Genomic DNA, 72089 nt, shown 5'->3' on the forward strand with positions numbered 1-72089 from the left:
GCCTCCCTCGGTAGAATCTGAAAATAATAAAATAAAGAAATAAAATCAAAACTGAAAATATGAAAACTAAAACTAATAAAATGTTTCAAAACAAAAAGGTTAAAAAAAATTAGAAATTAAAGATAAAAATTGGGGTGCCTCCCAAAAGCGCTTCTTTTTGATGTGATGAGTCTTCTTAGTTGGACTCATGGTGAAAGGCAAATGGGCATGATCGACGACCATCCATCCTTCTTCCAAGCAAATGGCTTCAAATATCCGCTTAGAGGGATAATCGTCAACTTCCTCTTCCCGACAGTCAAACAAGCTGCCAGTATGATGGGCAAAACTCGCTCCTCGTATAATTGCACGTAGTCATGATGCTCTAGGGGCTCTTCCAATTTGAAAGCTAAAGTTTCAACAATTGGAAGGATCAACGGTTGGGCAATTTCTTCAGGAGTGTTGGTGGTTTTCTTCAGTCCCTAGCTTGGTTCACTTGCTATGAGAAACTCGAGCTCCTCCAAGACTTCTTCATTGGACAACTCGTGCTCATCTTCCATCATCGAGGGGACTTGTGGAAAATCTACCAACAATTCCTCTAACTGCAACTCAGCATCATCAACTGTACATTCCTGTTGATAGTCTTTCAGAGGGATCATGTTTGCCTCTTCCTTTTCTGGTTCTATCTCCATGTTCAAAGAGTCGTCCTGCACATAAGCATCATCGTCAAACATAATAGATAAATCAGAAAAATTCTCACCTGAACGCAAAGTGATGGCGCTCAAATGCTCCTCGGATTCGATGGCGTTTGATGGAGTTTCCAATTGCTCTCGCTAGCTAACCGAAAGATCAAGCCTACTTGATGCTCTATGTTCTTAATCGAGGCTTGTTGATCTTCAAGTATCCTCTCCGTTTGTTGGCATCCTCATCAAGACTTGTAATGAACCTCATCATCGGCTCTCCTCCGACACTAACTCTTCATCTTGAGTTGAAGGTGCAACATTAGGTTTCTTGATGTAGTTGCTTTGAATTCCTAGTGGTTCTTGGCCATCTAAGCTCCATCCAAAGGGTGAATGAGTGCTCCACTCTTGATTGTAGGTGCTTCCATACGAGTCATTTGGCCAACTTCCCGTATAATTCACCTGTTCACAGTTATAAGAACAATGAGCAACATCACTATACAATGGACAATCATTACACACATGTAAACCACAACAAAATTCACAAAAGACTTGAGATGAAAGGATAGGAGAAGAGAGTTGATCGGTAGCCCCCATAAACGATTCCACTCGAGCATCTAAAGATGCACGGGTATCCCAATTTTTAGCACTCTCTTGGTTCCTATTCTCATTTTCCAATGCGTCATACAAAGAGTTTGAATTTAGCATTGAACCTCCTTATCATTCACTATCTGAATCATAAACTTAAGCTAAATAAATATGTACAAATAAAATAAAATAAATAAACAAATAAAAATAAAAAAATCATAAAATAATAAGAAAGAAAAAAAAATGGCTAAATTAACAAATAGCAAATTTCACTCTAGTTTTCAAACAATTCCCCAGCAACGGCGCCAAAAACTTGATGGGTGCTACTCGTGTTAGCTACAATCTAAGGCAGTGTACCTATCGATGCAGTCTAGCACTAATGGCGAGTATCAAGGTCGTATTCCTCGGGAAAGCGAAAGCCCAAAGTTACTCCTTTGTTCTTTGTTATATTAACCTAAAATGGATGATGAATAAATTCTAAACTAACTATTAACTACGAGCTAAGTTCCGAGGGAGATGCAGGAGTAATTGATAAGTGAAATAATCAAGACAAGAAGATAAACCCAAAGAGAATCTAAACTAGTTGGCAATCAAACAAAAGATAAAGGATCGGTGAGTCTAATTATGCTACCCGTGGATGAATTCTTAACCGAATTCGGTTTCTCTCTCGAGATAACCGAATTCCTAAACCTAATAACCTAAAGTTGGAATCTCTTCCTAACGATTGATTCTTAAATTAGCATTAAGCTTTAATCCGCCTCTATTAAGCTTTGTTAATTCTTAATCCGGCTAGTTAATTATCCTTATCTCTAAGCGATTATTAACCAGTTCTTGTTATTCAAAATTCCAATTGCCAAACGGATTTCTCAATCTCATAAAGCAATCTAAACATCACAATTCACAACGTCTCATGAATAATGCATAATCTTATAAATCACCGAAAACAAGAAGAATACAAAACCAACTCAAACAATCCAACAATATAATATCAAGCCAACACAGTAAAGAAATCCCAATGGATTAAATCAGTCTAGCTAAACATGTTCATATTTAAAACAATCTAGGAAATCAATTACAATGAAAGAATAATGAAAATAAAACATGTACACCCTTTTCTCTCGAATTGGATGAACAGCTCCAAATCTGGATCTACACTTTGATTAATCTCCCAAACTGCCTCTTGAATTGCTCCACTGTTTTGCACTCGGAATCTTACGATTCCGGGATTCTTACTCACCGCAACTCTCTCGCGACTCAAGATTGTGCGAAACCGAACCAGCCACTAGGGCTCAATGTCACTCTTTTCTTTCCCCCTCCTCTTAAGAAAAACTCATTTTTTCTTATATATTTAAATCGCTGTTCAAGGTCGAAGTCCAAGCTGTGGATCTCACCAAGTAGGGTTTCACCACGGCCGTGTTCCTCCCCGTGTTGGCCACCACGGGCCGTGTTTCTCCCCGTGTTGTTCACCACGGGCCGTGCTGAAGGCCGTGGTGGCTATGGAAACCGTGCCCAAAGTGCCAATTTCAAGAATCAAAGCCAATGGTTGAGCACAGCCAGAGTCCAGGCCGTGCTCAATGTATGCATTGCGGGCTCTTGTCCGATCTTGATGAATTCTCGTCCGTTTCCGCACGTATTGATCTATAATTGCTTAAACAACAATGATGGTCCTATAAATGTTCCTGAAATGCAAAAGAACATAAAACACGGGTGATCTGGGAATAAAAGCATAATAATTGCTAAGAACATACGCAATAATATGCAAGCAAATATGTGTACAACTATGCTCATCAATGACATGATGATAAAATTTAAAACAAGGGAATGACACTTTTGAGCTCTTGATAAGTTCTTAGGATGAGTGGAAATGTATAACCTGAGACTCAACCCAAAGAAGAGCGTGTTCAGAGTTACATCAGGGAAGCTATTAGGGCATACAGTAAGTCAGTGGGATATAGACATCGACCCGGACAAGGTCAAAGCCATTCAAGAGATGCCTGTTGTGCAGGTTCATTTCTAAGCTTACAATGGTCTGTGATCCTATCTTTAAGTTCTTAAGAAAACATCAGCTCGTTGTACTAATTGAACATTATCAAAAGGCCTTCAACAGAATCAATGAGTATCTGATAAAGCCACTAGTACTCAAGCCGTCGAAAGATGGAAAGCCATTGATCCTACAATTGGCTTTGGAGGAGGAAGCCATGGTAGCACAGTGCGGACCTAACGATGTTGAGCATACGGTCCTATTAACTCAGTAAGAATCTACTGCCTTACGAGTCGAAGTATCACCTCATGGAAAAGATGTGCTTAGCTATGAAATGGGCTATAAGAAAGTTGAGGCTCTACTTTCAATGTTATAAGGTGTAGGCAATTTTAAAAAATTAGACCTCCTGAAGTATCTATTTGAAACTCAATCTCTTATAGGGAAGCTGGCTATATAGCTAGTGCTCCTAACAGAATTTGACATTGAATACATCACTAAGAAGGTAGTCAAGGATAGGGTTATAGCTGAATTTCTGGCTCAAAACGGGATCGAAGGAGACGACCCTTAGGATCTCAATTTTCCTTATGAGAGTCTGAGGGCAATTGAAATCCAGAAGTGGAAGATGTACTTCAATGGAGTAGTGAACACAAGAGGTGCAGGTTTAGGAGTAGTTTTGATCACACTATAAGGAGAGATATTGCCAATGGCCAAGAGATTGGACTTTAAAGTGACCAATAACATGGCGGAATATGAAGCATGTTTATTTGGATTAGAAGCAATAATGGTAGCAGGAGCTAAGCATTTGATGGTCTGTGGGGATTCTATAATGGTAATCCAATAAGCCCTTGAGGAATGGGAAGTAAAATAAGAGAGGTTGAAGCCGTACGTCAACTATCCTAAAACTTTAGTATGGAACTTCTCCAAGTGTTCCTTTGTACACTTGCCTCGTGATGAGAATCAGATGGCGGTTGCGCTAGTTACCTTGTCATTTTTATGTGTCAATCCCTCACAACTTCTAATGAAGCCTTTGGTGATAGTGAAATCAGGTACGCCTTGTTATCCAGGGTATGGGATAATGCAAGTTCATATGAGACCATAAGAGAAGCCATGGTTCTACAATCTAAAGAAGTTCATAGAAAGCAAGGAGTATCTAGAAGAAGCGACAGTCAAGGAAAGGTATGCGATGTGGATTTAAGCTAGGAACTAAATCAGCCACAAAGGAGTCCTCTATAGAAGAATGGTGTCGGGTGTACAACTCTGATGTGTGACTAAAGCAGAAGCTCAAGTAGAGATGGATGAAATGCACAAAGGCGTATGCGGGCCTTATATGAGCGGCATAGTTTTAATCAGGAAGATCATGCCACAAGGTTATTACTAGTTAACAATGGAGAAGGATTGCATAGCATTAGTGAAGAGATGTCGTGAATGCCAACTATACAGTGACTTGAGTCACGTGCCTCCAACCGAGTTGCTTAACTTGACATCTCCTTGGCCTTTTGCATACTTCTATAAGTAGATTGAAGCCGAGTCATTCACCACTGTGGGGGCAAGGCAGATGGCCAAATTTATAGAAAGGAACCTGATCTGCAGATACAAAGTCCCGCACCATGTCATAACAGATAATGGAGTACAGTTCATGGGTGAGACAATAGACTTGCTAGCAGAATACAAGATGGAACATCACAGGTCTTCTCTATACAGACCTCAAGCTAATGGAGCGGTAGAAGCAGCCAACAAGAATCTGAAGAAAATACTTTCGAAAATGGTGTGGAATCACAAGGACTGGTCATTTTGATTACCCTTTACACTTTGGGGATATCGGACAACTGAGCGAACATCGACTGGGCAAATGCCATACTCTATGGGTTACAGGACTGAAGTGGTTTTACGAGCTGAGTTAGAATTAAAGTCTTTGAGAGTTGTATTGAAGGCTGAAATACCAGAGTACTAGTGGGTTGAGCAAATGTACCAGTAATTGGCCTTGGTTAACGAGAAAATGATGAAAGCCTTATACCACATCCAGTTGTATCAAGAAAGGATAGCCAGGGCATTCAATAAGAAAGTAAAGCCAAAAAAATATTACAGCTGATGATCTAGTATTGAAGCATACAAGACCTACTACATTCGATTCGAGAGGAAAGTTCAGGCCGAACTGGGAAGGCCTGTATTTGGTATAGAAGATTCTATCTAGAGGTGCTGCTAAGATCTAGACCTAGAGGAGAATGAGTTCACCGAGCTAATCAACATAGACCGTCTCACAAAATACCATGTATAAAATAGAAAATAATCACAGAAAAAATAGCATGCTGATCAGAAAACCTGAAAAAGCTAGTCAGGCAAAAGTCAGGGCAAAAGAGAGAAAATAATCAGCTAGAAAATCTAATAAGACTGGCTGATGAAAGGAGTTATATCGTGAGAAATCAAAATGTACCCATTTGGGCTTTTATTAAATGAATAAATTATTTAGAATTGTTATCAAACATATGTATTTTGCTTACCATTTTATGCACTAACTGAAAGAAAAACAAAGCTAAAAAGTTCTAAGTAAAATGATTGAGAACCGAAAATAAGCATAATTTTTATTCTCTTCTCCCGTAGCCAAATCTGCAAAGAGAAACAAGAAGAAAAGAAGAAAAAGAAAAGAAAGAAAGTTTGCTAAGTTGAAAACCCGAAAGGGCGGCTTAGGTAAAAATAAAGAAAAAGCTATGATGAAAACCCAAAAGGAATCACCACTGTGGGTGGCGATTTCAGGCGCGCACCCAATTGTCTTTAGCGACTACAACACTGTAAGGCTTTTCAACCTAATCGGAAGCACGCTAACTAGTCACTAAGACTAGCACGGAGATAGGAGTCGCCAGCCGGGTAATCACCGAGACACTTTTATTAATGAGTAGGGTTTCTCGGATTCCATAAGGAAGCTTACGCCACAAAATCTAGAGTGGATTTGGAAGCCAACTTCCTTATTTATGTATATTTGTCTTTAATTAAAATTTTTTTTTTTTTTTATAAAACTTGATGGGTTGCTACTCATGTTAGCTATAATCTAAGGCAGTGTACCTATCGATGCAGTCTAGCACTAATGGCGAGTATCAAGGTCGTATTCCTCGGGAAAGCGAAAGCCCAGAGTTACTCCTTTGTTCTTTGTTATATTAACCTAAAATGGATGATGAATAAATTCTAAACTAACTATTAACTACAAGCTAAGTCCTAAGGGAGATGCAAGAGTGATTGATAAACGAAATAATCAAGACAAGAAGAAAAACCCAAAGGGAATCTAAACTAGTTGGCATCCGAACAAAAGATAAAGGATCGGTGAGTCTAATTATGCTACCCGTGGACGAATTCTTAACCGAATTCGGTTTCTCTCTCGAGATAACCGAATTCCTAAACCTAATAACCTAAAGTTGGAATCTCTTCCTAACGATTGATTCTTAAATTAGCATCAAGCTTTAATCCGCCTCTATTAAGCTTTGTTAATTCTTAATCCGGCTAGTTAATTATCCTTATCTCTAAGCGATTATTAACCAGTTCTTGCTATTCAAAATTCCAATTGCCAAACGGATTTCTCAATCTCATAAAGCAATCTAAACATCACAATTCGCCAACGTCTCATGAATAATGCATAATCTTATTAATACTGAAAACAAGAAGAATACAAAACCAACTCAAACAATCCAACAATATAATATCAAGCCAACATAGTAAAGAAATCCCAATGGATTTAATCAATCTAGCTAATCATGTTCATTCTCAAAATATACAAGAATTCAATTACAACAATAAGCAAAGGTAGAGAAAACCCAATTACACCCTTGGATGAGAGTAAACAGCCCCAAATCCTTTTGCTCCAATTGAATCGATTCTTGTTCCTCTTGCTCGATTTGAAAATCAATCAACGAACCTAGCCTAATCTTCGATCCTTCAAGGAAATCCGATTGAAACCTTGATCCAAGTCTCCTTTTCCTTTGGTCTCAGCTAAGAAAACCCTTAGGGAGAGAAAAATTAGGGTTTTGGGACGTTCTAACCCTAGCCTCCTCTTTTTCTCTTCTTTTCGTTCTTTAATTAATACCCCCTGTTGCCTCCAAAACGGCCGTGTTACTGGCCGTGTTCTCAACACGGGATGGTGTTCCTGGCCGTGTTACTCTCTGTGGCCGTGCTCCCAGAATCTACTTCTTCTTTGATGTCTAACACGGCCGTGTTTGTCCCCGTGTTGGTAACACGGCCCATGTTTGTGACCGTGTTGAGAACACGGCCAGTGTTGAGATCAACACGGCCCTGTTCAGCTTCCTCATGCTCGTACTTAGCTCGTTTTGACTTTGACGTCCAATTATGCTCCAATTCTTTCCTTTTTCATCCTTTGACCTCTTTTGGACCTAATGCACACAAACATATGTATAAGGTGAGTGTTGAGACCAATTTACATCCAAATGTCCATAAAATCAATCTTAAAAACCCCAATTAGATGTGTGTATTTTACGCACATCAGAGTCGCCAGCCGGGTAATCACCGAGACACTTTTATTAATGAGTAGGGTTTCTCGGATTCCATAAGGAAGCTTACGCCACAAAATCTAGAGTGGATTTGAAAGCCAACTTCCTTATTTATGTATATTTGTCTTTAATTTTATTGTTTAACAAATTAGTTCCCATAAATACAAGCAGTTCATACACAGGCATATCAAATAACACACATAATGTACTTAGGTCTACCCATTTTATTCAAGCCTAGCCCATATTAGAGTTATTAGTCTAAATTACTAACTAATTATGTATATAGCCCACTTACCCCAATTACACATTATGTTTTTTATTTCCAGCCATTAGGCCCTAATGGACTACTTATTATGACAAGGCCCATTATGTGTGAAATTAATTCTAATAAAGCCCAATCCTAACTAAGACATGCTAGGGCCCACTAAGTCTAATTCAACTTTAGAGTTTTAAGCCCAATTAATATTGATTAGCCTATTGGACTATAATTTTCATATTGGGTCCAATTTTAACCCTAAGTCTATGTGACATATTTTAATTAATCAGTCACACTAGACATACTTAATCATACAGTAAGCAAAAATAAAAAAAAATAAGATGCAGGAAATAAACCTAACTATTACAACCTGGCCTACAAGATATGTAAATAAAAAGTCCTAAGAATCTAATACAGTACACAAAAATACATCAAAACTTGAAAAAAAAGCTAAAATTTGGGATAAAATGTTGCATAGCAGATCGGCATTAAGCATAGAACCGATCGGCTCTAGGGTTTCTAGGCAGATTTTTTGATTCGTTAATGTATTCCTCGCATCTCTAGAACTGATTTTCACATGCACAAAGAGTAAAAATCTATTAGATATCAAAGAAATAAAATAGAAATCATAAAAAATAATCGATTGAATCATAAGCCCTAAAACTAATACAAAACCCTAAAAACTAAAAGAACAGTAAACAAAGATATCAGATTAATCGTACAATTCTAATAAACATATTTAATTACTGAATCATAATGAAAATACAAATCTAATCATTAATCCTACGCATGTGTCTAATTAGATTCAAAATCCTAATATTGGAAAAATTATCATATTCAAAACCCTGGTGTTCTTATTATCAAATTTCAAAATCCAATTAGCTAATAACATGCAGATCCACAAGAAACCCTAATCTAATCATATTAATCATAGAAATTAATATCAATAAAAATAACCCTAATCATGTTTCTAAAAAACATAAAGAAAATAAAGAAACCAATTTAGGATAATGATGGATGCATGTTTTGGGGGAACCTCAAGTTGTCACTGTAGTTGATAATTCTACGAGTCTCATGTGATGAAGATGCAGTTGAATCGAAAACAAGTTTGGAATCCAGTGTTTGAGTGATATTGAGAAAACTTGTCGATTAAAAAAAGGTTTCCAAAAAGGGGGGGTTCTTTCTTGAGTAGCCTTCTTTCTTAATGACCTAGATCTTCTGCTAAATGATGAATGATAGATTTTTCTCTCAAATTAGCCTTTGTTCTTTTCTCTGTTTTTTCTCTCTATTGATTCTTGTTATCTCTTAGTATCCTCCCTAAATCCTAGATATCTCTTTTTATTTATAGAGGTAGGGCCCTAAAGAAAACAATGGAGGTAGGGTTTCAAGTAAACGATAATCTTTATTTTCTAAAAGAATAAGTTGATAAATATTCAAATTTAATTCTTTAAATTTAAATAATTATCATTAAAAATCCATGATTATCGTTAAAACACTTATAGAATTTCTGTCTTGATGTAAAATCGTCAAGAAAAATTAGTCAAAGTGAAAAAGCCTTAATTGGCACTATGTAAAGTCAATTGGCTCTACACAAGGGAAGTTATAAGAAAAATTTGCAATTAGGTCCATGAATTTGTAAAATCCCTAGTTTTGACCCTTAAACTTTATTTTTCTTAATAATTGGGTCCAAATTAATTTTTAGAAAGATAGTTTTAGCTGGGTTAACCTCAACCCTAATCTCATATTCACCCGCCTTTCGTCTCCCGAGACTCGAGAAGGCAGTAACTTATTACAGAATTTTCTGTAATTCCCTTGATATCTAAATCTGAGAAAGGGGTGTTGACACTTTGATTGGCTTTTCTGCAATTTTTCCTCGATTCGATTGCTCCAAATCTAATTCCACATACACAAGACACAAAAGATCAATTAAAAATGTTTGAGACTAAATAAAAAAATGCAAAAGACATAAAATTAAATAGAAACCCTAAGCACATCATGCACCCTACAAATAAGACTAATAGTAAATAAAAATAAGAAATTTTAGGTTTTAATCATGGAATCCTAAAAATTAATTTAATTAGAAAAATATAAAAAAATTACAAATCTAACATGCAACCTTAATCATTTGACTAATTAGGTTCAAAATTCAAGAATAAATATATCATCAGGTTCAAAACCCCACATGTTCTTATTATTAGATTCAATTTCCAACATATATTCATATTATCATATTCAATGCCCTGCAATTTATAAGTATATTAATTCATAAGAAATTCTAATTATTTAAAACACATAAAAGCAATAAACAAAAGAAAAATCTAATCATGTTTCTAGAATCATAAATGAATATAAGAACTAGTTTAATGGGAAAGGTGATGTTGATGATGCTGGATGTAGGAGAACCCTCAAGTTGTTACCGTAGATAGTTGTTCTGTAAGTCTTAAGAGGCAGTGAAGCGGTTGAATCGAAGATAGGCTGAGGATCCAGTGCTGCTTGAGATTTGGGAAAGCTATTGTCGTTCTTTAAGGGTTTCCTAATGTGTAGTTCTTTCTTAGTGACTGCTAAAGCTCTATGCTTTTTTTGAATGTAGGGTTTTGATATGGACATGGCCAAGCTTAAAGATGGACTTGATGGAAAGGACAACAAGAAAACCAAAGATAAAGCTAAGGATCCATTGAGCATGCTATAAGGCCCAATTACAAGGTCAAGGTCCAAGAAGCTACAAGAAGCCTTAATTGGCTATATGCAAGATCGGGCTAGTCAAGGAAGCCCAATTGGTCATGCTAGGATAGGCCCAAGTAAAGACACATCTGAATGGGCTTTATTTAATGTTTTGCAAGTCCAAATACATGAAGACTAATGTGGGCTAATATTTCAATGAAATATTTTCTTTAAGTTCGAACAATGTTATTGCCTATTTTTCTTATGTGGCGTGCCTAGGGTTAATAGTTTTACTAGGGTTTCTTATGTTAGGTGGCTATAAAAACGCCCCTTAAGTTGTGTTTTAAAAAATTCGGAATTTTGATAAAATTATAGTAGTTGTTTCCTTTGCATATTTGCTTGAATTCTTGAATTCTTGTTGAATGCATAAACCACTTATCAAGGAATTGATCTATCCTTGTGGCGTGTTAAGGGTTAGGGTTTAAAGAACTTAGTTTTCTTTAGGTTCTGATCTTGATCAACCATACCTTGCAATCTGATTTAAGCGGTTCTTGGGTTCTGAAACTCAATTTGTTCTTGGGTTTCTAAGATAGTAATTCACGGGTTCATAATCATTAGGGTTCGTGGTTCTAATCCTTGGAGGTTCTTAACAGGTTTTCTAAGGTGCAGATAATAAAATGAATGCCACTCTTGCTAACTGTTGTTAATTGGTGGTAATTCTCCCCCCCCCCCCCCCCCCCCCCAAACCCAAGACTCAAGAATTAATGATATATTTATAGAGCTAAGGTTAGGAAAAACCCTAGAGTAACATATAAGTCTTTTTTAAAATTTTAAATAGATATTTATCTTTCATTAGTATCTAATAAAATAAAATAAAAATATCCTTTAAAACTCCAATAGTTATCGTTAAAAAACCTTCTAGAATCTTATTTTTATCATTTCTGATATTTTAAATCGAAATACGTATAAAAACGACGTCAAAATAGAAAAATAAGCCAATCGGCACTGTGTACAGGCGATTCAGCTCTATGCTCAACCAATTACTCTATGTTACGAAAATAAAGTACAAAGACTCAATGTCACTGAATGAAAGTGCAAGAATATAATCCGAAAAAAAAAAATATAAGTACAAGAGGCCAAATATGAGTTATTCCTTAATTCTAAGTTTGTAAGAGTTTATTTTACTATTAAAAAAAAAAAACCTGCAATCTCCAAAAGATTTGATATCTCTACAGTCACCATGAGTCCATGAGCGAGATAATACTAACTTTAATTTTTGGTTAAGATCTATAAAATTTTATGAAATTTATTTACAAATTTAAAATTTATATGGTTTAAATGAAGTGAAAGTTAATTTATAATTCTATACAATTAAATTTGTAAAAATTAGTTACAGTTAAACTAAATTCTAATAAAATAGATAAAATTTTCAAATAAATTCTATATTAGTAAGTTGATATGTTTTATAACATCAAAATATCTCATTCAACTTTATTATTTTTAATTTACTTTCTCTCCCAAATACAAATTGCTCACAAAAATCAAGTCTAGGTTCGACTAATCAAAGACCTAGATAAACACAATCTAATGCCCACTAAAATCTAAAAAATAAAAATAGGTCTAATTACAAATTAAATCCTGAATTTTACACTTTTTAATAATTTTATCCAATTGTTTCAAAATTCTAAAACAAATATTCATTCTTTAAATTTATTGTAAAAATACTTTTTGATGACAATTTTTAAAGTTTCACAATAAAAAAATGATGTAGGAAGTTGATTGTACTTACTAAAAAAATAATAATTATGAATCAATAAAAATAGTTTGTTCTAGACTTAATAATACGACCATTAAAAATCTCATGTATGTGCATTTTTCATATATTTTACATCTAAATGTACCAAGTTTTTTTATTAACTCATTAAATTTTATGTTAGTGGGCAGAATTGACTTGCCACGTCATTTTTCTCATTGTAATATTTTAAAAATTATTACCAAAAAGTGTTTTTAAAAATAAATTGAAAGCATAAGTATTTTTTTTTAAATTTTAAAACAGTTAAATAAAATTGTTAAAAAGTGTAAAATTCAAGATTTAATTAGTAATTAAACTAAAAAAAATAAGAAATTTCACAAGACTACCTTTTCTAAAAAATTTATTTTTACAATCAAATTTATTTTATTTTACAATTCTTTTTGTCAAATTTTTTTATTTATACGATTTTTTTAAATTTCATCAGAAAAAAGTTACTAACAGTATATGTAAAAGATACGGAGCAGATATTATTTTTAATTTGTATTATTTTGAAGTCAAATTATATTTTATATCTTTTTATTTTTTTCAAAATTTCGTCAAAAATAAGATACTAAAAATATATCTGAAACATACTGATTTATTTATTTTAATTTATATTATTATGAATTTTCTCTTTAAAATTTCATTCCAAAGAAGATACTAAAAGTATACTTAAGAGATATCGAAAGGATATTATTTTTAATTTGTATTATTGTAAATTTTATTTTTATTTTATATCTTTTTATTTTACTTTTTTATAATATCCTCATATAAAAGATACTAAAAATTACCTAAAATTTATTATTTTAACTTTTATTTTTATGAATTTTCTTTTTAGAATTTCGTCTAAAAAATATCAAAAGTATATCTATAAGAAAAAAAAATATTATTTTAACTTTTATTACTATGCAATCAGCCAAATGAAATAAACTTTTCGTTTCTATTTTACATCTTTATGTTTGGTATTTATGAATTGAATGATTTTACATGTTTTTTTATAACAGTTAGTATATTTTGATGATATACTATATCAAACCAAATGCAATTTAAAGTATACAAAGATATAATTAAAATAAGGTCTAATTACTAATTAAATTTTGGACACATGCTTTCAATTTATTTTCAATAATAATTTTTGAAACTTTACAATGAGAAAAATGATATTGCAAGTCAATTATGCTTATTAATATAAAAATTAGCGAGTCAGTAAAAAATTTATTATATTTAAATATAAAATATGTGAAAGAATATATATATGTAAAGATTTCTAATGGTCATAATATTAAATCTATAATAAATTATTTTTACTTATTTATAATTATTATTCTTTTAGTAAGCATAATTGACTTCCTATATTATCTTTTTTTATTTTAAAATCTCAAACATTGTCATGGAAAAATATTTTTAAAAATAATTAAAAGAGTAAATATTTATTTTAAAATTTTGAAACTATTGGATAAAATTGTTAAAAAATATAAAAGTCAGTTTAATTTGCATTTAGTCCTTAAAATAACACTAAAAAGATCATTTAACGATAACAAAAATATAATAAAATAATACCAATAAAATATCAAAAGATGTCATAATGCAATTTCAAAAGAACCATATAAATAATAAATAAATTAAAGAAATCGTAAAATTCCTTTTTCTTAAATATGTAAGAAAATTGACCGTAAAAATAAAATTTAGCCAACTTTCCTGTACTTAATGTAAGAAACTGAAAAACAAGAAAGATAATAGGAACATAAATTCTTTAAAGAAAAAGAGAGAATGGTGATGAGAGAATTGATTCGTAGGAATTATCTATTGTCGAGACTGGAGAGAAATTATCCACTTCCCTTGATAAGAAAAGTGCAAATTAGAGTTGCAGAAATAAAATAAACTCTTTATCAATCAAAGAGATGGAACTGTCAAAACGATCTTCACAAAGACTGGGTAACTAGACAGGTGTGGAATGGCCTCTCGAACATAATTTAGGATTCCAAGGAACTGTTGAATTTGTTTCACTGATAAAAGAAATGTAAACAAGAAAAATAGAAATAAAGTATAAACATAAAAACAAAAAAGCACTGTATAAATAAATGATACTATTTAAAAAACTATATACATATATGTAATTTCCTCTTTTTATAACAAAGCATTATTAAAATTTCTAATGATCCATAACAAATGGATTCTCTTGCTAGAATTCTTTCCTTTATCAAGCCATAATATATTACATGTAAACAAGGCATACTACTTAAAATGGTACATTATTTTCTCCATTTCATTTACAGCAATCTATAGATGCTAGTGGTCTGTTTGTTAGGTTGATTGATGATGGTAGCTTAAAAAATGAAAAACATATTGCAACAACTCTATCTTGCCTTGGATAAATGAATAGCTTCTTGGTCAACAGTGGAATCTTCAGCCCACAGATATTGGCAAGACATAAGTGAAAAGTCTTGGTTCCTTGCATCCTCCAGCCGCTCCCACTCTATCCATCTTTCAGTCAGGCCAACTCCATGTAGCAGCTTAACCACTTCACTCATTCTAGGACGGCATTCAGGTGAGCTTTGGGTGCAGAGCAATGCAACCTTGACCAATGTCTCAACTTCTTTACGGTCATAAGTCTTCAAGTTTCCATCCACAATGTCATCCAATCTATTTTCTCTCAGCAACTTTTTAGCCTGTGGATGTCATATTTGTATCATTTTAGAGAGAACAAAATCAAGCTTAATTTCTTAGACAACACATGCTTGTAATGGCTACAAGATTATAGTGTGGTTGAAATCTTACATGATCAAGCAGAAGAACATCCTCTTCCTCTGCAAGCCGGGAAAGATCTATTGCACGCTTGCCATTTACCAATTCAAGAAGTGTTACACCATATCCAAAAACATCCGTCTTCTCCGAAGATTTTCCAGTGGACAAATATTCTGGGGCAATGTGACCCATGGTACCACGTATCTGAGTGGTAACATGAGTCAGCTTTGTGTCAACCAGCCTTGCTAGCCCGAAATCTCCCAGAACGGCTTCAAAATTGTCATCTAATAGGATATTAGCAGCCTTTAAGTCACGATGTATGATTTTAGGATTGCAATGCTCGTGCAAATACTCCAAGCCATGAGCTGCACCAAAGGCCACACGTCTCCTTGTTTGCCAATCCAAGCCCGTTTCTCCAGGTTTTAATTCTATATAATAAGAAAACAAGAAGATGTAACTAGGGAGCTATGAGCATCACTCGTCAGAATGGTATTAGTAATTCAGGAGAAGAAGAGTGCTATTGGAGTAATTGACTACAGGTATTTGACTACAGTAATTAGCTGGACTTAGCATTAGATATCCACGTATAATTTAATAAGATATCAGAATAACTACACTTCCCCTTAAAAAGTTCAAGTCATCAGAATCCAGATCTGAAGCATGAGGTGAAATTGAGAAACAGTGCAAGAATAGAAAACAGAAGAGAAACACCTAGTATGCGAGTAGTTTATTTTTATAATTAAAGATCACAGGAAAAATGCAAAGATGGAATGAAGCATGGTGCTCGTGCAAGGAATAAATTACCTCTCAGGTGAAATGCAACACTGAGATTTTGCATATATGGATAAACAAGGATTCTCTCAGAGGAAGTTGTACAAAAGCCAATCAACCGTAGAAGATTCCTGTGAACTGCAACACTAATAATTTGAACTTCTCTATGGAATGCAGCCTCTCCTCCAGGAATGTAACAATCTGAAAGACGTTTTACAGCAACCTTTGTGTTGTCTGAAAGGACACCTTTGTAAACTTTTCCAAAGCCTCCCTGTCCAATTATGTTGCTGTCACTGAAATTGTCAGTTGCAAGTTGGATTTCACGCCAAGAAAATCTTTTAATCTGCCCAAGGGAAATTTTGCGGTCGTCCTCCCCTGAAATTAGATATATAATATTAAAGTAAGATGTTAGAGCTATAAAAGAGTCTAGCAAACAAATCAACCTCCTGATCATGATGCAGCGCCCAGATATTAAGACATCAAATTTATTCTAGTTGTATGTCAACAAAATGCTAATTGTTGCTATAACAAGATGATGAACAATTGTCAAATTCAAAATTTAAATATTATGAGTTAAGAAATAGAATCCAAATGAATTAAAATATCCTACAATCAAAATCATAAGAAAACACACATACACCAAAAATAGAACGAAAAGTGAAATGTTTAACAAAAAATAAGCAATTGGTAGGCGGAAAGGCTGTGGCTAATAAAGCAGGAGAAGCAAAGCACACTCCCAATATGACTAATACTTGCTCCAAATTTAAATATGGTTACAGAGATATGGATTATCCTGTTAAATCTAGAATAAGAATATATGTATATATATATACTTTTTTTGTTTGGGGGGGTGGGTGGGGGTGTGGCAAAAGAAACTTTTATTTCTATAAATCAAAATATATTTAAATTAAATTATGAGAAAAAGGAATAGCACAACATTATTAAAGAACCAGTCATCCTATACTTTAAAATTAAAAGTCAAACTCTTATGCTAATAAGTGATTGATTAAGAAAAGATGTGAAAACAATGTTAATTTAGGTCTGATCCTAACTTTTACTTAAACTAAAAGAAAAAGAAAAAACAGCTATTCTAATGTTTTGTTATGAAAAATAGATTCCCAAGAAATGGTTAGTAAAGTCGAAGTACAAAACCAACAAATCCAGGGATAGCTTTTGGAAGTGCCCAAAATTAATACTAAATTAAAGGAAATTGGTAAAATTTACACGCTATCCCTAAACATAGATGTATATCCCATCAATGTCTTTAATGCTATATTTGGTTGAAATCCATAAAAGAATTCATTTGTTTGAAAAAGAAACCATGAGAAAGTAAATAAAATAGAAATGATAAAGTTGAAAGAAATATTTTGGTGTTATGGAATATATTGACACACTAATGTGGAATTGGAAATTCTATATAAATTAACTTTCACTCCATTTAAAACATATAATAGATTCACAAATGAATTCCATAAATTTTATAGATTTCAACCAAAGACTATGTAAACCTCAATTCATCACTTAAAAAATCTTTAAAATTTTAACTTTTGTGCCTTAAAAGTGCTTTTTGTCTAATTTGTCAAAATTTATTGAAAATTTTAGCATGAACGCAATATTGTCATATCAAACTTTTAATGAGATTTTGACAGAAATTAAGTGACAAGGACTTTTAAGTTACAAAAGTCGAACTTTAGGAAATTTTAAAGAACAAGTTGAAGGATAATGGTAAACATTCCAAATTCATGATCTATGAATGAAATGTAATTAAACCAAATAAATTTTGATGAGAATGTTGAGGATGCCTTTGTGGGCAAGGTCTACTCACAGAAGAATACAAGAGGACTCTAATTTTTAATTCTGTTAGGATTATTTTAATAATTTTATTTCAGTAGTTTAGGCTCCTAGTTGCATTCAGTTAGGTTTCCTAGTATCATTCAGTTTAGGTTTTCTACTTTCATTATAATTCTGTTATAGACATTATACCTAATTAGCAGTCCTAATTAAGGATGTTAATCTTTTAAGTCTATTTACAGAGAAATTATTATTAATAAAGAGCAAGCAAAACTTTATCAAAATTGCAGACATGGCTTAGACTTTGTCAAGGACAGGTTTCTTGGCTGCTAGAATAAGTTGTTCAAAGAAAGGTGGGAACACGGCCAAGGGAAAGAGAGGATTCCTCCCCGTGTCTCGACCCGCGACTAGATCCTATGCTAGGGCCCATAACAACTTGGTATCAGAGCCTGACTTGGCGAGTTTAGCAAGCAAGCTTGATGCCTTGATGCAGACGATGGCAGGAAGACAAGAAGCGCTAAAAGAGCAAATGGAGGAACTCATTCGCCATATCCGCAGATCAGGGAAGGAGTCAGGAGGGAATGGTACTAGTGGTGCAAGCAATGGCAACCAAGGGAGCTGTGACTGTTCAGAGGAGAGGACAGACAGGCGGATGGGTGATCAGCCACTGCCTCAGTACTCCAAACTAGAATTCCCATCCTCGATGGAACGGAGGACCCACTTGGATGGCTGAGAAGGTGTAAACGGTTCTTTAGAAATCAGAAAATTCAGGAAGAAGAGAAAGTTGGATTGGCAGCTTTTCACTTGTGGGAGAAGCACAGTTGTGGTTCTATCAATTGGAGCAAGAAGAGCTAGAGTTGACTTGGGAAGGATTAAGGAGCATTGCAATGTGATGTTTGGGCTACCCATGAGCAACAATCCTTTAGGAGAGTTGGTGAACTTGAAGCAGACAGGAAAAGTAGAGGATTAGCAGCGGCCAATTCCAGTCCCTGTTAGCAAGAACTATAGACCTAAAGCCCCGCCAACAAGTGAATTTATTCACGGCAGGATTCTGGAAAGCCTTCAGATTGATGTGGAGCTGCAACAACCCAGAAGCTTGGGAATTGCAATGAACATACAAGCTCTAGAAAGGAAACAACTGGGTACACCATCAGGAAGTATTCGAGTAATGGTTGGATGGGCAGGCCCTAAGTCCATTACCGATGCTGTCTCTTGGCTACTAGCATAAGTTGAAGAAAGGTGGCTAATGGAAAGAGAGAATTCCTCCTGGTGTCTTGACCCGTGACTGGATCCTACATTGAGGGCCCATAATAGAGAAAAGGCCAAAATGAAGATTGAATTGGAAACTTGAATGCACCTAAGGTTTATTGGGGTTATGCAGAATCTTTCAGTCAAAAAACGACGTCGATGAAGACATGTCGGTGCACTATTTAGCGGTGGGAATTGTAACTTTCCATGAATTTCCCATTTATCACTCAATGAGGGAACTTTGCTTATTTCTTCTTTTTCAGGATTGATAAATCAAATGATATTTTTGTTACACAATCAAACCTATTTTTGATTTAATAGAAGCCCAAACAGGTGAATAGAATAGGGTCCAAGATAAAGAGAGATATATGTAAAAGAGGTCGATTACGCCTAAATTGCATTAATTTATCCTATAGATTTCATTTCAATTGGAATTTGGTTTTTCACCATGTAAGAGGATCCCTGCTAGGCAATCGAATATAAATGAAAGGCTATCTTATCAGTTGTATGCCTTCAAGGACCGTGGATTTCACATGTCCAATAGAATTTATTCAAAGTAGTAAATCTTACATTATCCCTCCCTCCAAAAAATTTTGGGTGTGTTTGTTTTGTGCATAAACACATTGGGGCAAACTTGATCCTAGAGCCTTGAAACGTATTTTTGTTGGGGAATTCTACTACTAAAAAGGGATATAAATACTATCATCCTCCTTATATGAGTATGGATGTTACTTTTCAAGAGGCAAAAGCCTATTTCCCTTCACTCTCTTCACCTCGTCAGGGGGAGAGTGATCATGTGGAAGAGGTAACTCCTGTTCAACCCAGTCTTGAGTTGCCTGCATATAGTGGTCAAGGGGAGCATAAAATTTATGATAAAGTTCTAGATGGAGATTAAGTTCAACCTAATCAAGGAATACAAACTAATGAGGCAACAAGGAGGCTACACAGGCTTGATATATTGTGGAAAAAAAGTTACCATGCTCGTACGGGAAAGAAAGAAAAGTATGCTACCATGAATAACACTCTACATCCAAACATCAAACTCGGACTCCAACTCTTGTGGAACCAGGTAATCCACTTCTTTCTACTCCTTATTTATATATTGAAATGCCTCCCCGTAATTCTTATAATAATGATCCTAATCTTCTAGTAGCTTTTAGGAAATTAGATCATGTACTCAACATCCCATCTCTAACTTTGTTTCTTATGACTCATTGTCTCCTTCCTATAGAGTTTTCTTGTCTTCCTTGCTTTCTATCTCTATACTACAAGGGTGGAAGGAAGCTATTAATGATCGTAGATGGATCTAACTTTGTTTCTTATGACTCATTGTCTCCTTCCTATAGAGCTTTCTTGTCTTCCTTGCTTTCTATCTCTACACCACAAGGGTGGAAGGAAACTATTAATGATCCTAGATGGAAAGATACAATGATGGAGGAGGTGAGAGTTTTGGTAAAGAACAAACTTTGAAGTTTGTTGATCTTCCTTTGGGCAAAAAGCCAATAGGATGTAAATTGGTATACAAAGTGAAGCATAAGGTGGATGATTTTATTGAAAGATTAAAGGCTCGGTTGGTGGCAAAGGGCTATACCCAAACCTGTGGGATTGATTATCAAGAAACATTTGCACCTATTGCCAAGATGAATTCCATAAGAGTTCTTTTATATTGTGCCACTTGGATGCGACCTTCGGTAGTTTCATGTTACCTATGTGATGAGTTAGAACAGGAAGTTTATAAGGAAATTCCACCTGGTTTTTCTTGTCCAACAACTGAAGGGAAAGTTTGTCACTAACAAAAAACTCTATGGTTTGAAATAGTCACCTTGAGCTTGGTTTGACAAATTTAGCAAAGCAATGGTCTCTTTTAGCAACAAGTAGAGTAATGCAGATCACACTATATTCATCAAGTACCTCAATGGTAAAATTACTATTCTTGTTGTATATGTTGATGATATCTAATGACAAGTGATGATACAAAAGATATGACTAGACTAAAGAAACATTTGGCTAATGAGTTTAAAATCGAAATTTGGGCAAACTAAGATATTTTCTTAGGATAAAAATTGCTCAATCAGAAAAGGGCATATTTATCTCGCAAAGAAAATATGTTCTAGACTTACTGGCGAAGATAGGAATGTTAGGTTGCAGACCTGCAAATGCTCCCATTAAGGCCAATCATAAACTAAGTAAAAATGGTGGAAAATTGGTTGATATTGACTGGTACCAAAGATCTTTGGGAGATTGATTTATTTCTCTCATATACAACCTAAAATCACCTATGCAGTAAGTACAGTAAGTCAAATTTTGCTTAGATACGTATTGATGTTGTTTTTCAGATTCTACGGTATCTGAAATCTAGTCCTAGAAAAGGATTACTCTTCTAAAACAATGGTTATTTGGGAATAGTACACTGATGCTGATTGATCCCCTAATGTATAGACAATCTACTTCCGGGTATTGTGCCTTTGTTGGTGAGAATTTGGTCACTTGGAAAAGAAAAAGGTGTGGTTGCTAGGTCAAGTGTAAAACAGAATACCAAACTATGGCCCAAGGAATTTGTGAACTTTTATGGCTTAAGAAGCTAATGCAAGATATTCATCTTCTCCGAGAGGAGTCCTTGTTGCATTGTAGCAATAAGGCAGGTATTAACATTGCTCATAACCCAGTCTAACATGATCACAACAAACATATTGAGATTGTTGATTCTTTGTCAATGAAAAATTGAATGATCAAAGTTTACGAATCAGCTCATTCCTTTGCATGCAAAATGGGAATAGAAGGCACACATACACCATTTTGAGGGAGAGGGTTGACACGTGTATCTACAATTTAAGGCGTGTTTTTTGAAGTTGATTATGTAAATTTTTGTAATTAGTTTAGCTTTGAGGGGAGTGTTGACAAGTGCATCCATGATTTTAGGGCGTGATTTCTGAAGTTAATTATGTACATTTCTGTAGTTAGTAATTAGCTATTATTGCCTATTTAGTATGGATATTTCTATAATTACATGTAACTTTACTATAAATAAGAATTCTTTGCAGTATAGTAAAATACAGCCCTATTTCACTCAAGGCTCTCTGTGTCCTAAAACTACATTTGCTCGTACAATCAAACATGGTAAAGCAGGGGTCATTCCATTGTATTACATTTTATTTTTCATCCTATTATTACATAGTTTATTGCATTCATTTAAGTACATCAAACCAGATCTCGACTGAGTTCTCAATTATGCTTCCTAACTAATTAGCTTCATTAATTAGTTATCTCCCTTTTGTTGTGTTTCTTATTATGTCTTAAAAACATTTTATTTATCCCAAACATAAATTATACATTTTTAAGAATGTAATACTTGATATTCCTTAATTCTTTGAAAAACTTACGGATAGACTTGTTTTCAAAAATTTGTGCCTTACCATGTGAGCATTAATTGCTATAACGTCCTACAAAAAGTAATAACATTTTGTATGACATTAGAGGATCTAAATCTACAAATTGATAACTAAGCGATAATGAAGGATCCAATCTACTATTTGTTAGCGTCCTAGATCTAGAATTTAATAGTAAAAAAATCAACATTTATGACTACAGTGAATGCATTTTCAACTAAAGAAGGAAAAGTAAATTACCAGCAACATCAACAAAGACATCATTTTTGAGTCTGCGCAATCGATGGTGTCTATACGCAAAGCCTAGGAGAAAAAGTATGAAAGCACCACAGCTTGCAGCAATTACAATGATACTAAGCCTTGACTTATTGGGTGAAACTGCAAAATACAACAGCTTAAGTGCCATCTCAGGCATGCATAATGAGATAAATAAATAAAAAATAAAAAAGAAAAGAAAAAAACATTTCAACAATTTAACAAGTAAACCTGGAGAAGGAGACTTTGAGACACAAGGTTCTTCCAACCTGGACCCACAAGTAAGACTTGTTTCTGTAAAACTGAAAGAGTCAAACATTAATTGACAAGCAAGCCAACAAGCTTTAGTTATATGATATATATGCAATAATTGATTTATATAAGGTAAACATAGTACTCAAATAACCTATTACACACATAAATGCAAGCACTTGTGTGAGTGAGCAAGCATGCAATTAGCAGATGTTTTACATTAAGCAACATGCTTAAGCCATCTAAACTACTAGGATACAGTCAAAGTTGAGGGGGACAAAATTCATGTGCAAAAGCCTGAACTTCAGTACTTATTGAGAATTTCCTTGCCCAATTCTTGTGGAACACTCAAATCTTTATATTAAAAAATATACAGTTATACAAGTATAATAGGACTAGAAAACCTAAACAAAATGGAATCAGGAGTTACAACAGTACTAGGAAAACTAGAGGGATAACCTAAAAACAATAGAACTATGAGTTCCAACATTACCAGAAAAATTAATAGTATAATATAGGACAAACACATTCAGTTGTGCATATGTTATTACCCCCCTGCAAACTGAACACGAGGAAGCACAATGGTCAATTTGGATCGCAAATGACTCAAGTTTGCAGCTAGTAGACTTTTGGTAAACATATTGTACATCCATATCAAAGTTTAAAAACAAAATGAACTCGAGCTTGAGCTTGTTATAAACAAATAAACTCATGAGCCTATTCGTGAACTTTGTAAATGAACAGAACTTGAGCTCAAGCTCATGAACCTGCTTGTTAAGCCCATAAGCAACCAGAACAAGTAGGTCTGTGAGCCGATTTCATGAACTTTAAAACGAGTCCAACTAAAGCTCAAGCTTCTGAGCCGATAAAGGCTAGCAAAGCCTAACAAACCAAACTGTTTTATGCTCAAGCTTGACTCAATAATATTAATGACTTTGAGCTCAGCTCTTTTAATTAAACAAACAAGTTTCGATGGACTTATATTGAACTAAGCTTCAAGTAGCTCCCAAGAGGCTTGGTTCTTTTACAACCCTAGTGTGTAGCCCTGCATCGATGCACTTAGTTACATAAATGTTTAGAAAAATTAACAATCCTTGAAAGTAGAAGAAATGAGTCGGAATAAGTACACATACTGAACCAATTTGAAGAAGCTGGAAAATTGGAAGAAGGGAGAGTGAAAACCGCATGGATTTGGTAAATCAACCAAAAGGGAATTTATTACTTATAGAACTACCAAATACTACTAATAAAAATAGACTAGCATACAACAAAAAATAGAACAATGAGCTCTATGCTGGCTAACCATCCCAAACAAATTTTCATAGAACCTATCAGCGGCAATCTCCTTTTGATCTGTCATAACCCTCTCATCTTGTGGAGTAAGACTACAAATTTTTTATTGCAGGCTGTTCTTTGTTTAACAGATTATGGAAGAATATTGAGTTGGAATCTTTTAAGCCACCCACTTGAGTCTAGCTTTTTGCTTGTAGAAAGATTCCTCCAACCTTAACCAGTTCCTAAGATTCTTAGCTGCTCCTCTTGCAAAGAATCAAGCTGCAATGGACTCCATCGATCAAAGCTCTAGGTTGCTGAACTCTCATAGACACATCAGTAAACTCCTTTGTGTTACTCTTCAGCTCTGTTTTCAATAACTAACATGCTAGTTCCTCTCACATCAGTTCTCCACACTCTCTTAACAATCGCTTTGAAATCAGCATGTTGAGTCCACAGATTTTAAAATCTAATAGGCTTCATGCAATGACTATCCACCATATAGCACATGAACAATTAAAGCAGAGTGATCAAATATACCTGAAGAGCATCTCAACTTCCGAAGCTCCAAAATCTACCCAGCCAGTTGATGTTAACTGATGATCTGGCAGTCCTCGAGATATGCTGATTGCCCAATTGATTGTTTGACTATGTGAAGAAACAGCCTCTGGTTTTATGTTCCATTAACGCTGCCATGCTAGTACACTGCTGAAATCCTCAACCATGGTTTTATCAAACACTTTCCACCCATCTTTTCAGAAGCATTGAGTATTGCCTTGAGATCTCGCTGCACTAACCAAAGTTCAGAAATATATTGGGACAGTTCTACAAGTAACTCCAGAATGCTTTCCTTTCTTCACTGTTAGCAGCACCATATACAAAACTAACAAGAGCTTGAATCCGGTCAATAGTAACCTTCACATGAATAAACTGACTCTCAACGACCAATGAGTGATCTTTAACATCTTCTGAATGCAAAAGACAATTCTACCAATATCAGAGCACTGATAGCTGGTAATAACTTTCCACCAATATAAATTATTTTTTTCCGGATTTTCTCAAAATTTCTCTCTCTAACTCTAGTGTCTAGAACTCCAAAAACCAGCAATTGAAAAAAAGTGGAGGATTTGACTCTTATGATCTCTTGGCCCGTGCCTCTGTAGTGTAGTGTAGGTTGTTTGCCTTAAACTTCCATGAACAGGATAAGACCTGAGATTCCTTTCATATCGAGTTTGACTCATAGTGATCATTTATCAAAGCATGACTTTGGTTAGACAAATAGAAGCCAGACAATGGGCAATGACACGAATTGCACGCTGTGGTGGAAAAATATGGGTACGCATATTTCCCGACAAACCAGCCCATTCCTCAAAAGAAGTTTTGATGGGATCCCTATCTACCAAAACTTTTACTTCGCAAATAAAGTGTCCCTTTTTGCATTCAGATTCTTCACCTTTGACTCCTTATCGGAATATAATATTCCAAGTTCCAATCATTCACCCCTACCATGAGGTCCCAACAAGTATCTGGGCTCAACCCATCTCCCCTATCACCAGGGGCATTCTTCATAGCAGAAGTTGATCTAGTTGCACAATGCTTTTCCATCAAGCTATAAATTTCACCCCTTGAACCTGCTTTCTCGGATATGTTAAGTTTTCTTTGCTTTTTCTTTTTCTTTTTACTTTCTACAGCATAACAGTTTCTTCCTTGCCACCATATCCATTGACCTCAATCACATGAATATCGATTCAGGCCAATTACTATCCCTATTAGCAAGAGGTATCTTAGGACTTTCGCTGCACTTAGTATTCAGGCCAATTACACCCTGAGGGGCAACCTCCTTGCACAAAGGCTTTGAAGGACCATTAGGTTGTTTAGCTACAACTATTTAGGTTTCTAGATTTGTTGTTCTGTTTTAGTTCTTATTTGCTTTACCATGTAAGTAGTTCCTCTTGTCATGACCTAGTGTCTTACAAATATCACAGAGCAGCAGAACCCATTCTTACTCGATAGACTGCATCAGTTATACTCCATCGTCATCCTCAAGCATGATTCTCAGTGGGAAATTCCCCATTCAAGTCCATATCAACCAAACCCCTTGCAAGAGGTAACATAGTCTTGCTCAAAGTGCATTTATCCATATATAAAGGTCTATCAAGATATTGGCTAACTTACTGATAAGCTGCTAGACTAAGACTAACAAGACAGTAATGGGACTTGTAACCAAACAGGGACTACACCCTAAATGGCTATTACCATCCAAAAGGGAGATATACTTGTGCACCAAAGCCTTTAGTGGATAGTGAACCTCATAATTAGTAAGGAAAGAAGTTTCAAACAATAAATTAGGCACACATCAAGTGAACGTTTAGTATTCTAATCCAAGAGGACTCTATTTGAGAGATTAAGAAAAACTGTTCATGTTGTCCTATCAGAAAACCATTATTAGAACAAGACTTAGAGCATGATTTCTTTAATATGTGGAACAATAAAAACATGATGTTAAGAGAAAGGAATCCAACCACAGAACTCATTATTTATTCATGCAATAATTTGTTAGTGCAAATGCTTCTTCTATTTCCTTTAATTTATAATCCTAATATTAGCAGTAGCAACTTTAATAGCATCAATCTCTGATCTACTTTAGAATTTTCTCTCCTGTTCTTGGTGAGTGGGAAATATAACTGAAGGGAGAAATTTTTGTGTATGCATGAAAGATGTAACCTGAACCTTTCTACAAGGTTTTTCTCGCTTAATCAAAATTTCTCTTGGAAAATTTTGGCAAAATTCTGCTGCTGCCATTGCTTTGTGACCTCTTATATAAGGAACCCTAGTCATATATTCTAAGGGTGACTCTGCTACTTTCCACTTCATGTTTTCAATAACTGGCGAATATTGATAACAAAACAATATACCAATCAAAGAATTGATATAGAAAAAGAAATACCAGAGCTGACATTACAAGAAAGTAAAGGACATAGCTAAATGAAGAAACTAAGAAAGAAACGAAAGGACAAAAATATTTATGAAACATACTTGAACTCTGGAACTGAAAAGAATTGCTTCGGTACTCGCCCAGTTAAATTGTTTGATGAAATATCCCTGTCAAATAAAGAGAATGAGAAGTAATATGAACAGTCAACTAGGGCATGGGCTCAAAGGTGAAGAAACAGAAATAATAAAATAAAGCTACCAATATCAGATACTTCAGAAAGATGTTCCCATGAAATCTTTCTTTTTCCCTTTCTAACAGCATAACACTTGAGTAGATCCTATTTGAGTTTTAACTGAACTGAATTGATATGTGATTGTACTTGACAATGAACTAAAACTACATTTAAGAACATTTTCTTACATCAATCGAAGTAAAAGGAATAGGACACACCAACAGTCTTCTCTACAGCAACCAAACTTCAACTATGATGTTACCTCCAACTACAACTGCTCAAGCAGCAGCCTAAGCTATCTATATGAAGGTTCATGCAGTAAGTTTATCCATACTACCAAATCTCCCACACAACATTCTGGGATACAGAAGAGAAATCCAACTGAAAAGCTATATGAGACCTCATAATAAAAAGTACCTTAGCAGAAGGAATGAAAAAAGATTGACCTACTTGAAAAAGAAACAAAGACAAGAACTTATGGTCTAAAGAACTTTTAATCAAATATGTCTATGTTCCTCATCCATTAAATATATAAAAAAAAAAAATTAAAAAGAAAAAATTAAATAGGACTGTTCAAGAATCATAGATTGCATACTTACAAATGCTTTAAGTTAAACAGCTTGCCCCAAGCGATTGGTATAGAACCATGGAATTTATTACTAGCAAGATTCAGATTTTCTAGGTGCGTCAGGCTGCCAAGATAATCTGGCAATGGCCCTGATAAATTATTGTTCTGCAGTTCCCTGAAATAAGTGAAATAATTTATTAAGAATGTCAACACAGTTCAGCACTATGTATGCCTCATAAAAAGAAAAATGAGAAGAAATGGTATCAATAGCATCCTTGAACCATATTCAAAGACCAGAGGTTAAATAGAAAAGAAAGCTATTAAATGACATTGATTAAAGAACTAATAACCAAACAGAGACATAACATGAATGTTCGTCCAAGTTTACCATCACTTAAATTTTTATCCACTAACATGCAATTGCTCCTCTAGATTGTATTGTGCTAAGTGATCGATTAATTTTCCAATGTTTGCAGAATCGACAAAAGGGCTAATAGCATTTCCAAACCATATATTACGTGCTTGCTCTTCAACCACTTCTTTTCCAACACTTGCATTATCAAGTTCAATCTTCTTATGATCTCCTCAATTCAAACTGGAACCATAACAAGCTACTTTTACACTATTTCTAAATCATTTTCATGATCCATGTTCTAAAAATCTAATTCAACATGCATACAAGTACTGTCAAAAATGCCAACTTACAAGTTAACCAAGAACCTCAGTTTGGTGATTGCAGGTGAAAGAGTTCCTGAAAACCCATTTGCAGCCAAGCTCCTGCAAGTAGTACATTCACAAAGCAAATGTACTGTAAAAGGATAGACAAAAAATGAAAAACTGTTGTTTAAGGGTGTGTTTGTTATTGTTGTGGTTTCTTTCTTTTGTTTATTTTTCCTTAGAAAAAACTGAAACGTGTTTTCCTAAACTGTTCTAATTTTCTTTTGCACAATTGGCACAAGACATTTAAAAACCAAAAAAATAGAATTGTGAAAACATGAAATTGTGGTTTCATAAAACTCTTTCCTTTTGTTTATTTTTTCATTTTCTCACTCCACTTTTTTTCTTTATTGACATATTTTTTATCCCGTATAAAATTTGTGTCCTTTTGTTTTTATTTTGAATTATTGAGAATTATTATTATCTTTGTAATACTAAGTTAATACTTTTTCCTTTAAAAGTACCATACATAAAGTTAAAAGAGCTTCAATCTTGCAGATCTCTCAAATTTGTAACTTTTTCATTTGAGATTTTAATGAGAATTGATTGAGTTATATTTCAAATAATATTGTCGTAATATTAAGTTGATTTTTATTTTTTTATTTTTAATTTGAATAAAAAGTAATTAATATTTTAAATTACTGTTGTACTTTCAGAGGAACAAAAAAAAATACAGAGGCCTTTCATCTTCACAAAGAAGAAAAAACTGTTTTCAAGAAGTAATAAAAAAAAATAGGTGATAAATAGTTTTCAGTTTTCCAAAATAGAAAATTAAAAACCAGAAACATTACCAAACACACTCTAACTAAAATCTTCTAAAAGAAATCCAGAATGCCATACATTCATTGCAATCCCTATAAAATAACAGAAAAATCATTGAAGCACTTACAGGGATATGACATTTCCATTTCTACAAGTGATATGAGACCAACTAAAGCAAGGGCTAACCAGATAATAATTCCAATCTTCCACTCGGTGATTGGAATCATTGAGCGCACTCAGAAGTTGAATCAAAGCTTCACCTACACATTAGTAAATGTTACAAGTTGAGTATAAATGTCGTCCAAACTGGCCAGCCATAATCAAAATAAATGGAAAAGAAATCATATTATAGGTCTTATTTCAACCACCTTGCCAACATAGGAAATGGCATTCGATTGATAGTTCTCTACATTTTTCTTTCCTAGCCCTTAACGATAAATGTGGAGTGAGATATCCAGGAAAAAATTTAAATACTAATCATGATAATGGCACAAAAAATATATAAATATAAGAACCTAAAAGATGTCAGAAAATATATATAAAAATGAATAAATATCTTTAGTAAGAGTACAAACATAGTTGAGTTGTTGCCATGTGATGGCCATAAGAAAACATAATAAGAACCATCTATATCACTGCACTAAGGCTGTGTGTTCATATCCTTTGTTTCCAAGATTATGAATCAGCCAAGCAGATATTGAAAAGCAACTTAAAAATGCTTGGTTTGCCATTCAGGTGACATATTATCACAGAGGTTGTTTCGGAGAATTGTATCCTACTCTTAGTGTATAGATCCCACCAGCATACCAAGAGAGGAAAGGTGCATGAATACCATTGTGCTAGACTGCTAGTTAGTAATGCCCAATTGTATTTTAAAAACCATCTTGTGCCTCTCTTGTACAGATGGGGCATATACATCAAGAATAGGATAGAATCATAGAGTTTATCACACAATTATCTTCGCTTGTCTGGACAAGTTTGCAAGTCCTTATGACTAAAGCATATGAAATGGTTTTTTTTTTTTGGTAATTCAGTGAAAATATTTATACAAGAAATTAACTCATTAAGTAAGAGTTTCTATTGGAATAACTTTTGAGATAAACAATTTTTCCCAGTACAACAATATGGTATATACTTGGACATTTTAAAAGGCTAATTCAAAATTCATTCATGACAAACACTGGGACTTGCTTTTTTTTATAATACTAAGAATTTCTTAACTCGGACATAACTTAATGCTCCAAGAAATAATGGAAAACTTTATTTCTTAGCATTTTCGTAATTTTCTTACCTTTTAAAATCTTGATAATGAACTAAAAATAAGTCTGTTTCGAAAGAGTACCTGTTATTAGAAAGCAAAACAAGAGTAATACCTTTTGTTCAAGGAACTGAACTATTACTGATTTCCTTATGGTTGGAATTAGTTCATATTTATTCATATTAATCACCTTTGATTTAATAGGTTGTGAAACTATCATTTGTCCTATTGTTCCTTTCAGCACAAATTTAAAATTATTAGCGACCACAAATTTTGCAACTTTCTAAATTTTAAATAAGACAATTGAGGCACTAAAGAAATTAAAATATTTAGAAACATAAAATATGCCCTGAATAACTATATTATATGAATCTTAAATTGCTGTACCATCCAAATCACAAGCATAGAAAACTAAGATCATACAGATGATTCAAATTTTGACTAATCAGAGCAATTGGTAACAGCAAACCTTCTAGGTCAGGATCTTTGGAGGGATAACCAACACATAGAAAGTTGAGGAGTATGAGACAGCTGATGACTAGTTTGAGAGGATGCCAAATGGAAGCAGCTCCAAACATAAAACTCTCTTCCATTTCCAAGAAATGTTCATGCTCACCAACAAACTTCTCACCGCCAATTGGATTCTCTGAGGAAAAGGAATCTTGTGTTTAAACAAAGGTGCAAAAAGCATTAAAAAAGATTCAGTTGTTTCTAGCTTAACTGCACATGCTGGTCAAAAATGAAAACTAAAAGAGTCAAAACAACCAAAAGTTATGACATAGTTGCAACAAAATACAGTCATCCACAGAAAATGTATACAGTCATCTTTTATTAAGGATTTAAGAGCCAGAAAGGCCACACTTGCCATGTAAAAATATGAACCATCCAAAAACAAGAAAATAGACTACCACACCACAATAGTAAATAAGCATGTTGAGTTCCACTCTAAAATCTAGAACAAGGAAAAGAGACAACGTCAATGGGATGCTTGGTTTCAAAGAATAAACAGGCTTGTTAGCACCGCAGACCAAATCAGACAGTAAATAGATTACTTTCAACATGGTACTTCTGCCGACTAGGCTACATCTCCAGCATACAGAATTTATATAAAAGCACTGATGCTAGAGGAAAGTGACATGACCCCAAGTGTTTCCATCCGAGACAAATTCATTGAGAAATTTGGTCTCTAATTTTTTATCTGATAAAAGAAATTTTATTGAGAAAGAAAGAAAGGAAAGTACATCACAGGGTCAAGAATCCTAACTCAACAAACAACTGCAAAACCATGCTTAAATAGAAAACCTAAGGATAGACTATCATTCTTAAAAATACATCTACTTTCTCAATCCAAAGACCATCACAAATTCCTGAGAAACTTGGCTGTCCTTTGTGGCACCAAAACCCACTTCGTTTTCTACCAGCAAAAGTCCTTAAAGATACTAGACACACGCTCCTCAATGCCGGTAAAGATGATTCAATGCCAATGCTTTACTAGTTAATACTAATCTTCAGTTTAAATGCATGATTGCTCTAACCATTTTACCTAGCAGGCTAAGACAATCTTTTGTTCTTCAAACTTAGGCCACATATTTCAACTTCTTCGCAAAAGAAGAGAGAAAGGAAAAAAAAAAGTACTTTCAAAACATCCATTCATGTTTTAATGTGTAAATGTTCTCTTCTAACTAGATTGTGCTCTGAGCCTTCAGTAACAACACCTATGAAACAATTCTACCAAGAAATTCAGAAAAGAAAAAAGTAAAATGTCACCACCAAAAAACACTACCATGTACAGAAAAGGACTATAATGATGCTTCAACATAAGTCCATTCATAACCTTTCCGAAGACTTTTTAATCTTCTTAATGGAGGAATTTTAAGTATACATATACATACAGACACACATATATATCTATGTGTCTTAGGCTGGTAAGGTGAGGCTAACGGGTTCACATACAATATTCTCTATATGTACCAATTGATCACCCAACTGTAATTACCAGCAAGTATCAATTTATTCTCCTGTTTAAAAAGAATTAAGATAACGGTTTTGCCTTTTTCTTTCATTATTTTCAGTTATGCAGAATAGCAAGACTCACTGGGATCATTATTTCTGTCTACGTAATCCAATAATTTGAATTCTCTCCTTTCCTCTAGATGATTAGCTACAGACCACGAAGCATAGCAATATGCAACTTTCATTTTGTATATTCTCTCAAAGTCCCAAACACAAACATATATATACAATACTAAAATTAGAAGCACAAGATAGCATAGATTAGTATTCCAACTCAAATTAAGCTGCTAATTCAAATAGAACGTGAAAAAAGGGCCAAAAAATAAATATATACGCAAGTTAAAGGAAAAAGAACAAGAAAACAAAGAAAGAGAAAGGGATCAAGACTACCTGCTTCAGTTCCAGCCATTGCCAATGCAAATGCAACCCACCATTTGGAAAGAAGAGGGAGTTGAAAATTGTGATAATGATAAGCATATCAAATAGATTAATAAACATTAGTGCAAGGGACCCACAAAGCAATTAAAAAAGGAATCGAAAGTAAAGCAAAAGAAATTCTTCAAAGGCCAATAGAGGAGAATATGAGAGACTGTGGAAGTGTAAGTGTAAGTGTATTGGGATAAGAATAAGAATCCCACTAATTAATGAGTCTAATCTTCTTCTTTATTGGGTCATTCAATTAAAATAATAACGATATTTTATCAAAGAAGGAGCAGCAGATGCCATTGTCATGAGATAGGTGACAGTTGAAGCAAAAGTCCATCTCTCTCTCTATCTCTATCTCTCTTTTGGGTTTTGATTTGATTGTATATTTGTATTCTCTTTTTGATGCCACCACCCGTTCTACAAAAGAATAAAAGACACTTGTAATTTACACTTGTAACATGGTGACATGCAGCATTTATCGAGCTGAGCATATTGCTGCGCTAGTGGGTTACACTTGATGTTGATTCTGTTTGGATTCCACGGACATGTGGGGGCAGTTTACGACCGTTCATCTCATCAGCCGCCTCAACATTTTACATCTCCATTCCTCTTTTACTCTGCAATTGCTTCTTTCTCTTCTTTGTCATGTTATCAAGAAAAGCCAATTTTGTTTCCAAACTACAGGATGCAAGAGCCTTTTGTTAAAGAAAGAAAAAGAAAAAAGAACTACGGAAAAGGAAACTTTTACCTAAAAAAGACGTTCTTAAGGCGACGATACAAATTGTGCGGACGCGCTAACGGCCGTTGAATCGTGAATGCCACAAAATGAAAGCCCAAATTAATTGCAATAAAACTGCACAATTAATTTTAATTATTCAGCGGATTATGTGGCCAAAATCCAAATGGCAAAGAATGAACATTATTACCATTTTTTTCGAAAAAATTACCCAAATCCTTTCGTTTAGCGGTGGCAATGGGTGGATTTTGAACCGGAATCGAACTAAAATCGGTCTATATCAAAATTAGTCTGGAGTTGGTTAAATTTAAAATTGGACTGAAACCGGATCAAAACCGTAATTCCCTTTGGATAGAATTAGGATTGCGAATCCAGTTCTGAACCAATAAATTAAAAAAAAATTAAAATTAATAATTACATATTTAATATTTAATTTTTAATTTTTAATTTTTAAATTTTTGTTAAATATATTTTACCGGTCAAATTAAAACTATGATCCAACTAGCCGATTTTAATTGCCATAGAACCGCGAAAGCATGGCTACCCCAACTTTTGTTTCTCATGCTCGTGTAAGTGAGAAATAATCCAAATATGCAATCAAAGATTTTATACTTTTTGTTAGGAGTAATTAAGAGTTTGTTATTTTCTCATTTTGTATATGACACTTGTACTCTTTGTATAGGTTGTACTATCAGCTCATGTATTTAATGTGTGAATTATTTTGTTGATTGTTAATCAAGTCAATACAGTTACATTCACAAAACCTTTCTTTTTTCTATGCTACTATTTTTTTCCATTATGGTATTAGAGCATACATTTCTATTTCAATGGAGAATATAGAAAAAGATTTCATAGTTTCAACTAAAGTAGAAAATCAATCTTGTAACCATTTTGTTCCAATCAATTTCACTCATTTCTTATCAGTGAAACTTGATAGTAAGAATTTTCTTATCTAGAAGCAATAAGTAGTGTCTGCCATTGAAGGTTATGGATTACAGAATTTTGTTTTTCAAACATCTACAGAGGCATATGTTTTTTAACTGAAGAAGGTATCATAGATCATACAACAACTTCACCTGGAGAATGGGAACAGCATGATCAATTACTAATGTCATGGCTTTTTTCATCGATCTCTGAATCAGTTCTACCACGTATGGTTGGTTGTGAAACGTCTGCACGGGTTTGGAATAGGTTATTGCAGTACTTTGCATCTCAAACTAGGGCTAAAACTAGTTAGTTCAAGATGGAGTTACAAAATATGAAGAGATGAGTATCTTTCTAATATTAAAGTTACAATTGATTCTTTAGCCTCGATTAGATGCAATTCTTGATGGACTTCCTCGGAGTATGATGCTTTTTCCATTTCTTTAATTACTAGATCTGAAAGTTTTACTATTGATGGAGTTGAAGAATTTCTTATAGCTCAAGAATATAAGATTGAGAAACTGATATGCTTTTTATGCAGCTACAATCTAAGGCAATGAACTTATCAATGCAGTCTAGCACTAATGGCGAGTATCAAGGTCGTATCCCTTGGGAAAGTGAAAGCCCAGAGTTACTACTTTGTTCTCTGTTATCTTAGCCTAAAATGAATGATGAATAATTTCTAAATTTGATAATAACTACAAGCTGAGTTCTAAGTGAGATGCAGAAATGAATGGATAAATGAAACAACCAAGACAAGAAAGCAAACCAAAGGAAACCTAAACTACTTGGCAATCAAACAAAAGATAACAGATTGATAAGTCCAATTACGCTACCCGTGGATGAATTCTTAACTGAATTCGGTTTCTCTCTCTCGATAACCGAATTTCTAAACCTAATAACCTAAAGTTGGAATCTCTTCCTAACGATCGATTATTCGAATAGCATTAAGCTTTAATCCGCCTCTATTAAGCTTTGTTAATTCTTAATCCGACTAGTTAAATATCCTTATCTCTAAGTGATTATTAACCAGTTCTTGCTATTCAAATTTTCAACTACCAAATGAACTTCTCAATCACACAAAGCAATCTAAACACCACAATTCATAACGTCTCATGAATAATGCATTATCTTATTAATACTGAAAGCAAGAAGGATACAAAATTAAACTCAAACAATCCAACAATTTAATACTAAGCCAACGTAGTAAAGAAACCCAATGGATTTAATCGATCTAGCTACTCATGTTCATGTTTAAAACAACTAGGAAATCAATTATAATGAAAGAATAAAAAAATGGAACATATCCACCCTTTTCTCTCGAATTGGATGAACAACTTCAAATCTGAATTAGTATTACGATTGATCTCCCTAATTGCCTCTCGATTTGTTCCACTACTATTTTGCACTCGGAACCTTGCGATTCCAGGATTCTCCCTCTCTATAACTCTCTCTCAAACTCAGTACTCTGCAAAAATCGAACCAGCTGCCAAATCTCTCCCTCTGCTCCTTGCTGATCCTACCTCAAGAAATCGTTTTCCTTATATAATTGTCCCAGCATGGCCGGAGTCCGGGCCGTGCTGAACCTTCGGATCTTACAAATTAGGTCTTCTTCCTAGCCGTGCCATCGCCGGTGCTGAGCTACCACGAGCCGTGCTGTAGGCCGTGATAGCCTCGGAAACCGTGCCAAAACACCACATTTGAGGATCAAAGGCTAATGGGTTGAGCACGACCAGAGTCCAGGCCGTGCTAATCAGTAAGGCCTTGACCTAGGCCGTGCTTAATGTTTGAAATGCGAGTCCTCATCCAATTTTGATGAATTCCCGTCCGTTTTCTCATGTATTGATCTAAAATTGTTCAAACACTGATGATGGACCTATAAATTCTCCTGAAATGCAAAAGAACACAAAACACGGGTGATCTTGGAATAAAAGCACAATAATTGCTAAGAAAATACACAATAATATGCAAGGAAATATGTGTAAAACTATGCACATCAGAAACATAGTAAAAGTCATTAGTGTTTGCAATAACTATTTCTGGAAACCTTAATTTTGTTGGAAGTTCTAATTTTGTTGTTTATAATCCTAATTTTTCCTCTTGTCAAGGGAGTTCCTTTAATACTTACAGCTCTTACTATCCTAGAGGTCGGGGCAACTTTCATTATTCTCGTGGATCTTATAATGGTGGAAGAATGTCTTTTCCTCATGGTTAGGATGCTAGTCGTGGTAGAGGCAGATGGACTTCGGGTAATTCAAGAAAACCCTAGTGCCAACTTTGTGGAAAGTTTAGACACTTTGTGGACAAATGTTATTATCATTTTGACAAGAGTTTTGCTGGTCCCAGTTAGTTTGGTGCCTTTTTAGCAACTCACTCAACTTCTCACACAAATCATTCGTAGTCTTCAAATCCCATAGTTTACCTTACTAACTCAACACCATTTTCTAATGTGTTTTCCACACCTGAATTGTATGGTAGTAATTGGCATCCAAAATATAGAGCTTTGAATCATATGAATTCAGAAGTAATAAATCTAGTGCAGAGTGTTCCTTATCCTAGTTATGAGAAAGTTCAAGTTAGCAACGAATCAGGTTTGCCTATTCATAATGTTGGAATTTTTACTTTTGTCTCTCATTTTTACTCTAAAGAACTTTTTTAAAATATCTGTTATATGTCCTTCAAATCACTAAAAATCTAATCAGTGTCTCCAAATTTGCTAAAGATAACTCTGTGTTCTTCGACTTTCATCCTGACTTTGTCAAGGATCTGATCTCCAAGGCTGCGCTCATGCAAGGGAAGTTTAAAGGTAGTTTATATGTTTTTGAAGCCTCTCAAATACAGTTTCGGCTAGCTTCTAAGGTCTTGTTATCTCAGTCTTCTGTTGGTCCTACTAAAAAATTTATTGTTATTATTAACACAAAATCTTTCAATTCCTTCATTCAATGTAATGTTGTAAATGTTATTCAGTACAATATAAATACTCAATCTTGCAATGTTAATCAATGCTATTTCTGTAATAAGTCTAGTGTCACTAATTCTGTCTTTGATTTGTGGCATAATGGACTTGGCCAACCTTTTATTTCTTCTGTGAAATTTGTATTAGCACAATGTGTTATTCCTTCTACTAATAAAATGGTTCCCTCATTTTGCTCAGCATGTTGTCTTGGTAAAATTTATAAGTTTCCTTTCTTCCTGTCTAATACATGATATATTGAACCTTTTACTCTTACACATTCAGACTTATAGGGTCCCTCTCCTATCAAGTCTAGTGGTGGTTATTCATGCTACATATCCTCTATTGATGCATATTCAAAGTTTACATAGGTGTATATGCTTAGGCAAAAGTATGAGGCTTTCTAAACCTTTTTAATTTTTCAAAAACAAGTTCAATGACAACTTGGTACTAAAATCAAAGCTATTCAAACGGATGGAGGAGGTGAATATAAAGCTTTCAGTAAGCACCTTCTTAAATCTGGCATAGCTCATAAGATTTCCTATACACTCAAGAATATAATGGTTTGGCTAAGAGGAAGCATAGAGCTATTGTGGAGCATGGTTTAGCTATCTTGTCTCATTCTTATGTTCCTCTAAAATATTGGGATGAGGCATTCAGAACTATGGTTTTCATGTTCAACAAGTTACCTACTGCAATTCTTTAAGGACAGTCGCTCCTAAAGGTTCTTTTTCACAATAAGCCTGATTATCACTTCCTTAAAGTTTTTGGTTGGACTTGCTACCCTAATATTATACCCTATAATAAACACAAGCTTGAATTTCATAGCACCCCTTGCACCTTTCTTAGTTATAGCTTAAATCATAAAGGATACAAATGTATGGATCCTACTAGTAGATTCTATGTTTATGGGGATGTCATTTTTTATAAATATTCTTTTCCCTTCTCTCTAAGTTTGTTAATGCTTCTTTTGTTTTTGGTTGTGTCCATATTCTTCCAAGTGCTTCTCTACCTCTTGTTCCTTCTATCTCTTCCTTACTTTCTAAAGTAGTTGTTCCAACTTATAGTTCAAGCTTTTCTATTTCCTTACCTTCTAGTTCTCCTTCTCTTAATCTTGATACTAACACCTATACTAGAAATGTTTCTCCTGCTGTTTCATGTTCTAATGTTTTAGGTAATGAGGTTGTTATTGTTATGTCTCCAAAAGTTGAGCCAGCTCAGAGTCCTATGATTGAATCAACTTCTCTTCCAATTGTCCTAGCTCCTCCACTTAATACACATTCTATGGTTACACGTGCTAAGCCTGGTATATATAGACCTAAGCTACTTTAAAATGCTATTAAAGAGCCCATATCTGTTGCAGGTGCTTTGTCTCAGTATGAATGGAAAGTAGCTATGCACGCTAAGTACTCAGCTCTTATGGATAACAAGACTTGGTCATTGGTACCTTTTCCTACTGATAGAGTGCCTATAGGATGTAAATGGGTTTTTAAAGTAAAGGAAAATTCAAATGGGACGTTTCTAGATACAAAGCATGTTTAGTTGCTAAAGGTTTCAATTAAAAGCCTAGCTTTAATTTTAAAGAAACCTTTAGTCTAGTTGTGAAGCCACGACTATTTGAATTGTATTGACAGTTGCATTGAAGCATCAACGGTTTATTCAACAACTAGATGTGAATAATGAATTTCTCAATAGAGAACTGCAGGAAGAAGTGTATATGCATTAATCATGGTTTCAGCACCCATTTTATGGATCTAAATATCGAGGGAATTATGAAAAATCCTATGATGAAAGTTACTGTATTTTTTCGAGTCTTAGGAGATTGAGGATGGGAGAATCCAATTTAGGGTTGAAAATAATTGAATCAAAATCACTTTCCTAGAATCAATTTGGATTTAATTTTTAGAAAAAATAACTTATTTTTACAAGTTTAGGGACCAAATTGTCAAAAATCTCAAACTTTTGGCCCACAAAACCAATCGACTCTATGTACAGTCGATCGACTAAGCACATAGATGAATCAGCTCTGTGATTCGTCTATACACAATGTCAATTGTTTATTTTTTGAGATTCAACACCGTTTTATGCATATTTTGACTTTAAAATGCCCAAAAATATAAAAATAAGTTTATAGAAGGATTTTTATGATAATTATTAAGATTTGTAAAAGATTTTTATTGGATATTATCGACCGATAAAAGAAAATATTGTTTCTTTTAAAAATGAAAAAAAATGATTGAAGCTTATCATTCTATTCCTTTAGAGTTTCCAAACCCTAGCTCTATATAAGCATCAATATGTCCTAGGTTTAGGGGGGATTGATTCAGCAGATAGACGATCATTCTTTTCGGAGAGATTTTTGAGTTAGAGAAAAGAAAAACCTACGTTCAAAAAATACATAGAGTTTTCCTTTAGTAAGTCACTAAGAAAGAATCCTAGATTAGGAAATTTTTTTAGAATGACAGTAATTTTTTTAAGATTTCAAGCAGAACTGGAACCTCAACCAACCTTCAATTCAACTGCTTCATTGTCTCCTGAGACTCGCAGAACAAAAATCTACAGTGAAAACCTGAGTGTTCCCTCCACATCCACATCCACATCATCAAACATCACTTTTCCCTCTTAACTATTTCTTTTGTTTTATAATTCTAGAAACATGATTAGGATGTATTGATTATTATTTCATATGTTTTATATGATTAGAACATGTTTTTCTTATGAATTAACATGTTATGATTTGTTGGTTTGAATATGATAATATAAACATGTAGAATTTTGAATCTGATAGTATGTCTTTTATTAGGTTTTGAATATGATTAGTTAAATGAGTAGGTAAATATAATTAATTTATATTTCTATGCAATTGAATTAGACTCTTAGGGTATGCTTTGCACATCTTGGCCATAATTTTCATATTTTTAATGTATTTTAGCAATGTTTATGCACCGTTGTTAGTTTTTTAGGTGTTTTTCATTCATTTTTTAGTTATAGGAAAGGTTATAATAACTCTATTTAATTTTCTGCACATTTATTTTTATTTTATGCTTGATGTATGCTAAATAGTTGTAATGTGATTACCTAATTAATTGGACATATAGACCTTAGATTAAAAATTGGACCTAACATGAAATTATAGTCCATTAGGTTAATCATATAATAATTGGGCTAAATCTAAAAATCAATATAGACCTAGTGGGCTTTTGTCATGCTTTAAATGAATTAATTGCGCTACATCAGATTTAAGATCACTTAATTGGGCCTCAACATAAAAAATAATCTATTTAAGCTTAAAGGATGAGATCAAAGTATAATTTATAATTGTGCTAGACTAGGTAACCTTGTACATAATTAATTAGTAAAATAATCTAACAAATTAAACCTAGGTTGGACTTAATAAAATGAGATAGACTTAAGAAGACCCCACATGCTATAGTGAATGCTTGTAAATATAAACTGTCGCATTTATAAGGAATAACTCGTTAAATAATAAAATTCAAGACCGAGATATACAAATAAAGAAATTATCTTCCGGATCCATCTTTGGATCTGGTCAAGCTTCCTTATGAAATCTGTCAGCACCTATTTTCCGGATCTAGATATTACAGAAAACCCTATGATGAAAATTACTACCTTCTCGAATCTCGGGATAGAAAGGACAGGTGAACCCAAGATTAAGGTTGAGGTTAATCCAACCGAAATTACCTTTTTAAAATCAATTTGGAGTTAATTGTCAAGAAAAATAAAGTTTGAGGGTCAAAATGATGAATTTTACAAGTTTGAGGACTAAATTGTAAATTTTTATCAAACTTCCCATGTATAGAGCCAATCAGCTCTATATAGAGCCCATCAGCTCTACACAGAGCCGATCGGCTTATCATAGAGCCAGTCGGATCTGTGCAAAGCTGATTGGCTCTACACAGTGCCAATTAGGGTTTTCTTTTTGGACGTTGTTTTTTCTTGAAGCTTTTACGTCCAAATACATTTATAGAAGGTAATTGACGATAATTATGGATTTTAATTCAAATTTTAAAGGATTAATATTGGATACTTGTCAATTTATTTTTTGAAAAATCTAAGATTATCTATTCCTTTAAGAAACCCTACCTCTATAAATAGAAAAAGATACCTAGGGTTAGGGCTAACAATAAGCTAAAGAACAACTGAAGAGAAAAGTTATAGAAGCTAATATAGATTTGAGAAGAATGAAAAACTTACATTCATCACTGAGGGTTTAGGTTACTAAGAAAGAAGACCACATAAAAGAATTGCTTTTTGAAACTTTTTTTTGAAGTTGATAAAAGCTTTTCCAATACCATATCTAACACTAGATTCCCAATCAATCTTCAACTCAGCGCTTCTTCATCTCTTGAGACTCACAAAACCATTAACTACGGTGACAGCTGAGGGTTCTTAAACATGCATCCATCATTATTAACATCGTTTTAAACTGGTTTTCTTGTTCTTATGTTTTCTTTTTTCCTAGAAACATGATTAGGGTTACTTTTCTACACTATTTTTATGATTAATATGATTAGATTAGGGTTTTCTATTAATCTACATGTTATTGATTTATTAGGTTATGGAATCTGATAATAAGAACATTAGGGTTGAAATCTGATAATATACTAGCATTAGGGTTTTAGAATCTGATTAGTCACATGCATAGGATTATATGATTAAATTTATGTTTTCATTATAACTTTGTAATCAAATTAGTTTATTAGGATTATATGATTAATCTGCCATCTTTGTTTATTATGTGTTTAGTTTTTAGGGTTTGTAAAAGCTTTTGGGATTTTTGGCTCAATCGATTGTTATTTGTTATTTTTATCTTATTTTTACTTTTCCATATTCTAATTGTTTTTTACCCTCTATGCATGTTAAAATCGACTTTGGGGACGTAAGGATTACACCGAAAATTGAAGAAACCAGTCTGGATGCCCTAGACCCGATCGACTCAATACAGAGCTAATTTGCTTTGCATTAAGCCGATCGGCTTTATGTCTATAGTTGATCAACGCTACACCTCCTTGCCCTATCTTTTTGTGTTTTGCGAGTTGTTGATGTACTTTCATCGGTTTTATGTACTATAGTTAGGTTTTATGGCTCTTCTTTGCAACTTTAGTTGTAGGCTGGGTTATAATAGCTTGATTTATGTTTATGTTCTTTATTTTTGTTTGTTTGATGGTTTAATGTATAATAAATAATTGTAACATGACTGCCTAATTAAAAAATGGACACATAAACTTTAGGTTAAGAATTGGATCCAACATAAAAACTGTAGTCCAATAGGCTAATCAATATTAATCAGGCTTAAGTTCTAAAATTGAAGTAGATTTAGCAGCCTTACCATGTTTTAGTTTGGATTGGATTATATTAGAATTCGGTTTATATAAAATGAGCCTTATCATAATATGTAGTCCATCTAGGATAAAAGGCTTGGAAAGGCATAACTTGTAATTGGGCTAGACTAAGTAAGCTATGTACATAATTAATTAGTAAGGTAGATATACAACTTTAATATGGGTTGGGCTTAATAAAATGGGCTAAACTTACGTAATTATATGTGTTATTTGGTATGGCTATATATGAATTATCGTGTTTATAAGGAATGACTTGTTAAATAATAAAATTAAGAACTAATATACACTAATAAGGAAGTTGACTTCCGAATCCATCTTTGGATTTATGGCGTAAGCTTTCTTATAGAATCTGAGAAATGCCACTCAATAGTAAAATTATCCCAGTGATTACCCGAGTGGCGACTCCTATCTCCGCACTAGTCTCAGTGACTAGTTAGAGTGTGCCCGATTAGGTTGAAAAGCCTTAAAATGTCGTGGTCGCTAAAAATACTAGGGTGCACGCCCGAAACCGCCACCTATAGTGGCGACTCCGCTAGGGATAAGAGAAGCTGATTCTAGTTAATTTTATTATTTAACAGATTATTCTTACATCACTATACCATTATCACACATTGTGCAATTTGGTCCCTACAGCCTTGATAGCATCGGTTACTAGTTCTTTGGTTATACTCAAATCTTAGAATTACGACACTAGCAAACCATCACTCACAAGTAATGAGTGAATTTCCTTCGTCGCATAGACCATTGAGTACGGAGAAAAACCAAGGAAAAGCACTTTTTGCTTGTGGGAGTCTTTTATCTTTATCCAAAACTCAACTCATGGTAATGACCGTAGTAATCTCCCGTAGGAACCCTGTTATTGACTATCTGAAATTTTTTCCTTATAAGTGTCTAAAGCCCAAATATTAAAGACCTTGGCCCAAAAATGTGGAATCAGGCCCTAGGCCCCAAATATGTAGGCTTTGATACTTATACTGAGAAACATTATCTTGTTTGTTTTAAAATCTTGAGAGTGTATAGCATGCGCAACAGGCTTAATATCCCCTGTTGATAGAAAGCCCAGACCCAATATTCTAGGGAAGAAGACTCACTATGAACCTTGTGCGGGAGTAATAAGTTGGAAGAGTGAATTGTAGATTATCATGCATCTTATGCATCACATGCATCATACTAACCCTTATCTTTTAGCCATATAGATTCTCTTGTAGGTTGGAAGAGGCAAGATAGTGGGAGACTAGAAAGAGTGCCTATTTCTCCGAGAATCAGAGCTGTGTTAGAACATCTTAAAAGACTAAGACGCCAAGCTACCAAAGCTACATCTAAAATGGCCAACGAGAGAGCTAACGAGCAAGATGTTGAGATCCTCAAGAATGCCGTCATAGGGGTGTGATTCTAGAAGAGCTCCAATAACTCTTGGCTGGGATGGCTACAAACCAAGCTCCACCTGCTGTTCTCATGGTGCTGGCTAATCCTCCTATTGCTGTTGACCCGCTGCAATTGCCGCTAAGACTACTGCCACCACTGCAGCTGCTCTACTGCTGCAACCAATGCTAATACTGAAGACCTAATTAGAAGGGGACTACCTAGAATTTTTAGAACTTTGATGAGTTTATGCTAGACTAGGCTAAGAAGGAGACTGCCCTTGCCATTAATGAAGCTGGGAGTAGCTTGAGCGCTTGATAAAATGTAGAGTATGTTAGAAATCAAAGGTTTGGACCCTACCTATGGTTTCGAAGAATTGGTTCTAACATGAGAAGATAAGCTTCCTACGAAGTTTAGAACGCCCAAGATTAACAAGTTTAATAAGACTGGTAATCTGAAAGTTCATCTGAAACAGTATGTAACGATCATGGGAACTACTCAGTTGAGTAGGACCTAAATTGTTAAACTATTCGTGTTGTCTCTTGAAGGACCCACTGTCAACTGGTACCACGGTCTGGAAAATTCATCCAAAGTTGAATAGCGCGATTTATGCAATTCTTTTGTCAAACAATATGATTATAACACTCATTTGGAAGTATCGATCATGGATCTCGAGTCTACCAAGCAAAAGCCAAGTGAGTCCTTCTCTGATTTCTTAACAAAGTGGAGGAATAAGGCTGGGGAAATGAAGAATAAGCCCTCTTAAAAGGGCTACAGGTCAAGGAAATTGAAAATGGCAAAAGAAAGACTGTGAGAATTGGTGGAATGGTGAATTACCAAGCTAGAGGGAATAGGACTTAGATGTGAATGTTGTGCAACTGATGTGCATAGTTTTACACATGTTTGCTTGCATACTATTGTGCATTTTCTTAGCATTTATTGTGTTTTTATTCCAAGATCACCTGTGTTTTGTGTCTTTTCATATTCTAGGAGATTTTATAGGTCCATCATCAGTGTTCGAGCAATTTTAGATCAATCCCGGGCGAAAACGGACGTAATCAAAAGTGTTTGACCTTGGGTTGACTTTTAGGAAGTCAACACGGCCCGTTTTGGAGCCCGTGTAGAAATTCCAAGGCCGTGTAGCTTAAGCACCTTGAAACAAGATGGTTCCCGAGGGTAACACGCCCTAGAGCACGACCCATGTTAGTTAATACGGGCTAGAACACGCCCATGCTAGGATCAAGAGCACGACCGTGTTGGTGACACGGGCCAGAACACGCCCTTGCTCAATTCAGTTTATTTTGCCATTTGGATACCAACACGGCCCGTGTTGAGGGACACGGGCTGAGAACACGCTCGTATTTGTGCATAGTATAAATTGAACGAGCTAAAAGGAGTTCCGAATCGGCAATTTTAACTTTCCATCTTCCTTTGTAATTTTGTTACACATGTTTCAGGCATTTTAGGGCTGATTCCACCTTGAAACGTCAGATTCATGATTCTGGGATTTGGATTGAAGATTGAAGAGGAGTTTGAAGTACTTGTTTGAAGCTCCACCTCTTACAAGAAAGCTGGCTAGATAGTTAGTACTACTAACAAAGTTTGACATTGAGTACATCATCAAGAAGGTGGTCAAGGGTATGGCCGTAGCTGAGTTTCTAGCTCATAATGCAATTGAAGGAGATGACTCTTGGGATCTAGAATTTACTGATGAAAATCTAGAGGTAATCGAGATCTAGGAGTGGAAGATGTACTTTGATGGAGCTATAAATGCAAGAGGTGCAGGTTTAGGAGTAGTTATGATCACACCACAAGGAGAAATGTTACAATGGCCAAGAAATTAGACTTTAAAGTGACCAATAACATGATAGAGTACGAAGCATGTTTATTTGGATTAGAAGCGGTCGTGGTAGCAGGAGCTAAGCACTTGTTGGTCTATGGGGACTACATACTAGTGATCCAACAAGCCCTCAAGGAATGGGAAGTGAAAAAAGAGAGGTTGAAGCCATATGTCAACTATCTCAAGACTTTAGTGTGCAAGTTCTCCAAGTGTTCTTTTGTACACTTGCCTCGAGACGAGAATCAAATGGTGGATGCATTAGCTACTCTATCATCTATATGGATCAATCCCTCGCAACTTTCAATGAGATCTTTGGTGATTGTAAAATTAGGTGCACCTTGTTATCAAGGGGGTTGGATAATGCAAGTTCAGATGGGATCAGAAGAGAAGCCATGGTTCTATGATATGAAGAGGTTTATAGAAAAGAAGAAATATATAAAGGAAGTGATTACCAGGGAAAGATACGCACTACAAAATCAAGCTAGGAATTAGATTAGCCATGAGGGAGTCTGATATAAAAGAATGTTGTCATGTGTACAACTCCAATGTGTAACTAACATAGAAGCTCAAGTAATGATGGAGGAAATGCACAAAGGAGTATGCAGGGCACATATGAATGACATAGTGTTAACTAGGAAGATCATGCAGCAAGGATATTATTGGTTAACGATGTAAAAACATTGTATAGCACTGGTGAAAAATGTCGTGAATGCTAGCTGTATAATAACCTGAGTCACATACCTCCGACTAAGCTGCACAACCTAACGTCTCCTTGGCCTTATACAGCTTGGGGGATCGACATCATTGGTAAAATAAAGCCTTCTTCAAACAGTCACAGGTTCATAATCGTAGCAATTGATTACTTCACGAAATGGGTCGAATCCGAGTCATTCACTACCGTGGGGGCAAGGTAGATGGCTAGATTTATAGAAAGGAACTTTATCTACAGCTACGGGGTCCTACATCATGTTGTGACAAATAATAAGGTACAGTTCATGGGTGAGATAGTGGACCTGTTAGTGGAATACAAGATCGAGCATCATAAGCTTCTCCGTATAGACCTCAAGCAATGGAGTAGTAGAAATAACCAATAAGAACTTGAAAAAAATACTCTTAAAGATGGTGTGGAATCACAAAGACTGGTCATTTCGGTTACCCTTTGCACTTTCGGGATATCAGACAACCGAGCGAACATCGACTGGGAAACACCATACTCTATGGTTTACGGGACTGAAGCAATTTTGCCGGTTGAGTTAGAGTTGAAATCATTAAGAGTTGTATTAGAGGCTGAGATATTGGAGTATCACTCAGTCGAGCAAAGATACCAGCAATTAGCTCTAGTTGAGAAGAAAAGGATGAAAGCCCTATACCACATGCAGTTGTATCAGAAAAGGATAGCAAGGGCATTCAATAAGAAAGTAATGTTAGGAAAGATCAGAGCAGATGATCTAGTATTGAAGCATAGAACACCTATTGCATTTGACCCAAGAGGGAAGTTCAGGCCAAATTAGGAAGGCTCATACTTGGTAAAGAAGATCCTGCCCAAATGTGCTACTAAGATCTCAGACCTAGAGGGGAATGAGTTCACTGAACTAATAAACTTGGATCATCTCAAAAAATACTATGTATAAAAGATAAAAATGATAGAAAAACTAGCCTGCTGATCAAAAAACCTGAAAAGGCTGGTCAGGCAAAAGTCTGGGTAATAAGAGAGAAAATAATCAGCTAGAAAATTTGAAAAGACTGGCTGATAACAGGAGTTATATCATGAGAAATTAAAATATACCCATATGAGCTTTTACTAAATGAATAAATTATTTATAATTGATATCAAATATATATATGTCTGTTTATCACTCCACACTAACTGAAAGAGAAATAAAGCTAAAAGTTCTAAGCAAAATAAATGATATCTAAAAGAAGCATATTTTCTATTTTCTTGTTCTTCTCTTCACATCTGCATCCCTAAATAGAGTAGCTAATTCTCGAGTTCTCTTGAACCACTCAAAACTAAAAGAAGTGGAAATCTGAAGCTGAACCCAAGCCTTGAAGTTATCATCAGTAGTCAAATCGCCCTTAGAATCAAGGTTTCACTTTATGTCTTGGAGGGGGCTAATGTCTCTCGATCTTATCCAGGAAGTCCTGTCTGAGTGTCAAGCCTTCGAATTCAGGCGGAAATTTCAAGATTTGTTGCTTTTGCCCATACTGACGACAAAGTCTCTAAGGTGTTAAAATGTGGATGCCCATAGTCTAGGTAAGGGTACGCAGTCACTATACACTATGAGTTGGACATACTTGATTCTCCATCAAGGGCAAGTCTAGCGAATGAGTGTGTCCGAAATGCCTTTCATCCAGAAAATCCAACCATCATGACCCCGTGGGATAACAATATATCAAGTCTGCACATGCTCCAGCTTGTACTTGTCGACATTCCTCTAGATGGTTGCACATGCTCTAGCTTGTACTTGTCGACATTCCTCTAGATGGTTAGTATCTCACGTAGGCAAAAATAAAGTCTGCTAGTTCAAAAACCCGAAAGGAGAAGAAGAAAAATGAAGAAAAATAAGCTAAGTTAAAAACCCGAAAGGACAGTTTAGGCAAAAATAAAGTTTGCTAGTTCAAAAACTCGAAAGGGCAGCTTAGGTAAAAATAAAGTCTGCTAATTCAAAAACCCGAAAGGACAGATTTAGCAGTGTACTTGTAAGAGAATAAGGCTATCACCAAACTATTGATGGATTTGTACATGTCTAACCTAATGATGGTTTGAACCAAGATGACTGGAATTGGATATGCTTTATGCTCCACCTAGTCAATAATGCGAGCAAGTCTGATATCTCCCTCTCCCTGAGGAGAAATCAATAGAAATTAGGCATAAAGGCAAAAGCCCAGCATCTGAATCCAAGAAGGCGAACCCTTTTCCTTCTTCTTACAGTAAGAAATCAGTGAAGTACGGGTAATGTACTCACTAACAGAATGGAAAAGTACCTCAATTGGGGGCATGTCGAACAATTCCACCAGTTTGCCAAGAAAAGGCTCATTGAGGTTTGGCAAGGCAATGGGATGTGTAAAATCCATGGCAAGGCAATGTGATGTGTATAATCCATGGGGATGCAAAAAATAGCAAAGTTTTCTTCAATCATGGGGCACAACTCTTATCCATTGAATCTAAAGACATGGTCCCTTAGGCATCAAAATTTGACAGTAGAATGGAGGAACCCATAATCAAGTTTGGTGTGTTGCATCGCCTTGAAAGATGAAAGACGGAATCTCCTAACTTTAATCCAATCATCACCTATTATAGTTTTCAAAAGACCTCCAATCATCACCTATTAGGGTTTTGAGGAGACCTTGTAGGCTTTTGGCACTCTTTTGAGACATATTTTTGGCTTTTTATAGTGTGAAATTGTATGTGAGGAAGTAAGGGGGCTCATGGATATATATAGGCTTTAAATTAGTGTATGGTTTAGACTCTACAACTGCAGAGCCGATCGACACTGTGCATAGCTAATCCGCTGTGCAATGAGCTGAATCGGCTCATCATACACCCGATTGGCTGTGTGGCCTCCCAGTGCATTTTTTTAATAAATTTTAGCATTTTCTTGGGCCATTTTTTTTCTTTTATTTTCATCGTATATAAGCTCATATAAATGCAATAGTAAAGGGAAATGAGGAAAATGGATGTAATTCAAAAGGCCAAAATCACGATTTTATATATGCTCGGAAAGTCAAAAGTCTACAAGAGTTCTAAAAGTTAATAAGTTCTACAAGCAAAGAGGAACAGTGGAAGCAAGATTAGAAGTCGGGGTTTTTTCTCAAATCCCCCATCCCATCGTCCGAGTCGGTGTCCATCCCTTGGGTCCACAAGGCCGATAGCTGAAGTGTCAGAGTATCGAACTAATGTTGTTGAGCGTCTATCTAACGCTGTTAGTTGTCCACTTGCCCTTGCAAGTCCTCGTGGTCCTTCTAATGAAAACTCGAAGGAAATTATTTAGTGCATTTGATACCTGCATACATGTTATATTACATAAGTCATTTCTTACCCGACAGTCCTCATCGAGGACAAAGAATTGCATCCTTGCAGCACTGACTAGCTAATGTACATACTCGAACTGACCCCTTTAAACCTATATTTGCATAATATCTTACTATCTTTATAGGCAAAGAAAGATGTGAAAACACAAAAGAGAAGAGTAACTTACATGTCTGCAAGTGTTCGGAGTGAATTCCGAAAGGAAGTAATGATCCATGGCGAGTCGGTGCTCCAACACACCATAAAAGCTCCAATATGAGACCATCTGATATAGAGAGAATGAAATGCTCCCTAGAACCACATTAGACGTGGCTGTGGGAGGTGCTTTAGAGGCAGTACCAGCGGAGGAGCCTATGTTGTGGGAAGGCTTGGAACGTCTTGGGGATCGCCCCTCAGTCGGCTCACTAACAACAGGAGCCTGGTTAAGGGTCTATAAATGAAATAATTAGGAAAGCGGGATGCAAAAGAAGAGGAATTCTAAGTAAATCCAGAAAAATACCTGAGCTACGACATTATCACCTAAGGGCATGGCCCCCAACAGTTGAGGGGTGAAAGAAGTATAATCTATCGTACCCCGTCAAACACTCCACTAGCTCCTCCTGAGCAAGGTTTGCTGTCCAAAACATAGAAAGAGAAGATAAGGGAACTCGGCACCTGTTAAGGCCTTGCTCCCACCCATAGATCCTCTCTTCTAAGTACCATGCCCAATAGGCGGGTCCGATCAGCAGGATCCTCCTCTGCTCAAGATCAGCCGCAGATAGCATGTAGGGGTCTCACTAGCAATGCTCCCCTAGCCAATCAACTCGAATCTGCAAACTAGAAGGGTAAGTAACTATGTAAATGAAGCGTGAATATGACTAATAAATTATCTTGTCCTAAGTCAAGCTGTTGATCCACATGCGGTGCACATGAACCTAAGCCCACTCCTATACGGTCCTGCTCGAGCCTAGTAACTCAAGAGAGGGAAAGCTCGTGAGGTCCATATGGGCTATGAGCCTACTAAAAGACCGATCTCCAAGGCCCATACCTTTAAAACAAGAATTAGCATTCGCTATTTTTATAAAAAAAAAGCTAAGGAAAAGAAATCGGAGCATAACTTACATGGATCATGTGCCAAAAACCGCAGATCCTCTTACTACCCTGGATTGTAATGTCCATTTGGTGATTTAAGTATGCGAGAGCTGAAGACCCCAGTTGAAGGAGGAGATCTAATCCAAATCCTGCAATGGGGCTAAGTAGTGAAAGTTCAATGAATTCTCCGAGTCACTGAACAAAATCGTACTAAAGAGGTACACCAAAAAGGCTCGGGCCATCTAATAAACTTCCCGAGCGTTTCAAGGTAAAAAGCCCCAGTAGTGGAGGGGATGCTCTGATAAGCGATACAATGCGAGTTCTTAAATATTGGCAAGAACCTGACCAAATCAGTGATGAAATGGTCTTGGACATCGAAGCATTGATCGTGGATCGAATCATCAAATCTCACGGGCATGCTAGAGAAATTAATGCATGTGATAGCGGAAAAGGAAAGAGGGGAGACTGTCAGCTCACCGACTAGGGTGTGGAAGGTGTGAGTAGTGTCCACCCACCTCTCGAGCAAGGTATAAGTAGAAGTATGGTCGACCCTCTTGGTAATTGATGGGAGTGTAGCTACAAACAGATGAAAGTTAGTATCTTTGATCAGAGCCTAGACAGAGCTAGAGAGCTCGTCAAGCCACTCACAGGCACCATAGAAGTTTTCGGGGAACTGAATCGATATAACGTCATTTTAGAAAGCCAAATTCATAGGTTTTAAACATATTTTATGCGTTAAAGGATCATAAATAGCTAAGTATATGTCTATTAGTTGATATTTTTCATAAAAAGCCCTAGAAACCTTTATTCCGCCTATGCACGGTCGTTTTGGACTATGGAGAGTAGATCGACGGTGCGCATAGCCGATTGGCACAACACACAACTGATCGGCTCTACAAGCTAGGGCACATGGATTTTTTATATTTTTTCATAATTTTCGCATATTTTGGATAAATAACATGTAATATAGTACATAAGTCATAGGAAACAAAGTCTAAGCCAAGAAATTACCTCTCAAATGGCAAAAAATGTCATTTAGGTTTTCGACCTATCGAAATCATGTTTTAGTCTAAAAAGTTTATGCAAGTCCGCATAAGACTCATAGAAGGCCAGTTAGCATCTCGAAGTGAAGGTTTCCTGAAAATTATAAGTTTGGTCCCTGATCCATCAAAATTATGCTTTAGTCCTTGAGCAGGCCAAAAACCAGCATAGCTTCCAGAAGACATCAAAATGAATTAGATTGTACCCCAAGGTGGGAAATTATAAATAAAAGTACCTGAAAGTGAAAAATTATTGAATTAACCCGATGTGGTAAATTATTTCCTGAAATAGCCATAATGAAGTCTCTATAACCATAAAATCAACGGACGTGGTTCCCAAATTGCAGGCGTCCTCAACCTAAGCAAGTAAAGCCCTCAACTTAAGTAGGCGAAGTCCTTAAAAATTCAAGCGGGCATGGTCCCCATATTAAATCAGCAATCAAAGTTCAAGCCTATAAGGCGTAGCTTCTATAACTCATAAGGATATCCTTTTAACATATCATTGATATTTTATGATTTATATCAATTTATTTAAATACATTGCATTTTTATAAATCTCGACAAACTCAGGGTAGCTATCAGCACCCATTTTCTAGATTTAGATGTCGAGAGAATTATGGAAAATCCTATGATAAAAGTTATTGCCTTCTCGACTCTCGGGAGATGAAGGATGGGCCAATCAAAGGTCAGGATTGAGGTTAATCCAGTAGAAATTATCTTTCTAAAATTAATTTGGAGTGAATCATCAAGAAAATAAAGTTTGAGAGTCAAAATGATGGATTTTGCAAGTTGAGAGACCTAATTGTAAATTTTTGTCAACCTTGCCATGTATAGAGCCAATTGGCTCATCATAGAGCCAATCAGCTCTATGCAGAGCCGATCGGCTCTACACAGTGCCGATAGGCTTTGCACAGTGCCGATTAGAGTTTTCTCTTTCAACGTCATTTTTTCTTGACGCTTTTACATCCAAATACAGATTCTAGAAGGTAATTGACGATAATCATAGATTTTTAATTCAAATTCTAAAGGATTAATATTGGATATTTATCAATTTACTATGTGAAAAATCTAAGATCATATGTTCTTTTAGGGCTTCCTTTGAAACCCTTCTATTAATAAAAAGAGATACCTAGGGTTAGGGCTAATAAGAAGCTAGAGAACAACCGAAAATATCAATTTGAGAAGAAAGAAAAGCTTACCTTCATTATTGAGGGTTTAGGTCACTAAGAAAGAATTAATTTTTGGAAACTTTTTTTTGAAGTCGACAGAAGCTTTCCCATTACCATATCTAGCACTAGATTTCCAACCAATCTTCGACTCAACCACTTCTTGATCTCTTGAGACTCGCAGAGCTATCAACTACAGTGACAACTTAAGAATTTTCCAACATGCATCAATCATCATCAGCATCGCTTTAAACTAGTTTTCTTATTCTTATGTTTTCCTTTTTCCTAGAAACATTATTAGGATTACTTTTTTGCTTTATTTTTATGATTAATATGATTAGATTAGGGTTTCCAATTAATCTGCATGTTAATAATTTAGTGGGTTTTAGAATATGATAATAAGAACATTAGGGTATTGAAATATGATAATATGCTAGCATTAGGGTTTTTGAATCTGATTAGTCACATGCATATGATTATATGATTATATTTCTATTTTCCTTATGATTTTGTAATCAAATTAATTTATTAGGATTATATTATTAATCTGTCATCTTTGTTTATTATGTTTTTAGTTTTTAAGGTTTGTAAAAGCTATTAAGGTTTCTAGCTCAATGGATTGTTATTTGCTATTTTTATTTTATTTTTATTTTTTTCATATTCTAATCATTTTTCACCCTCTATGCATGTTAAAATCGACTATAGGATGTGAGAATTACATAGAAAATTAAAGGAACCAGTCTGGATGCTCTAGAGCCTATTGGCTCAAGTCAGAGCCAATTGGCTCCACTTTGAGTCGATCGGCTCTATGTGACCCTATAAATCTTTGCCCTACTTTTTTTTTGTTTTGTAAGTTTTGATGTACTTTCATCTTTATGGCTTTTTTTGCAACTTTAGTTTTAAGTTGGGTTGTAATAGCTTGATTTATGTTTCAGTTCTTTATTTTTGTTTGTTTGATAGTTTAATGTAGAATAAATAATTGTAACATGATTGCCTAATTAAAAAAAACGGACACATAGACTTTAGGTTAAAAATTGGAGGCAACATGGAAATTATAGTTCAATAGGCTAATCAATATTATGGGGTTTAAGTTCTAAAATCAAAGTAGATTTAGTGGGCCTTACCATGTTTTAGTTAAAATTGGATTATATTAGAATTAGGTTACACAAAATGAGCCTTATCATAATATGTAGTCCATCTAGGATTAAAGGCTTAGAAAGGCATAACCTGTAATTGGGCTAGACTAAGTAGGCTATGTACATAATTAATTACTAAGGTGGATATACAAATTTAATATGGTTTGGGCTTAATAAAATGGGCTAGACCTAGGTACATTATATGTGTTATTTGGTATGCATGTGCATGAATTGATGTGTTTATAGGGAATGACATGTTAAACAATAAGATTAAAGACTAATATACACAAATAAGAAAGTTGGATCCATCTCTGGATTTGTGGCATAAGCTTCCTTATAGAATATGAGAAAAGCTACTCATTAGTAAAAGTGTCCCGATGATTACCCGGGTGGCGATTGCCATCTCTGTGCTAAACTTAATGACTAGTTAGCGTGTTCCCAATTAGGTTGAAAAACCTTACAGTGCTATGGCCGCTAAAGGAACTTGGGTGCATGCCCAAAACCGGCACCCACACACACCACCTCTAAACCAAGTGTCATGATCAACTTTGACTTCAGTGAAGAGGAGGTCATGAAATCTTTCGAAGACATACCCTAACCCGAGCCAGAACCAGAACCAAGCCACATACAAAGAGCCTTCACTGAGCTGGGAGCGCCACTATCTGTGGTGTTCTAACTACTAAAGGACAGTCCTAAGCCTTATAATGGTCAGTATTGTGAGTATCACCAGGCTTTTGGGCATCTGACAAACCAGTGAAACCATTTCAAGCACGAGATTCAAGATGGTTGAGTTGAGTATCAAGGAAGTCCGAGAGAAAGTCACCATCAAGATAAAGGAGCTGAAGTTGGAGAAAATGAGTTCACTGCCCTGCCGGAGAAAATGAGCTAAGAGTAACTAGCTGCTCTTGTTGAGAATTATATCATTTATGTATTTTATGATGATTTAATAATGTCCGAAATTTATGAGGATGATGTTTCTTTTCTTTCCAAGATCAATGATATGAATAATTTTGCTTACTTGTATGATATTTTTTTTATGGTAATGTGCATTTTGATAATAAGGTCATATGCATGTTTGACATCAATTTCCTATAAGTTGATTCATTTAGTTTAGTCATAGATGCAAATCCATTGAACATTCTGATAGCTGATATAACTCCTGAAGAGAGGAGAGAATTCGAGAGAATAAGAGAAAAAAGAATATGGTATTTGCTTGGCATATGACAATATGCTAGGTCTAGACAAGAAAATAGCAGAGCACCATATTCCAACTCATCCACACATCAAACCGGTCAAATAAAAGATGAGAAGATTAAGGCCGAAATGGGTAGAGAAAATACGAGAAGAGGTTGCTAAGCAGGTTAAGGTGAATTTCCTTGACGTGGTTGATTACCTTGAATGGTTGGCTAACATTGTCCTAGTCCCGAAGAAAGATGGTAAGGTTTGGATGTGCGTGGATTTCTAGGACTTGAATAAGGCATGCCTTAAGGATGACTTTCCTCTTCCTCACATAGACGTAATAGTCGACAGTGCCAGTTCGGATGCAATGTACTTCTTTACGGATGGGCTTTCTAGGTACAATCAGATCATGATGGCAGTGGCAGATAAGCTGAAGACATCATTTATCACCGAATTGGGAACGTACTGCTACAAGGTTATGCCTTTTAGACTAAAGAACGTAGGAGCAACTTATCAAAGAGTAGCCACCACCTTATTTCATGACATGATGCACAAAAAGGTGGAGGTATATGTGGATGACATGATGGTAAAGTCTGAAACAAGGAAACGACACTTCTAAGCGCTTGATAAATTTTTAGGATGAGTAGAAAGGTATAACTTGAGGTTTAATCTGAAGAAGAGTGTATTCGAGGTAACATCAGGAAAGCTGCTGGGGCATATAGTGAGTCAGCGAGGCATAGATATTGATCCGAAAAAGGTCAAAGCTATTCAAGAGATGCTAACGCCGAGGATGGAGAAATAGGTCAGAGGTTTTCTAGGATGCTTGCAATGCATTAGTAGATTTATTTCCAAGTTCACAATGTTTTGTGATCCTATCTTAAAGCTTTTAAAGAAACACCAACCCGTTGTAGGGATGAATGATATAGATGATTCTATGCATGTTTATTAACTGTTTATCAGTCGTTTATTTGTGTATTTGAGTCATATTTATTCCTGTTTGATCGCACTTTGGTACGTTTATGAGTTTTTCAGGTTTTCGGACTCCTAGATGGGAAATTAATTGATTTTCGGGCAGAAACCAAGCTATTTTGATGATTTACGCATATTAGATGTTTGTCGGATTCGATTCCTTGTTGGCACACATTTCGAGGCTTTTGCACGGGTCGTGGCACGGCCTCCCTTGGACATTTTTGAAGATTTGCATTTTTGGATGTTTGTGCCCATTGCACAGGCCGTGGTACGGGCTATGGCACTTCTACCTATAAATAGGCGCATGCAAAACGAGACAGGGTCCCGCTTCTGACTTCTAGACTTCTCTACCCGCGCGACCCTCCACTTCTACACCTCTGTTCCTGAAACTTTGAGAGACCAAACATCATTTCAGAGGATTGATTTGGGAGATTCAAGCAAAGATTGAAGGTTCAAGACGATCGATCGAGACATCCGAGATCCATACTTGAGGCTGGTTTCAGAGTTGGTGCTTGCAACATTTCCACTCTGATTCGAGAGAAGAGGGGTTACATGTTCCATTTCCTTTTCTGTTATTTATTTCCTTTTGTATTTGTTTCTTTCATTATGAGTAGCTAGGGCTGCCAAAGCCATTGGGGTTTACCTTTGTTGATAGATTGTGCTTAGTTGTTAGATTTGTATTTGCCATTCTTGTAATCTTCTTGCTATTCATTAATAAAGTTTGATTCAGTTAATTTGAGACGTTGAATTAATTATCTTTTAGGTTGTTTCTTGACATTGAGAAATGCTTGTTATAACTGGAATTTGAATAGTAAGAACTGGTAGTTAGCACTTAGAGATAAGATTAATTTACTCGACGGATTAAGAATTAACTCTAAATAGTTCTAAATCATGCTTAATGCTAATCTGTAATAATCTAATAAGAAGAGATTTCATTAGGTTAGTGCAGGTTTAGGAACTCGGTGAGCTCGAAAGAGGAACCGAGTTCGATTTAGAATTTAGGCACGGGTAAGCAAGATTGGTAATTTATAAAATCAACCTTTAGAATTCCAGCACTTAGGTCCCATTTGGGTTTATTTCTCTTGTTGCGGTTGTCTTTCGATTGTTAGTTGTTGTTCATTTATTTATTTGCATTCATAGTCATTAGTTAGTTAGTTTAGACTTCTCACACCCTATTTTAGACTAGATAACATAGCGAATAGTAGTAACTCTAGGTGATGGTTGCTATCTATGCAGCTATAATCTAAGGCAGTGAACCTATCGATGCAGTCTAGCACTCATGGAGAGTATCAAGGTCGTATTCCTCGGGAAAGCGAAAGCCTAGAGTTACTTCTTTGTTCTTTGTTATATTAACCTAAAATGAATCTACAATCTAAGTTCTAAGGGAGATGCAGGAATGAATGGATAAATGAAATAACCAAGACAAGAAAGCAAACCCAAAGGGAACCTAAACTAGTTGGCAATCAAACAAAAGATAAAGGATTGATGAGTCTAATTATGCTACCCGTGGAAGAATTCTTAACTGAATTCGATTTCTCTCTCGAGATAACCGAATTCCTAAACCTAATAACCTAAAGTTGTGATGTGTGCTAAGTCAAGCAAGACTATGACCTAAGGCAGTGTACCTATCAGTGGAGTATAGCTAAGGAGAGTACCAAGTGTCGTATTCCCCAAAGAACGTGTGAACCTAAATTTACTCAATCTTCTCTGTTATCTAATCACAGAAAATAAATGGTGTTAATGAATAATTCCTAAATTAACTAATAGCTACTCTAATTGTTATCGAACTACGTATACTAGGGAATAATTAATTTAAGTAAAGAATAACCCTTTGGGAATTCTTGTCTCTAAGGAATGGAAACTAAGGGTGGAATTGATTGATTGAATCCAATTTCCGTGGGAAAATCTCTACACAATTAATGCCTTTCTCAAGGACACTAACATCTTAACTTAGATTAATTAGGTTGAAATCTCTTCATAACTCTAATTACCCAAATTAGCATTATGTACCATTTAACACTATTGAGAGTTGTTAATTCTCAATCCGGTAGAACGAACACCCTATCTCTAGGCGAATTCAATTCTAGGTTGCAAAGGACAATCAAAACCTAAACCTCTTTCTCAAGATCATTCAAATTTCAAAAATCATTCAACAAGATATGAAGAAAAAATCAATAAATACTTCCATTGCAAACCAATATTGACAATCAATACATTCAATTCAAAATTGAAGTACAAAAATCCCTAGATAAAGAACCCCAATGGGTTAATAAGTTTAGCTAATCATGTTCATAATCACAACCAACAAGAATTCAATTACAAAAAATGAGTAAAGGTAGAGGAACTCGAATACACCCTTGGATGAGAGTAAATAGCTCCAATTCCTCGTGCCTAAGTTTGGATCGATTCTTGTTCCTTTTACTCGGATTGAAACCAATCGACAATCCTCGCCAATCTTTGATCTTCGAAGAGAATCCAAATGAAACCTTGATCCAAGTCTTCTTTTCTCTTAGTTTCAACTCAAAAAACCCTTAGACAGAGAAAAAGATGAGTTTTGGACGTTCTAACCCTAGCTGCCTCCCTTTTTCTCTTTTCTTTCTTTTTAAATGAATTTGACCAGCTGCCATGAACATGGCCGTGTTGATGCCTATGTTCCCAACACGTTCTGGTGTTGATGCACGTGTTACTCTCTATGGCCGTGCTCCCTAAAAACCTCTTTTTTCTTTGATGTTTGATGCATCCAACACGGCCGTGTTGGATGCCGTGTTTGGGACACGGCTAGTGTTGAATCCAACATGGTCGTGTTAACCTTCCTCAGGGGCATACTTAGCTTGTTTCGACAGCTTTGACGTCCAATTATGCTCCAATTCTTCTCTTTATCATACTTTGACTTCTTTTGGACCTAATGCACACAAACAGACATATAGGGTGAGTGTTGGGACCAATTCACATCCAAATGTACATAAAATCAATCTTAAAAACCCCATTTAGATGTATGTATTTTACGCACATCAAGTTGGAATCTCTTCCTAACGATTGATTCTTAAATTAGCATTAAGCCTTAATCCGCCCTATTAAGCTTTGTTAATTCTTAATCCGGCTAGTTAATTATCCTTATCTCTAAGTGATTATTAACCAGTTCTAGCTATTCAAAATTCCAATTGCCAAATGGACTTCTCAATCACATAAAGCAATCTAAACACCACAATTCACAACGTCTCATGAATAATGCATTATCTTATTAATACTGAAAGCAAGAAGAATACAAAAATAACTCAAACATTCCAACAATATAATATTAAGCCAACATAGTAAAGAAATCCCAATGGATTTAATCAATCTAGCTAAACATGTTCATGTTTAAAACAACTACGAAATCAATTACAATGGAAGAATAATGAAAATGAAACATGTACACCCTTTTCTCTCGAATTGGATGAACAACTCCAAATCTAGATCTGTACTACGATTAATCTCCCAATTTGCCTCTTGAATTGCTCCACTATCGTTTTGCACTCGGAACCTTGCAATTTCGGGGTTCTTCCTCTTTGTATCTCTCCCGCACTCAGCACTATGCAAAAACTGAACCAGCCGCCAAGGCTCTCTTTCACTCCTTGCTTTTTCTAACCCTAAAAAATTCATTTTCCTTATATATTTGTTTCAGCACGGCCGGAGTGCAGGCCGTGCTGGTTAGCACGATCGGAGTCCAGGCGTGCTGAACATTCGGATCTTATAGATTCGGGTTTCCTCATGGCCGTGCCCCTACCGGTGCTGAGCCACCACAGGCCGTGCTGGAGGCCGTGGTGGCTACGGAAACTATGCCTAAAGTGCCAATTTCAAGGATCAAAAGCCAATGGTTGGTCACGGCCAGAGTCCAGGTCATGGTGATAAGCACAGCCTTGACCTAGGCCGTGCTCAATGTATGCACTGCGAGCTCTTGTCCGATCTTGACGAATTCACGTCCATTTTCGCATATATTGATCTATAATTGCTCAAATATTGATGATGGTCCTATAAATTCTCCTAAAATGCAAAAGAACACAAAACACGGCTGATCTTGGAATAAAAGCACAATAATTGCTAAGAAAATACGCAATAATATGCAGGCAAATATGTGTAAAACTATGCATATCACTAGGTTCACCCGATCTCTAGGGATACGACCTTGATACTCACTAGTGCTAGGCCGCATCGATAGGTTCACTGCCTTAAGTGTAGGTTGCATCAGTATCCCATCAAGTTTTTGGCGCTGTTGCCGGGGAACCGTAACGGTGAACTAGAGTGAATTGTTTTCGTGTTACTTTAGCCATTTTTTTATTTTATTTTATTATTTTATGGTTTTTATTTTTATTTATTTTATTATTTTATTTTATTTGTACATATTTATTTAGTTTTAGTTTATGATTCAGGTAGTGAATGATAAGGAGGTTCAATGCTAAATTCAAACTCTTTGTATAATGCGTTGGAGAATGGGATTAGGAACCAAGAGAGTGCTAAAAATTGAGACACCCGTGCAGCCTTAGCAGCTCAAGTGGAATCGTTTTGCAGGGCTACCGATTAACTCACCACTCCTATCCTTTCATCTCAAGATTTTTGTGAAATATGTTGTGGTTTACATTTGAGTAATGATTGTCCATTGTGCAATGATTTTGCTCATTGTTCTTATAACTTTGAACAGGTGAATTATACGGAAAGTTGGCTAAATAACTCGTATGAAAGCACCTACAATCAAGAATGGAGCACTTATTCACCCTTTGGATGGAGCTTAGATGGCCAAGAACCACCAAGATTTCAGCAACTACATCAGCAGCCTAGTCTTGCACCTTCAACTCAAGATGAAGAGCTAGTTTCAGAGGAGTTGATGATGAGGTTCTTTACAAGTCTTGAGGATAGATTCCAACAAGCTGGGAGCGTACTTGAAATTCAACAAGCCTCGATTGAGAACATAGAGCATCAAGTAGGCTTGATCTTCAAGTTACTAGCTGCAGAACAATTGGGAACTCCATCAAACACTACTGAATTCAAGAAACATATGAGCACCGTCACTTTGTGTTCAAGTGAGAAATTTTCTGGTTTATCTACTATGTTTGACGATGATGCTTATGTGCAGGATGACTTCTTGAACATAGAGATAGGACCAGAAAAGGAAGAGGCAAACATGATTCCTCTGAAAGACTACCAACAGGAATGATGTGTGCTACTTGTGTTAGCTACAATCTAAGGCAGTGTACCTATCGATGCAGTCTAGCACTAATGGCGAGTATCAAGGTCGTATTCCTCGGGAAAGTGAAAGCCCATAGTTACTCCTTTGTTCTTTGCTATATTAACCTAAAATGAATGATGAATAATTTCTAAACTAACTAATAGCTACAAGCTAAGTTCTAAGGGAGATGCACGAGTAATTCATAACTAAAATAACCAAGGCAAGAGAGCAAACCCAAAGGGAACCTAAACTAGTTGGCAATCAAATAAAAGATAAAGGATTGGTGAGTCTAATTATGCTACCCGTGGATGAATTCTTAACCGAATTCGGTTTCTCTCTCGAGATAACCGAATTCCTAAATCTAATAACTTAAAGTTGGAATCTCTTCCTAACGATTGATTCTTAAATTAGCATTAAGCTTTAATCCGCCTCTATTAAGCTTTGTTAATTCTTAATCTGGCTAGTTAATTATCCTTATCTCTAAGCGATTATTAACCAGTTCTTGCTATTCAAAATTTCAATTGCCAAATGGACTTCTCAATCACACAAAGCAATCTAAACACATAATTCACAACGTCTCATGAATAATGCATTATCTTATTAATACTGAAGGCAAGAAGAATACAAAACTAATCCAAACAATCCAACAATATAATACTAAGCCAACATAGTAAAGAAATCCCAATGGATTTAATCAATCTAGCTAATCATGTTCATTATCAAAATCCATAAGAATAAAATTACAACAAAGAGTAAAGGTAGAAAAAACCCGATTACACCCTTGGATGAGAGTAAACAACCCCAATTCCTCTTGCTCGAATTGACTCGATTCTTATTCTTCTTGCTCGGTTTGAAAACTAATCAATGAACCTCGCCCAATCTTCAATCTTTGAAGGGAATCCGATTGAAACCTTGATCCAAGTCTCCTTTTCCCTTGGTTCTAGCTCAGAAAACCCTTAGAGAGAGAAAAATTAGGGTTTAGGACGTTCTCCCCTGCTCTCTTTTCTTTCTTTCCTCTCTTCTTTCTTTTAATTAATTCCCCCTGTCGCCGCCAACAATGCTGTGTTAGTGGCCGTGTTCCCAACACGGTGTGGTGTTCTTGGCCGTGTTACTCTTTGTGGTCGTGCTCCCAACACGGTGTGGTGTTTATGCCCGTGTTACTCTCTATAGCCGTGCTCCCTAAAAAATTCTTTTTCTTTGATGTTTGATGCATCCAACACGGCCGTGTTGGTGCCCGTGTTGGGAACACGACCAGTGTTGAAGCCAACACGGCCATGTTCAGCTTCCTCATGCGCATACTTAGCTTGTTTTGGCAGCTTTGACGTCCAATTATGCTCCAATTCTTCCCTTTATCATTCTTTGACTTCTTTTGGACCTAATGCACACAAACAGACACATAGGGTGAGTGTTGGGACCAATTCACATCCAAATGTCCATAAAATCAATCTTAAAAACCTCATTTAGATGTGTGTACTTTACGCACATCAAATAACCCCACACTTAGCTCATTGCTTGTCCTCAAGCAATCAAAAGTAAAATAAGGAAAATAAACCACTAAGGAACAACACTTAAACTGACAGACAAGCTAGAGAGCTCCTGCACATATCTTTAACAAGCGTAAGTCAAACAAAAAGAAACGAAGCAATCAATTCAAGTATCACAACTAAGATGCCAATAATTCGCAAAACACTGTCTCAACAAAATTATTCAGAACTAACTTCTCACCAGATTCACTCTAAATCACTCAAAGTGTTTAAAGGGCAGTGTTTAATCTCTCAATGCATCAACTACTGCCTTACTTACTATATGCTTGCTCTTAAATCCTACTCCTACCACTTATGGAGAGTCAACAACCATGTCAAGAGGTCTTTATAAGGGTTGTAATCGGGATTAGGTAGGGTAGGTAAATTTGGTAAGAGTTGAACCTATGGTGTTCTGCAATAAAATACATGACCTGCACACAAGCCACAATGATCACAAGGGATAAACAATGGACAATAGTCGAAAGTCAAAATGTTTAGCTCACTTACTTTCTTTCTTTTCATCACCTTTCCCTCTTATTATTCTATTTATTTTTTTCTTTTTTTTCTTTTTTTTTCAAAAAGGAAAAACATTCACATAATAAAGTGAATTTCTTTTGGATTGAAGAAAGCTGCTATAAGATTCCACACTATTCCCAAGACAAAAATTCCCAATAAAAACAACTCATATGCAAAATCATAACCCAAAGCAGAATAAAACTAAGTGGTAATGGAATATGATAAAAAAAATGGTGAAAGAAGGGGTTATCTACAGAATCAATAAACGAATGAAGGCTATTTGGCTAGAATGAAAAATCTAAGTGCCTCTATCGTACCAAAGTGTTAAACTCTCCTTGTGGCCCTCATAAGCATTACCGAGCAAGTTCTAAAAGTAAAGATAGTAATTGGCACTTTCAACAAGAAATAAATACAAGCATATAAAGTGTATGCTTACAAATTAGGCTCAATTTCTCACAAGTGTGCTTTTGAGTAGGTTCCAAACAAAAATCATCAAAACAGAATTAAATAGACCAAAGCAACTTAATGCAAAACTCAAACTAATTATCTTACATTCTTCCGCAAAACTCAACACTATCGGTTTTACCCGATCATATGGACATAAACAAGATTTTAAAAGCAAGTCAACAGTAAAAGCATCGAAACAAAGTGAAAAATTTTCAAAATTTTACAAAAAATTGCACAAAGAATAAACAAATAACTGAGATGGGATAAAGGAAATGCGATATATACACTAGAAAAGGATCTGAATTTCATATACAAAACAATAAAAACACGAAGACAAGTGTATCTAAATATCACCACCCCACACTTGAAAGACACACTGCCCTCAGTGTACAAAATATAAGAAATGAAAAAGGAAAAAGAACTAATCGCCCGACTATAGCTCCGGGAGTGAAAAGAGGTGCATCGGCCAGGTATATCGTGGCCGGGCCGGTATGTGGTGGAGGAGTGGGCCGCTCTCCGAGGATCGAAAGTAGTGTCACATGCAGTGAGCTGTGGATCGCAGGAGCAGGCCACATAGGAGGCCTGCCAGCCGTGTTGAAGGGTGCTCGGTCGGAGAGGGAGGGCTAAATTTGGATCATCCGCTAGAGGGATGTCAAAATGGCTCGCCCTGGAACCCGCCTGTGGACAGCAGTGCGAATCAGTAGCAAAATATCATCAAACATGTCATTGGCCATAGAGGCCTCTAACCTACCTCCCTGCTCAATCAGGGCCTGAAGCATAGCCCTCTACCTCTCAAACTGAGCCATCATCTGGCTCTGAAACTCAGTCTGACGCTATAAAAGGTCCTGCTGAAAAGTCTCTTGTCGAATAAATTGCTGCTGCTGCTCCTCTACCAACCTCTGCACTGTAAGTTGCAGCTCTCTAAACTCAATTGGAGAGACTCCTAAAATAGCTTATGAAGAGCCAGAAGGAGCTGAAGTAGATGGTCTGGAGGAAGACTTCGGAATATCAGAAGAAGGTGGGATGGGCTCGTGGGGCAGGTCGCTCCTCTCTGAGTGCTACCAAGAGAGCATTCCTCAGTCTATACTCTGGTCCTAGCGGACCCTGCCTACGAGTCACCATCCTCATACTAACCAATTAGGGAAGTCCCAACGTCTTCATCACCCTAGCTTTGTCAGATGTGGTATCGCCTCCTCCAAAACTCCTAAGCTCCTAGCCAGTCGAGTAATGTAAGTCCCAAAACAGAAAAATACCTTCTTTGAGTTATTGTAGAAGGCACTAATCTGTCTGGCCAATAAGTATCCCATGTCGATGGACTGGTGCTGGTGCATGCTGTAAAGTATAAATAGGTCCGGCTGGGTAACTACACTACCGCTATCTCCCCTGCCAGTGATGGTCCTAGCCAGCAATGCATGCAAGTACCGTAGTCCCTCAGGCAAGTTAGACGCCTTGGATAGAGTTTGAGTTTAACATTGAACCTCCTTATCATTCACTATCTGAATCATAAACTTAAAGTAAATAAATATGTACAAATAAAATAAAATAAATAAATAAAAAATAAAAATAAAAATCATAAAATAATAAGAAAGAAAAAAAATGGCTAAATTAACAAATAGCAAATTTCACTCTAGTTTTCAAACAATTCCCCAGCAACGGCGCCAAAAACTTGATGCGCTAAATCATGTCAGCTACAATCTAAAGGCAGTGTACCTATCGATGCAGTCTAGCACTAATGGCGAGTATCAAGGTCGTATTCCTCGGGAAAGCGAAAGCCCAGAGTTACTTCTTTGTTCTTTGTTATATTAACCTAAAATGGATGATGAATAATTTCTAAACTAATTATTAACTACAAGCTAAGTTCTGAGGGAGATGCAGGAGTAATTGATAAATGAAATAATCAAGACAAGAAGACAAACCTTAAAGGAATCTAAACTAGTTGGCAACCAAACAAAAGATAAAAGAATCGGTGAGTCTAATATGCTACCCGTGAACAAATTCTTAACCGAATTTGGTTTCTCTCTCGAGATAACCGAATTTCTAAACCTAATAGCCTAAAGTTGGAATCTCTTCCTAACGATTGATTCTTAAATTAGCATTAAGCTTTAATCCGCCTCTATTAAGCTTTGTTAATTCTTAATCTGGCTAGTTAATTATCCTTATCTCTAAGCGATTATTAACCAGTTCTTGCTATTCAAAATTTCAATTGCCAAACGAATTTCTCAATCTCATAAAGCAATCTAAACATCACAATTCACAACGTCTCATGAATAATGCATTATCTTATTAATACTGAAAACAAGAAGAATACAAAACCAACTTAAACAATCCAATAATATAATATCAAGCCAACATAGTAAAGAAATCCCAATGGATTAAATCAGTCTAGCTAAACATGTTCATGTTTAAAACAATCTAGGAAATCAATTACAATGAAAGAATAATGAAAATAAAACATGTGCACCCTTTTCTCTCGAATTGGATGAATAGCTCCAAATCTGGATCTACACTTTGATTAATCTCCCAAACTACCTCTTGAATTGCTCCACTACTGTTTTGCACTCGGAACCTTGCGATTCCGGGATTCTTACTCACTGCAACTCTCTCTCGCACTCAATACTGTGGAGAAACCGAACCAGCCGCCAAGGCCCTATGTTACTCTTTTCCCCTCCTTTTCTTTCTAAGAAAAATTCATTTTTCTTATATATTTAACTCAACAGGGCCGTGTTCAAGGCCGTGCTGAAACTGTGGATCGCACCAAGTAGGGTTTCACCACGGGCGTGTTCTCCCCGTGTTGGCCACCACAGGCCGTGTTGCTCCCCGTGTTAGCCAACGCGGGCAGTGCTGAAGGCCGTGGTGGCTACGGAAACCGTGACCAAAGTGCAAATTTCAAGAATCAAAGCCAATGGTTGAGCACGGCTAGAGTTCAGGCCGTGCTCAATGTATGCATTGCGGGCTCTTGTCCGATATTGATGAATTCTCGTCCGAACTGCACGTATTGATCTATAATTGCTTAAACACCGATGACGGTCCTATAAATGTTCCTGAAATGCAAAAGAACACAAAACACGGGTGATTTGGGAATAAAAGCACAATAATTGCTAAGAACATATGCAATAATATGCAAGCAAATATGTGTAAAACTATGCTCATCAAATTACCCCCCACTTAAGCTATTGCTTCTCCTCAAGCAATTAACAACTCACCCCATAAAACTATAGTTAGCAATTCCTTGCAGTTTATGCCCCTAGTCCATAACAGATAGTACTCAACACATCTCAAAGGATACTCAATCATAAATTAAATTGCAAATCATTAACAAAGAATTGAAATAATATTAATGCATGAGTAACTTAAATGACAACTCAACACAAACATCATGAACCAATGCCTCACAGGGATCACTAAAGTCGCTCAAAGTGTATATTAGGTGAATAACAATTCCCTCAAAGCAAATGCACAAGACCCGCTCACCATAAGCTTGCTCATAAATCATATCTTTGCTATTGTGAATAAGTAAATACCAAAATCAAAGGGTCTTTACCAAGGTTGTAATGGGGCTAGGGTAAAGGTACAGAGATTTGGACAGAAGTATGAAAATGCTGGAATTCGTGCGATAAACAATATTATATGCTCAAAGGATTAAATGCCTAAGATCACAAAAAGAATCATTCACTAAAATCCCTACTTCATAGAATAACGCTCGCAAATGCTCTAAATCCAATAAAAAGATAAATAATTAAAGAGATTTGTTTATTATATTTTTTTTTTCTTCTTCTTCTTTTTTCTTTTTTTTTTCTTTTTTTTAAAAGAAATGAACTAGCAGCTTATTAGCGACCGCTGCATACAACTCGAATAAACATAAAGAATAACAAATACAAATTGGATCAAAGGGAGAATTTAAAATATCAAAAAGATTTAGTGAATTTACCAACATAGCAACTAGCATTTTAATCCCACATAAAGTTGAACAAATCATAAAAGGAAATTCCAGCATAAGGGTAAAGGAAAGATAAATGTAAAGAATGGTATAATTGAAGTGTATAGGTGTAGATTATGAAGAAAAGGTTAAGGCTCAAAAACTGGCTAACTAATGGAAACATAAGGTGATAGGCTTTTGGTCAAATGTGGTGAATCCTAAATCGCCCAAATCATCTCATGGTATTCACAATATTCATGTAACTTCAACACGCATTACAAAGCAAGTTCTAGAAGCAAAGTTAAGTACAATGCACACTCAAACAAGAAATATAAAGAGCATAAGCATAATGAATGCTCAACTGGCTCAAAATCTCACTTTCAGGTGTGGTATTAGGTGCAGTTGGTTCGCAACATCATTAATTGAATCATTATTTAAGAAACACATGCATATGATATTATCAACGTTCTAAGTTAAAATTCGACAATTCGAAAATAATTAAATAACACCTACGGTTTAACCCGGTAGGTTGATGTGTAAAACACCATAAATTATTTTCCAAGGACAATGAATAACAAAGAAAAGTAACTACAATTCTATAAATCAAGTCATCAATCAGCTCAAAAATAGCATACTCAAGTGCATAAAAACACAGTGTCCTAACATCCCCTAAAAATACACAACACCTAGCCATAGCAATTTCAGATATATTAAAAACCATATGAGAGATTAAGGTTTACCCATAAGCACCCCACACTTGAAGAACACACTGTCCTCAGTGTAAAATATTATGGATACCCCGCATGGAATGCTCAACTAAGAGAACAAAGGCAATACAATCCAAGTGCATGACATGCATGAAAAATAAAGTTAATTGATCATCCATCGAGGCTGATGTTGTGGAAATTCAGTGCCTCCTCAGTAGAATCTGAAAATAATAAAATAAAGAAATAAAATCGAAACTGAAAATATGAAAACTAAAACTAATAAAATGTTTCAAAACAAAAGGTTAAAAATTAGAAATTAAAGATAAAAATTGGGGTGCCTCCCAAAAGTGCTTCTTTTTGATGTGATGAGTCTTCTTAGCTGGACTCATGGTGAAAGGCAAATGGGCGTGATCGACAACCATCCATCCTTCTTCCAAGCAAATGTCTTCAAGTATCCGCTTAGAGGGATAATCGTCAATTTCCTATTCTCGACTATCAAGCAAGCTGCCAGTATGATGGGCAAAACTCGCTCCTCATATAATTGCATGTAGTCATGATGCTCTAGGGGCTCTTCCAATTTGAAAGCTGAAGTTTCACCAATTGGAAGGATCGACGGTTGGGCAATTTCTTCAGGAACGTCGATGGTTTTCTCTGGTCCTTGGCTTGGTTCACTTGCTAGAAGAAACTCGAGCTCCTCCAAAACTTCTTCATTGGATAACTCGTGCTCATCTTCCATCATTAAGGGACTTTTGGAAAATCCACCAAAAATTCCTCTAACTGCAACTCAGCATCATCGACTGTACGTTCTTGTTGATAGTCTTTTAAAGGAATCATGTTCGCCTCTTCCTTTTCTGGTTCCATCTCCATGTTCAAGAAATCGTCCTGCACAGAAGCATCATCGTCAAACATAGTAGATAAACCAGAAAAATTCTCACCCCGAACGCGAAAGTGACTACCAAGTGTTCCTCGGATTCAGTAGCGTTTGATGGAGTTCCCAATTGCTCTTCAGCTAGTAACTTGAAGATTAAGCCTACTTGATGCTCTATATTTTTAATCGAGGCTTGTTGATCTTCAAGTATCCTCTCTGTTTGTTGGAATCTATCCTTAAGACTTACAATAAACCTCGTCATCAGCTCCTCTGATACTAACTCTTCACCTTGAGTTGATGGTGCAAGATTAAATTTCTTTGAAATTCAGTGGTTCTTGGCCATCTAAGTTCCATCCAAAGGGTGAATGAGTGCTCAACTCTTGATTGTAGGTGCTTCCATACGAGTCATTTGGCCAACTTCCCGTATAATTCACCCGTTCATAGTTATAAGAACAATGAGCAACATCACTATAAAACAGACAATCATTACTCAAATGTAAACCACAGCAAAATTCACAAAAAACTTGAGATGAAAGGATAGGAGTGGAGAGTTGATCGATAGCCCTGCAAAACGATTCCACTCGAGCTTCTAAAGATGCATGGGTATCCCAATTTTTAGCACTCTCTTGGTTCCTAATCCCATTTTCCAATGCGTCATACAAAGAGTTTGAGTTTAACATTGAACCTCCTTATCATTCACTATCTGAATCATAAACTTAAACTAAATAAATATGTACAAATAAAATAAAATAAATCAATAAAAAATAAAAATAAAAATCATAAAATAATAAGAAAGAAAAAAATGGCTAAATTAACAAATAGCAAATTTCACTCTAGTTTTCAAACAATTCCCCAAAGAACGGCCAAAACTTGATGCGCTAAATCGTGTCAGCTACAATCTAAAGGCAGTGTACCTATCGATGCAGTCTAGCACTAATGGCGAGTATCAAGGTCATATTCCTCGGGAAAGCGAAAGCCCAGAGTTACTTCCTTATTCTTTGTTATATTAACCTAAAATGGATGATGAATAATTTCTAAACTAACTATTAACTACAAGCTAAGTTCTGAGGGAGATGCAAGAGTAATTGATAAATGAAATAATCAAGACAAGAAGACAAACCCAAAGGGAATCTAAACTAGTTGGCAACCAAACAAAAGATAAAGGATCGGTGAGTCTAATATGCTACCCGTGAACGAATTCTTAACCGAATTCGGTTTCTCTCTCGAGATAACCGAATTTCTAAACCTAATAAACTAAAGTTGGAATCTCTTCCTAACGATTGATTCTTAAATTAGCATTAAGCTTTAATCCGCCTATATTAAGCTTTGTTAATTCTTAATCCGGCTAGTTAATTATCCTTATCTCTAAGCGATTATTAACCAGTTCTTGCTATTCAAAATTCTAATTGCCAAACGAATTTCTCAATCTCATAAAGCAATCTAAACATCACAATTCACAACGTCTCATGAATAATGCATTATCTTATTAATACTGAAAACAAGAAGAATACAAAACCAACTCAAACAATCCAACAATATAATATCAAGCCAACATAGTAAAGAAATCCCAATGGATTAAATCAGTCTAGCTAAACATGTTCATGTTTAAAACAATCTAGGAAATCAATTACAATGAAAGAATAATGAAAATAAAACATGTACACCCTTTTCTCTTGAATTGGTTGAACAGCTCCAAATCTGGATCTACACTTTGATTAATCTCCCAAACTGCCTCTTGAATTGCTCCACTACTGTTTTGCACTCGGAACCTTGCGATTCCGGGATTCTTACTCACCGCAACTCTCTCTCGCACTCAATACTGTGCAGAAACCGAACCAGCTGCCAAGGCCCTATGTTACTCTTTTCCCCTCCTTTTCTTTCTAAGAAAAATTCATTTTTCTTATATATTTAACTCAGCAGGGCCGTGTTCTAGCACGGCCAAAGTCCAGGCCGTGCTGAAACTGTGGATCTCACCAAGTAGGGTTTCACCACGACCGTGTTCTCCCCGTGTTGGCCACCACAGGCCGTGTTGCTCCCCGTGTTGGCCAACGCAGTCCGTGCTGAAGGCCGTGGTGGCTACGGAAA

The 72089-nt window shown here is 35.6% G+C and overlaps 2 protein-coding genes across 5 annotated transcripts; one reads left to right on the forward strand and one right to left on the reverse strand.

The window, feature by feature from the left end:
- Window positions 1-14481: 14481 nt before the first annotated feature.
- LOC8276489 (probable LRR receptor-like serine/threonine-protein kinase At5g63710) lies at window positions 14482-34156 on the reverse strand. 4 transcript variants are annotated; one of them, XM_048376689.1, is made up of 14 exons: window positions 34003-34156; window positions 33804-33908; window positions 33568-33733; window positions 33020-33472; window positions 31086-31262; window positions 29486-29618; window positions 28585-28656; window positions 27911-28054; window positions 27181-27246; window positions 22852-22922; window positions 22606-22743; window positions 15974-16315; window positions 15203-15597; window positions 14482-15093 (listed from the first exon to the last, which is right to left on the reverse strand). In XM_048376689.1, exons 4-14 carry the CDS (start codon window positions 33036-33038, stop codon window positions 14782-14784), a joined length of 1869 nt encoding a protein of 622 aa, XP_048232646.1. In that variant the 5' UTR covers window positions 33039-33472; window positions 33568-33733; window positions 33804-33908; window positions 34003-34156; the 3' UTR covers window positions 14482-14781. The 4 variants fall into 4 exon arrangements, with proteins under 4 accessions (XP_048232646.1, XP_025014271.1, XP_015578661.1 ...); XM_025158503.2 differs by having other exon boundaries at window positions 33020-33733; window positions 33982-34148; XM_015723175.3 differs by lacking the exons at window positions 33020-33472; window positions 33568-33733; window positions 33804-33908; window positions 34003-34156 and having other exon boundaries at window positions 29545-29618; window positions 31086-31222.
- A 12065-nt stretch (window positions 34157-46221) lies between these two features.
- LOC125370632 lies at window positions 46222-46725 on the forward strand. Its single transcript, XM_048376924.1, has one exon. The coding sequence runs from the start codon at window positions 46222-46224 to the stop codon at window positions 46723-46725; it is 504 nt and encodes a 167-aa protein (XP_048232881.1).
- Window positions 46726-72089: the final 25364 nt, after the last annotated feature.

This window comes from Ricinus communis, chromosome 7 (genome assembly GCF_019578655.1).
Source record: "Ricinus communis isolate WT05 ecotype wild-type chromosome 7, ASM1957865v1, whole genome shotgun sequence".
Lineage (NCBI taxonomy): Eukaryota > Viridiplantae > Streptophyta > Magnoliopsida > Malpighiales > Euphorbiaceae > Ricinus > Ricinus communis.

Bases quoted from the DNA above. Each gene is read 5' to 3' on its own strand.
- LOC8276489 (XM_048376689.1), bottom strand. The intron at 28,657-29,485 runs GTAAGTGCTTCA...TACTACTTGCAG, and splicing joins AATGGAAATGTCATATCCCT to GAGCTTGGCTGCAAATGGGT. The intron at 27,247-27,910 runs GTAAGTATGCAA...TTTATTTGACAG, and splicing joins CTGTTTAACTTAAAGCATTT to GGATATTTCATCAAACAATT.
- LOC125370632 (XM_048376924.1), top strand. From the start codon at position 46,222: ATGGCCAAGAAATTAGACTTTAAAGTGACCAATAACATGATAGAGTAC.